This window comes from Thermobia domestica, unplaced genomic scaffold (genome assembly GCF_964235325.1).
Source record: "Thermobia domestica unplaced genomic scaffold, izTheDome1.hap1.1 HAP1_SCAFFOLD_165, whole genome shotgun sequence".
Lineage (NCBI taxonomy): Eukaryota > Metazoa > Arthropoda > Insecta > Zygentoma > Lepismatidae > Thermobia > Thermobia domestica.
Genome location: NW_027655905.1, coordinates 310263 through 382351, shown reverse-complemented (window position 1 = coordinate 382351; position 72089 = coordinate 310263). Strand labels below are relative to the sequence as shown.

Sequence of the window (72089 nt, the reverse complement as noted above, 5' to 3'; positions counted from 1 at the left end):
TTCAGTAACATTTTTACCACTTTTATTTTTAACAGGAACAGCAAACGCATATTTCGAGAACACATCTATAATCGTCAGCAAATACTTATAGCCTTTATTGATTTTGAAAACGCCTTTTAATACTCCACTATCCATTTCTACAAGATCAGCTTGCCAAAGATCATCGATACCTTTTATAACTACACTTAATCTGTCAAAGTTTTTTCTAGATGATTTGTGAATTTCTTCTATAATGTCTTCTCTAACACCTTTACCATCATATAGTCAATCATTCTTTTTAACGAATTGAGTTTTAGTAACACCACATATAGAACAAATACCTTTCTTTAAATACCTTCCATTCTTTGTTCTATCCTAATGGTATCTTTCTCCGTATCTGTCAATTTCTTACATTTAACACAATACATTGTCATTATTTATTGTATAGAAAATCAACAAAAAAAATTAAAATTTATCATTACCTAATACTACAGACCAGACTCGTTGATGAAGATTGTATGTGGTTGTGGATTAACATGGGGCGGTGAATTGTCGCTCCGAACTTCTGAAAATTTTTTCTTATCTTCTTCGTCTACGAGACCGGGTTCGTTAATGAAAACAGTTTGAGGATGAACTGTAAGGTGAGCGTTTTGCTCACCTTTAAAATCTCTATATGCCCGTTGATATTTTGTTCTTACATGATCTCTGATTGCTTCTTGTGGGTTTTGATATCCAAGAATGTCCCAACGTCCTTACCCTTGAACCATATTGCTCCGCCATCATCGATCACAGTTAGAAGCTCTTAGTCTTGAAATTTAATCACACTCATGGTAATTGGCTGTCTTAGGTTGTCTTAGGCTTAATGATTATTTTTAGTGTAGTTTGATTAAGCGCTTGAGACTAGGTCTATATAAAGCACGTTAAGGACAATGAAAGGACAAAGTTAATCGATTGGTAGCTTGTCTTGGTGTAAACTTATAATGCGGCTGTTTTAGGCTTTTTGGAGCTTGTTAAGAATGAGTAGAGACCAGGCTCGTTAATGAAAATTGTATGAGGTTGTATGTTTGAAAGGGGTCCAGTGCTGGTGGACCCCAGATTCTTGAATTCTTTTTGATATACTTTTAACATCATCATCATCATCACTTCATTCGTTTTCATCCTCTGTTTCTATATACATAATAATCAATAATAACTTACCTTCTTTTAAGAATCTTTAGATGGCCTAAACGTTAACTGATCATGTACATTAAAGTGTAATGGAAAACTTTCAACAAGTGTCTCATTTAAAAATAGATTTATAAGATGTTTATTAAGACTTGATTCTATATGCATTAACCTACCTCTATAAAGAAATTTGTAGGCAGCAGCTAAATTATATACAAAAAAGGCTGGTTTCCCAAGATTATCTTTTGCCAATCGACATGGTAATTCAACAATTTTTTCTCGTGTAAGTAAATTAAACTCTTCTTTTACTGATTCAAGCTGTTCTAATGTTACAGCAGCTTGTTTATCGATAGCATTAGATACATTAACCAATCTTTTGTTCTTAAAATCAACCCAGGATGTGTAATTTGACATAAAAACTTCTCTAGATTCTTCTATTATACTTTTAACATTACCAAAAATATCCATATTTATTGTATAGCAAATGTCCTTAGGAAAGCTCTCTTCCTATGTACATTACAACAAACAATAATTGACCTTCTTCCATAGCTGAATTTTTAGTTGGTTTAATTGTAATTATATCATTCTTGTTAAAGCTAAAAGGTAAATTTTCAATGAAAGTATCACCCAAATATACCTCTAGAAAGTATTTATACAAACTTAATTCTATGTGCATTATTTTCCCATTATAGAGAAATTTGTAACCATTAGAGAGATTAAATATTCTAAAGATTGGCTCCTTAATGTTTTTAGCTCTTAATCGACATAAAAAGGGTATAGTTTCTTTTTGCATGATCAATTTAGTAGTATCCATCCTAATCTTTTGAAAATCTCCTTTCTTTATGTATGTATCTTGTAACATTTCTAATGCATCTTCAAATCGTTTACTATCGTTCTCTAATTGGGCTTCTATTGACCTAAGTTGACTTACGCTAACACCATTTAAATTCTCCAACAATTTTAATTTTTCTTCACTAATATCAACATCACCTTTTCTATCTTTAACATTACCAAATATATCCATACTCATTTATTATACAGAAAATGCCCATCCTAATTTTTCAAAACATTTCTTTAACATCTCTATTTGTTTAGGTGAGTGTTTAAAATCAATATCAACATGAACATCGTGCTTTTTCAAAAGATAATACAATACACATTTTAAGTTAATAAACAATACTCTTTTCGGATACAGTTCTATAAAGGTCTCGTGTAAGTTTTCGAACTCGTTTATAAGTGTTTCTTCCATATGTCGTAAGTTTAATGGTTTTTGGTCGGTAACGTGATAGTGTATTAAATAGACATCGTCATAATATTTTGTGTATTTGTTTTTCTTTAGTACTTCTAGAACATCTTTTGTTGATATTAAATTTTTTGCTGTATCTCTAAATTCATCATTTAACACTTTGAGCACATTTTCGGAAATAATGCTATCCTGTAAAGCTTGCAAACGAGATAACTGTAACTTAAATCTTTTTGTAGTATCATATCATGGTTTTCTTACACAATCAGCTCTCATTTCTTCTTTAGTACTGTAAACCCAACCACTCTCTACAGAACAATCATCACAAATGTATCTACTCATACCTTTTGTTAATGACTTACTACCACAATTACTGCATTGTAATGGTCTAGAGCTATAATTTGACAACTCCTTTAAGGTAATTATTGGACGTAAATTTTCCAACCCTTCTTCCGTGTACAAAAATTTAGGTATTAACATTCTCCATAAATCAATAACATTATATACGTTGTTTCTATCTTTTAAGTCTATCTTGCTAACATACTCAAAATACTGATAAAAATTATACCTATCTAGTGGATCTAGTTAATCCTGATGCTTCTCAAAATAATCAAAAAATCTATTGTGTATAGCTTCCATATTTATATTAAAACAAAACTTTTATGGACATAAGCCATAAAAGCACTTAATCATTTTTTAATCATATACATAACATCACTAAAAGAATACCCTTGATTTAGAAGATTTAAAACCTTAACACAAAGATGACCACATATAACTGAATTAAAGTCTTCTATTCGTCCGTCATTGTAAAATAAGTTTTTGGTACAAAGATATTGTACCAGCTGTTTAGGAGGAACACCACCATAAGAATCAAACACGTACTTTATGTTGTTATCTTTCCAATAGCATATCCAATGAGTACCAATGTTTTCTGATTTATCTACACCACACTCATTTATATAGGGTTTTTGTGGAAGTTCGTCACTCATAAATACACCTCTAAATCGTTTTATCTTTAATTCTTTAACCAACCTCTCATTATCGAAGTTGGTCAATGGTTTTTGTTTTTTGACTTCTTTAGTTTACCTGCTTCCTGCTTTTCTTCCATAGCCATATTGTGTCTTTTTTGTTCTTCAAGTTCTTGTTTATTCTTCTTAGCATCAAGTACAGTTTTAGTAATCGCTGCTGTACCACCTGCTAATGAGCCAACTGCTCCTAAAGCTGCTAAAATGGCCGGAATTGTAAAGATAAAGCCACCCATATGCTCTTTCTTAATCTTTTTCATTTTTGCAGTAGTTAAAATTAAATCCATTCCTTTACCTTCTTTAATTTTCTTAGATTTATCACTAAGTTGTTTCTTTGTTAATACATGATCAATATTTAAATCCTTTAGTTCGTTATGAGGAACACTAAACATACAACCTTTAATAGAACACATCTTCCTATTTATTTAAGAGAAAATCTTAGTTTGTAAAAATACAGTTGTTGTAGCTCCACCAAAATCAATTAAGGAATCATTCTCATCTGTTATCCTTATCTCAAAATTGTCAACCTTGTCTTTGGATATAGGATAAAATAATGGATAAGTAGGCTCATAAATAATACTATGTTTAAACTCGGCATCTGTTTTAAATGATGCTATAATCCCTGTTTCTCTATGTGTGTGTTCTGTATCTTTAACAAACATACCATCTGCTATATTGCAATGAACATTAATTGTATCAAAAGGATGAAACTTTGGCAACTTACTTCCAATATGTGTTTTGTTTTTTTCTAAAACTTCAAGAACATTAAACCCGAGGACAGTACCTATACCTAGTGATGGGATTTTTACCGGTAAATATTTTTTGGGTATTTACCCTGGGTAAATACCCAGGTATTTACCCAAATTGGGTAAATATAAGGTTTTTTTCTTTCCAACCCTATATGTGATACAGACGTTCTTTAGCAGTGCATAAAATAATGAAAAAGTAACAGTAGATCCAGTAGAAGCTACACCAAATATCAAAAGGCAATAAATTTATTATTTTCATAAATATATATAAGCAATGTGGTCGTTCCTGTTTTGATAATAGTAACATAAAAGAAGCTTGCTACAAATAAAGAAACTAAAAAAGGACATGGAAAGCGGATAAGTGCTTTTCTTTTTATTTACATTCTGTAAGTGACTATGGGCGACAAGTTATTACAACTAACATGACTTAAAATATATTTTCTTTACATCATACATGCTTTAATAACTACAAATAAAACAGAGTAGGGGTAGGAGTATATACGCGGATTTTCACACGTATACTACACTTGCTAGCTAGGCAGGCAAAAGATGAGCTGTAATAAAAAATATGAGCTGTTTGAACCCAGAATGAAGTAACTGCATTTTCATGTTTTTGAAAATGGGTTTCACATGACGGTTACATCAGTTTCTTTAATTCGTTTCTGATTGTGTGTCATCAGATTCATACGCCTAATTCAAATGATTTCATGCTTTAATTTAGAAGTGCGCAAAATCAGTTAGTTTCCTCTGTTTTCAAACACCTCAATTGGCAACATCAAGCTAATAAAAGTACAGAAGAATTACAGAACATTTAGGACTTAGCAAGGTTCTCGAAATAGCCTACAGACATAAGGGCAAAACGTTATCTCGTTATGAGATGGCATTTATACTAAGACCAGTACTGAACTAAATTCGAAAAGGAATTGATTGAAGCAATGTTACCAGATACAAGTTATGAGTTTCCAGTGTGGCAAGTTTGCATCTTTATTTGATCACATTTGTATTTAGAAGATCTTATTCTGCTGTTTTAGAACACACTACGCCTTCTTATTATGTAATTTTGCAGTTTGTAATAAATACCCATTTTTGGGTGGGTAAATAAAATTTAGGTATTTACCGGGTATTTACCCAATTTTTATTTACCTACCCAGTGGGTAAATACCCAAGTCCCATCCCTACCTATACCCCCAATTGTAACATAATTACTATCAGTTTCTATTTTAACTCTATGTCTTAAATGATCTTCTGATAATGTTATGTTGATGGATTGAGATTTTAGATACTCGTTAAGTGATTTTAAATTATATTGCCCTTCTGGTATAAAAACGTGTCTATTACCATACGAGAAACTGTTTTTTTCTGTTGTTATGTTTGAGTTAGATATGTACTATAAAACCCAACTAGTCCTATACTGAAATAGTAACTACTGTTGTCTAATTCGTAATGGAGTTTCTTCTCTAAAACAGAAGTATCACTCGTTTACTTAAATACCTTAGCCATTTATTATATAATAAATGAATGAGTTTGATTTACCTCGAGATATTCCAAGAGAGAAAGTAATCAAGTTAAGAGAAGATATCATTCAAATATTAGAATACAGTTTAAAGAAAAAGAGAAAACTACGAATTGTTAAATATGCATATTAATTGTTAAATATGCATATTACACTTTGATCACGTTATCGGTTATACTTTCTGCAACAACTGGGCTTATTAACATTTTTATACCTGTAACAATTTACACAATATCAACAACGTCTCTTGCAGCTGGTACTGCTATAATAACAGGTATGTCTTCTAAGTTAAACATAAGCAAAAGAAAAGATGAATATAAATCCATTGTCGCTTGTAATAATTCATTTAAAGAACAGTTAGAGATGATAATAACATTAAATGGTAAAATGGATAACGAATATATAAAAGATACGTTGCTTAAGATCAGAGAACAACTTAAAGATATTAGATCATAAAAGAGATTATATCCTCTATAATAAATGAGTAAGAAAACTATTAATTGGGATGTAAAAGAGATGATAAAAGAAACAGCAGTTAAGAAAAGAAATGGAGAACTTATAGCTGATGATATTCGATGTCTTATAGTGGGTCCATCTGGGTGTGGTGAAACATTTCTATTATTTAACTTCTTGTTACAACCAGGTTGGTTAAACAATAATTACCTCTACATATATTCTAAAAGCATGAATCAGACAAAATATGAGCAATTAAAAGATCGATTTGAGAAAGCAGAACTAAAGTTTAAGAAGCAAATAGCAACGTTCTTAAGCAGTAATGACTCTATTGTACCTATTGATGAATGTGAAGAATACTCTGTCGTTGTGTTTGATGATTACATTTTAGAGAATCAAGATACTGTTAGAAATTTCTTTACGAGAAGTAGGCATAGACATTTAGACTGTTTCTATCTTGCACAAATATATTCAAAAGTACCTAAACAGCTTATAAGAGATAACGTTAACTTCCTATGTGTATTTAAACAAGATGATACTAATCTTAAACATGTGTATAATGAGTTTGTTGGAGGAGATATGTTTTATGATCAATTTAAAGAAATATGTTCAAAATGTTGGCAAGAAGATTACGGTTTTATAGTAATTGATATGACAAGGAAGGTAAACAATGGTAAGTATAGGAACAAAATAAAACACTTTATAAACGTTTGACGTTTTTTCACGTTTTACGTTTTAACGTTTGACGTTTTTCACGTTTATTGACGTTTATTGACGTTCTTTGACGTTTTTTGACGTTCTTTGACGTTTTTCATGTTTGTTCGTTTTCTATATAATAAATGGATGAGAAAGAAATTCATAAGAATATTAAGTTAAAGGAGTTCTTGATAAAGGGCTTCAAATCTTGGAAGAAAGAAAGAGCAGGTATATACGATAAATTTAAAACACAAGAACAATCTGTAATTGATGCTATTCAAAATTTAGGAAGTGAGATCAAAGAAGTAGCAGAACAAAATAAAAATCTAATAACTGAAGTTGTTCCAGTTGTACATAAGACGGCTTCAATAGATCCTAGTCTACTAGAAACACCTAAAAGATAACTTATGATAGTTCCCCAAGTAGTAGTGATACGCCTATAACAGGAGAAATAAAACAAATGAGAAAACAAATTAAAGACAGAGTGGAAGGAGTAGAGCCTTTAACAACAGCACAATCATTTGGTAAGATTGCAACGAAATATTATAGTAAAAGAAATGATAGTGTATTTGGAATACGAGCTGTAGAAGATGGAAAAATAATAAATAAGATAGGAAATTCTGCAGTTAAAGTGGATGGTGATGATTTGATAATTAATGGTAAAACTTATAAAGGAACAGAAGGTCTATGGGAATTGTTAACGATAAATACTAATAAAACCATTGAAGATTATGATGATGATGATTTTGAACAGTATAAGGAAATAATAATAGAATCAGATGCTGCCTTCCAAAAATATAATCGAGATAAAAAAGTAGCATCTATTAGAGGTTCTAAGTACATTATCAAGCCTATCTGGGATAATTATATTAAACCATCTTTACCTCCAATACCAACAAAAAAGAACACGACACCTAAAAGGACTGGTGAAGGAATTAAACAATATACAGAGATACCTAAAGAATATATATGGATGGATGATGTGAAAATGTTAATTGATCGGCTAATAGTTATAGATGGAGAAAAAAAGGCTGGTAATAATAACTTTTATAATGAGAAGGTGGGTATAGTGAGTATGATTAATAATAAGCTTTCGCAATTTATTCCTAATGATCCAAAAGGTATAGGGTATTTGATTAAGATCTTAAATACATTACCACCACGATTCTGGAATGATGAGAAGCTTGGAAAAGGATTAGTAAATGATTTGATTAATAAACTCCCATTTGAATTACATCTTCCAGGATTTTCGTACTGTGGTCCGGGAACTAAGCTTCAAGAAAGATTAGAAAGAGGTGATAAAGGTATTAATCCATTAGATGAGGCTTGTAAAGAACACGATATATACTACAGAGACAATAAAGATACAGAATCAAGACATATTGCAGATAAGGAACTAGAAACTAAAGCATGGAAAAGAGCATTTAGTAGTGACGCATCAATTGGTGAACGATTAGCTGCTTTTGGGGTTGGTACTGCTATGAATGCTAAGGTTAAGTTAGGATGGGGATTATAAGTTTTAATTGTTATTATGTATGATTCTTTTATGGGCATATCCCATAAAAGCGTTGTTTCAAGATTTTCTTTATAATAAATGGATAGTGTTGAGAGTTACGAGTTAAAGAGTTTTAAAGCTAACACAAGAACATTTAATAATTTGAATGAAGCTAACTAAGATATTGAGTTCGATTTCGATGTGGGGGATGGCTTCATACATCCACACAAAGCAGATTGTCATATGACTTTTGAAGTTGTTGGTGCATCAATTGGAGGAACATTTGGTGCAAACGATACTATAAAACTTGTAGATAACTTCTTACCATTCTTCTTTTCTCAAATTGAGGTTAGAAAGCATGGAGTTGTTATAGATAAGATTGAACTACCAGGAATAACATCTACAGCTATTGGGACATTAAAGATTTCCAAACCAGAAGTTGAATATCTAAAACAAGCAGGATTTGAAACAGATGATAAACTTGGTCTAAGAAAGGACTTTAGCGTTTTATACCCATTAAGATTAATTCCAGGCTTTTTAAGTGATTATAAAGAGGTTATGTGAAAAGGTGGATTGAGAATAACATTTACAAAAGCAAACAACAATAACGGCGTCTTGTACAAATGGGTTGGAACAGGAGCAGGTGCAACAGCTCCTCATGATGGAAAAATAACAATAAAAAGTATGGAGATAAGAACGTTTATTGTTGAATACGAATCTAATTATGAAAGCCAGTTAAAGTTGAATATTCTTGAAGAACCTAAAATCATGTTTTCATTCCATACTTATCAATGTGTTCAGAAGACTGTTCTGGCTCTTTCTTGGAGTTCGATGTTACTACTCAATTTAATTCTAGACAATTTGATATGCCCGATTTCGTAGTTGTAATGTTCCAAACTGATAGAAGTAGCAAACAAACAGCAGATGCAAGTAAGTTTGATCATTGTAAGGTAAAGAATATCTATCTTAAGAATGGGAGGAATGAGGTATTTCCAAAAGAATCAAGAAACTTAGATATTGCTAACAGGGATTATTTTAAGATGTACGAAAATTATACTGCATTTAAGAGAATAACATGTGGTAATACGGAAATGTACTATGATCTTAAATAGTTTGTAGATAATAGACCAATGTATGTGATTAATTGTAGTAAGAGGAAGAATGTATCGGTAAATGAGAGAACAAACATAAAGATTGTAGTAGACTTTGCAGAAGCTGTGGCTGCTAATACTATATGCTATGCGATTTTAATTTGACAAAAGAACTTTACATATTATCCTAAGAATGAGAAAGTAGTAGAAGAGTTTTAGATAGTTACATGTATTTTTTGTAATGTTTATGGGAGTTTTCCATAAACGAAATTAACAAAAATGATTAAAATATTTTGGTGAAGATAAAAATTGAAGAGTGATCGCTGATTTTCTATATAATAAATACGATGGCAAGCCATATTGAACTTTTAAATAAACTTGGAAGTGTTGGGCAAAAACAAGTTATTGGATTAAGAGAATTAGAATTAAATACAGAATATAAGATTGTGAAAATGGAAAAGATTAAAACTAAGTTTGGAAAGAGCATTTTAGTTGAGTCTGAGGAGTTTAAGGTCTTTCTTCCACCTAGATTTACAAAACACTTAACAGATAAAATTGATTGATAAGATCGTTAAAGATGGAATAAAATTCAAATACACTGGTTTAAAAGATAATTATCCAACTGTTGAGTTCTGTATGTAAATTTCAAATAAGGATCGGTTTTGTGAATCCAAAAAATAACAAAAATGATCAAAAATATGTCGTCGGAAGTAAAAAATGGAGTGGATAGAATGGATCCTCAAAAGAAATTTATACTTACTAATAATTTCAATGTAATTGTGAAAAATGTGCAAACCGAAGTTCAAGTTGTTTTTTATATTAACGGCTGTGTACTCAGCTTGAATTATGATCAGTGGACAGAGTTTAAGAAGTCATTGTTTCCTATTGAGAACGAGGTTAGCAGAAGATTCCATTATCAGTATCCGAACTTGTAATTTTAAGTATGTTTTAAGTGTATAAGTGTTTTTATAGTATCAAGACTATAAAAACTAAGACCTTTGGGTATATAGAACACAATGTCATTTGAATTTTAAAGATACATGTATAAATAAGGGATTTATTTGAGTTTTTGTAATCATATCCTTAGAGTTATGCAATTTATAAGACATTCGGTAGATAGGAAATTTATTTGTCTATTGATTACCGTTTGAATTTTGAAAATCGGTTAACATTTGATGAAGTTATAGCCAATTCGAAATTTCGGGAATTTTTTACGGGTTTATTTTTGAGTTTCCGGGAAAATGTTATTCTTTAAAAAAGTCTTAGATTTTGTGGCAATTATGCTAGTATTTTTTATTTTTCAAAAGTAACAATAATTAGTGAAATTATTAAAAATTAGAATCGTATCCTTAAAGGTAGGCAACCGTTAATAATGAAAAAATAGTACTCTTAAGTCTCTATCGATTGTCGTTTGAATTTTGAAAATAGGTTAATATTCGGTGAAGTTACAGCAAATTTTAACAAAAATTCAAAATTTTCGGGAATTTTTTGACGCTTTATTTTTGAGTTTTCGGAAAAATGTTATTCTTTAAAAAAGTCTTAGAATTTTGTGAAGATTATGCTACTATTTTTTTTCAAATATCTGCTTTTATTTTTTCAGTATATACCAACTCAATTTTTTTCTGAAATTTGCCAACTTTTTTATTTGATGAGTTAGCACATTATAACTATGGAGGGGTAAAACTATCCTATTAAAAATATTTTGGGTAAACACAATATTTGGTAAATGGGTTGGCAACACTAACATTTTTTCTTTTTTTGAACATTGATGTTTTAGTTATATTTGCTAGCTAGGTGGGCAATTTAAGAAGTTACTCACTTACTCAGTAGATAGTGCTGCATATCCTGTAGTTTATCACTTTGTTAATAGATGGCGTTACTTGTAGAAGTATTGGTTCATATATAAGAACCGATTTTTTCTTTATTCCACAGCACTAGCCAGTAGCTCAATTGGTTAGTGCGCGGTTCTATAAAGCTTGTGGTTCGTAAACTGATAACGTAGGTTCGAATCCTCGCCATGGAATTGCAAATTTATATCTACGGCCGGGGTATAAATTTGTAATTTCTCAAGGAACTGTAAAGTGAATTGAGCTATACAGCTGTCTTTCATCACAGATGGCTACAGTGTTCTCACCTCTGACTCATGTGTGGTATAAGGCTGGGCGTCTCTGTTACTTGGGACAGCAAAAAGGGAAGGGAGGGGAACCTGGCGCCAGGGATGGGAGGGGATGGATACAATAAGATTGTGAGCTGTGTGGGTGAATGTTGTGACTCGTATTCAGATAGGTAGCTATACTGAAGCTGGGTGGAAAGCCACAAGTTCGCTAACAGACCTCAAAAGAAGGAAGGAAAGAAAGAAAGAAGAAAGGCACATAGAAATTGAACAAAAAATCCTAGGATCTATCTGGGGGGAAAACAACAACATCAGCGCTGACCTCTCAGATGGATCCTAGGATTTCTGCGACGGCAGTTTTGCGGAAATAAACTCTGATTTTTTAAACATATTTATTTAACCTATTTCTTATGATCTCGTGTTGTGGTGTTCCAATGTTAATACTGGAATCGTTCAAAATGAATCAGTGACAGATCACCTGTTCCGGAGTTGTATGTATTCCTTCTCATTGAGTTTATAAAGCTAATTATTAACGGATTATCATGATTCAAGTGTCAAATGAAAGGTTGTAAACTGGAGATTAAGATGCAATAAATATATGTTGTGTAGGATTCCATTATAATATTTTAGATGTAAGTTTTTATGATTTTAAATGTCATAAAAGCCTATGCGATCTAACGTTGAGCTATGCAACTTAGTATAGTTTATTGGGACCTTCTGTGTTGACTAAAAATATATATGAAATGTGTTAGCATGGAGTTTTGACCCAGAAGTGAGATTCGCTATCTACTATATCACTCTGTACGAGAAAATTATCAAAGACATTACTTCCGGTTCAGTACAATCTTAAAGTTGGTATTGGAGGGTGGATGGCCCATCTGCCGTCAGAGAGAGCCAAAACGGGATTTTTTTTTTGTTTCCCATTTGCATAAAGTGTAAGTAAAACTTTCATTATTTCTCAGTCGCTTTTTCATTTTTAACATCCCTAACATCAAAAATAATAAAAGAAGACCATATCTATGAGTTAGCATTAGAACTAATAAATGAAAACCTGTAAGCTCGTTTTGAAATCTCAACTTTAAAAAAAAGCTCCTCTTCTTGGCACTACACAGAAATCAAACTACAGATGATGAACCGGACTAACCAATCCAAAAAGATATTTGCTACATCTCCGGATGAAGAGAAAACAGAACTTGCCTTGAATGTAATGATTGTGGGAAAAACGTGTTTAGAAGGCAGTCAACAATTACTACTACTTGCAATACATGCCAGCAATCTCAGAAAGAGGGCAGTGACGTGGATGTTGATTAACTTTGAACCCGCCTTTAATCTACATATTGTGGAAACACATGTGAAAGAAGCACTCAACGATTTTTGATCCCTGCAAAAAATATCAACATTATCACAGTTAGCTCAGTGACATGGATGTTGATTAGGTTGTATTCTGTTCTTTTGTGTTTTGTTCAGTGTGTTCACTCATATTTAGCAGTGTTGTAATTTAATTTAAATGAAAAGTATACTTCTGGTCAACAATGATTTGTCTTAATTTAAGAAACCTAAATGCGCCAAAACATACACTTTGCATCATGCACAGTGCTGAAAAATGTGATTTATCGATGACGGCCGAATTGACGTCGTCGCGAGCGGAAACGTGAATTGGCAGTACGTGAGCGGATCAAGGTAAGGAACGAGATATTTAACGAATTTTATCGCGAACTTCTGACAACTAAGATGTTTCGCATTTGTATATTTTATCACGTGTGTAACTTGACAACACAATTTTATGTACAAACATTATTTTTCAGTAAATCCTTTCACATATCTTACAATATCTTTCCACTAACAAAATGTGGACTTCATGTAAACTGTTTTCACAATTATGCATAGCCATGTTTTACCTGTATGAGAAAGCATGTTTCTCCAAAAATTGGACTTCGATTATACCATTCTTCATAGTCTTCACACTAGCAGATTCTCCCCATTTGTATTAATATATCTGTTGCGAAATTTAAACTTTAATTAAGTCATTTCTACACACTTAGAACACTTTTGTTTTTAAAATGTTTTCTCCTGTGTGTTTTAACATATGTATTGCAAAATGTGAGCTCCATATATTTTTTTTTTCAACTTTGTGTTGTCATGCGTGTGAGATTTTCATCTGTGTATTAAAATGTCCTGCCAAACTTGAACATACACCAAATACTTTTCTAAACTCGTCGTATGTGTGAAGTTTTCCACTTGTGTATATTAAAATTTGTCTTGCCAAGCTTGAACGCGCATCAAATGACGAACTACAATCAGAAGTTTTAAACTCATTATTGCTAGATTTTACAGGATCGCGCTTTAAATTTTATAGAAATATGTTGTAATACCGATATATCAATACAATGATCTAAAATCTTTTGTGCTGGTTCGTTTTGAGAGGTATGCGATGTCTTACAGTACCAGATACTTATAAGGTAAAAAGAACGTTTTTGAATAAAGTTTAAAACCTGATTTAACAATTTTTCTTATAAAACGAGTGAAAAGTTGGTAAGTCAGTATACTCAACCACTTCTGAGTACACAATAAAGAATAGGTAAGGAATACGAAACAGCTACGAATTTTATCTTTAACAACCTACATGCACATTCACTTTACATCATCATCCCCCGCTTCAGAAACGACAGTGAGCGAAAAAGAGTGGAAGATACTGTGTACCGAAGTTTTGGTACACAAACTCTTTCCGAACATACACCACGAATTCCGTTAACGTTATTAACACTTTAGATACGAATGCCGTTAAAGTCGCTTTAAAATCAAAGACGTTAACAACTGTAGTGAAATCATGTTCACTATTATTAGTGAGTTTTTTTTTTGACACACACAACCTTAATATGATTTTTGCGTGAAGTTTGTCTGATCAATTTAACCCATGTGGAAGGTAGGAGGACTTGATTTTTGATCGCTACTTTTCTTCAATTTGCCCAAAGTTTCCGTCAATGAGCATGAAAAAATGTCTTGTGAAATATAAATATATGCGGTGAAAACGGACCTGCGCAACTATGTATCGGCCAGCAAGATGCGTCCAAATCGCAGATGGTCCAGAAGACCCTAGTGTTGGAATAGACATGGAACATTTTCTTCCACTGGATCTACACTTGTAGCTGATGAGGAAGGTACCCCTTATTATCGATGTCGCTTAAACTTGTTACCCTTAACTCCATTACATATATGAAGACTCAAGGTGGGATATATTTGGAGTCATTATTTTCAGATAAGCATTCACTTGAGGAATCGTTACTCGAATCTTCGTCGGCGTGAGCCACTTTTTCACTATGCTGCAATCCCTGTGAGGGGAAGGCAGAAGCGCAGCTCGTAGAGTAGATGCGGAACCAATTTTCCGTAATATCTGCCTCCAAATTACGAACTTAAAACTTGTCTTCCAAAACACATTCCTTTACAAAGAGGAGGTATATCATTTGAAAGACTTATTGTTTCCTTTAATATTTAATATTATTACAGACCTGTTTTGTAGGATATTTAACTTGAATTTAAGATTTTTTTTTATCAAAACTTGACTTAACGTCTTGTGAGTGCTTAAAATCCTTTTCTATAGCATATGTCTAGTTACATGTCTTGCCAAAGGTGATTCCAAACTAAATCCTATTCACCACCATTTGCATGTGTTTAGTTATTGAAATGTGTGTTTTAATATTGCCATTTGCCAAATGTGAACTGAGAGTAAATGCTTTCCTACACTCTCCGCACTTGTGATTATTGTCCTGTGTGGATTAACATGTGTCTAACCAAACTTGAACGTTGATTAAATGCCTTACCACACTCTTGGCAAGTGTGATGTTTTTCTCCTGTGTGGATTAACATGTGTCTAGCCAAATATGAACGTTGATTAAATGCCTTACCACACTCTTGGCATGTATAACGTTTTTCTCCTGTGTGGATTAACATATGGGTAGCCAAATCAAAACGTCGCATAAATGCCTTACCACACTCTTGACAAGTGTGATGTTTTTCTCCGGTGTGGATTAACATGTGTTTAGCCAAACTTGAACGTTGATTAAAGGCCTTACCACACTGTTGGCATATGTAATGATTTTTTTCTCCTCTATGGATTAGCATGTGTCTAGCCAAATTTGAACGTTGATTAAATGTCTTAAAACACTCTTGGCAGCTGTACGGTTTTTCTCCTGTGTGGATTAACATGTGTTCAGCCAAATTTGAACGTTGATTAAATGCCTTACCACACTCTTGGCATATGTAAGGTTTTCCCCCTGTGTGGATTAAAATGTGTCTAGCCAATAAAGAACGTTGATTAAATGCCTTACCACACTCCTGGCATGTATAACGTTTTTCTCCTGTGTGGATTAACAAGTGTGTAGCTAAAGTTGAACGTCGATTAAATGACTTACCACAATCTTGGCATGTGTGATGCTTTTCCCCTGTGTGGAGTAACATGTGTGTAGCCAAACTTGAACGTCGATTAAATGCCCTACCACACTCTTGGCAAATATGAGCTTTTTCTCCTGTGTGGATTAACATGTGTTTAGCCAAATATGAACGTTGATTAAATGCCTTACCACACTCTTGGCATATGTAATAATTTTTTTCTCCTGTGTGGATTAAAATGTGCCTAGCCAAATGTGAACGTCGATTAAATGCCAAACCACACGCTTGGCAAGTGTGATGTTTTTCTCCTGTGTGGATTAACATGTGTTTAGCCAAATTTGAACGTTGATTAAATGCCTCACCACACTCCTGGCATGTGTATTGTTTTTCTCCTCTGTGAATTAGCATGTGTCTAGCCAAAATTGAACGTTGATTAAATGCCTTAAAACACTCTTGGCAGCTGTACGGTTTTTCTCCTGTGTGGAGTAACATGTGTGTAGCCAAACTTGAACGTCGATTAAATGCCCTACCACACTCTTGGCAAATATGAGCTTTTTCTCCTGTGTGGATTAACATGTGTGTAACCAAACTTGAACGATGTTTAAATCCAAAACCACACACTTCACATGTGTGATGTATTTCTCCTGTGTGGATTAAGATGTGCTTAGCCAAACTTGAACATACACGAAATTCTTTTTCACATACTCCGCAGATGTGGGTTTTCTCACCTGTATGAACTATCTTACCGCTTGAAAAATTTGAACTTTGACTAAAGCGTTTATCACTGTTTTGGTACGTATGACGCTTTTCACTTTCCTGTGTCAGCATATGTCTTGACAAACGTGATCGATGAAATTTTTTTCCAAACTGCGTCGAAGTATGAGATTCTTCATCTGAATGAGAAATGGCTTTCTTTAATATAGTAAACGTATTCTCTTCTCCGTGGGAAGCAAATACGTTATCGGGCCTGCAACATATTCAACAAACAACGAAATGTGATATAAGATAATGATTAAGCAGCAAAAAAAGTAATTATTCGCTATATTTCATGATAAAATTACGCTCAATTTGTTTTCTTACATGAAATATTGTAGAAATATGAAATGGATTACGACTGAGAAGTCTCCATATCTCTCTACTTTCAAAATAAGAGGCTGTAGTTTTTTTTTCATTATATCAAATTGAACAATCTTTTATATCGTGGCGGTCATGAGTCTTTGATCATGTAATGGCGACTCCTTTGAAACAAAGGGTGTGTATCAGAATTAAATCTGTCATATCTGCAGTTTCGTGTGAAGAAAAAACAAAGTTGGGAACCAAAGGTTTAAGAACAACTCAACTTATTAAAAACTGTACCGAAGTTTATTCACTTATATCATCATTAGTAGAAAACGAAAGACGTTTTGAACGAAGAAAAAAGTAACTTAAAACTTTACAAGCTGAGGCAGAGAGACTTAACGTAACAAGACTAAAGACGAATCGTTCACAGCGTAGTGTTCGTGGTTCAGTGGTCTAGACGCTTGACCAGTAATCTGGAGGTTCTTCTACCAAATACACGTCCAGCAACTTTTTTTTGTCTACTTTAGGAATTTTGATTGCGATTGATCGGCAATGACACACGTTTTATTACATTCAAATATTTAAATACTCGTTTGTTTCAATGCTTGAACTATCAAATTTTCAGGAATAATACTAGTAACAATAATAATCTCGTGAAATATTTAAACAATAAAAACTTATTATCGCACAGGTCATACCATTACAAGCAGAACGAGATATTAGCCAAAAAAAAGATATTTCGGTTTTGTGTAATGTTGCCTATTAGAAGGGGAATTTCTCATCTCGATTCTAAAACATACCGAACAAAATCGGGATGAGGCTTAACATTTTAATTCGAGACGGGACAAGCCTAACTCACAATATCGTCACGTTTTGCAGATGAGAATCGAGACGAGACGAAAAGTATCGTAAACATTGCTCGTCTCATCTCGACTCTCGAAAGAGTATATGCTACTCTTTAGGTAACAATTGCTCTGTAGACTGAATCTTATATATTATTTTGTTACCCTGTATTTCAATGCTCACTGAATTATGGTCTGTGTATATATTTTTGTAGTAAAGCTTATAGAATAACATCTGCAAACTGCACATGTTAGTTTATTATAACCCTTAGTGTTCAATGATATTCAGTTCTTTTTATTACAGTTATTTTCCTCAAAACGTACAATAGAATATTTTCTACAGGAAACTTTAGAGGAAAATTTTCGATTAAATTTGAGTAGCTGAGAAATGTCTCACGAAGGTACGGAACTCCTTCCCCGAAACCTCTACGTTTAAGTAAGTTTTGCAAAATTTTAGAGTAACTTTAAAACATTTAATACCATTATTATTATTATTGCTGAAGTGTTGTAATTTAATGGTTCAACCTGTTTCACCCAACTCCCCCCTAGTGAGCATTGTGCTGAACAAACAGTGTGTTTCGGTTTTTTCCGTGTTCCGCTTCCTCCCACTTTCTTTATTCCAATATTTATTTCGTTCTCATCATCGACGTCTTGTGTAGCTTAGCCGGCCTAACCATTACTTAAAAACAAATTTTCTTACGGGTCTTGTGAATTCAGAATCCCTACTTTCTACACGAAATTTGTCTAGAAACTTTCCGTTACAACATTTAGCTAGTTGTAGGGACGTATGGAGAGGGTGTCCTGATAGTCCTGACACTTCTCTTTAATCCCGACTACATTGTAACTTCTGGCTAACGCTACGGGTGATTTTACAGGCTTAATACAATGTGTCCTCGTACGGAATTTCTTATCTATATTATTATTATTATTATTATTACTGAATATCTGATACCTCAATATTGCGTCCTACTGCGATGCAAATAAGCATACTGAAATTACGAAAATGAAAATAAATTCTTTGGACACACTATAAGGAGGAATTGAGTTATAAGAGATACTTTGCAAAGAGAGGAAAACGGTGTCAGCTACTGGACAATATGAAATTCGAAACTTCGGATGCCTTAACAGAAGCTAAGTAGGATTTGTCTTCATCACGATACCCTTTCGAAGTAACACCCTTTATTTGGGTAAAAGACGTTGGATTATGGTTGCGTTATATTGAAATATCATCAAAACATACCAAAAACAATAGTTACTATTTATCAAATTTTCTTGAACGAATATATGGAACGAGTTGAAAATGGAGAAGAAAAACATTATTATTGTTTCTAGTGAGAGTAGAAGAACAGTTAGTAACAATTCAGGCAATCTTGTCTCATAGACCTGAAGGATGACGCATTTGTATTCATGAATTGTTTTCGAAACAAGCGAAGTTTTCAGACAGTAGGAATCGAGATTGTGACGTCATGTAATTAGTTTTCCCTGTGAAAGAAGTCGTTTCAACTCTAACTTGTACGAACAAAAGAAATTGACAATTCTTCATTTTATTATATATCAGAAATACTAACATTCTAAATTATATTTTTTTCTGAATATTATCGAAGAGAATCGAACCGCGGACCTCTAACAAACAAAGCGAATGATCAAGCCACTACCCTAAGACCGCTCTTTTAAGTAAGAGTTGCGAATGGCTCTTTTATGTAAGAGTTGCTATGTAGCGAATTGCAAACGTTTACGATTCCAATTTTTTATTAACCATTAATCACTGATTTTGCTCAAGATAACATAGTGTAGTACAGTGAATTCAAGATTAAATTTTAAAAAGTCCCAAAGTATCTCCGTAACTTATGTCTATTATATTTGGTTATTCTTGTTTTCCAGGTGTTTCCAATAACCTTGAACGACCTGGACACGAACACAGAGGACATTTAATATTTAAAAGGCTTTCCCATCGGGAATCGAAAGTGAGACCCAGTCTAATAAACAATCTGATGTGTGGGGTGCGTGGTTCGTTCCCAAGGCAAGCAAGGTTGAGACTGACATCGTGCTCGTGGGTTTTCTCGGGATACTCCCACTTTCTCATTTCACCAGTTTGTCTATCATAATTCACTTGCTTTAATCATAGTCTTCCTTAACCTAACAGGCATAATCGTTGGACATTAAAGGATTTTATTTTCAAGCTGTTAACCCAAACCGATCCGAATCGAAAAAGTTGTATTTTCTATTGCTCATTAACGTTTTCTCACGAAAAAATATGTAGAAAAAAGCCACGGCGAATCGCAATGCTATTCAAAGATGAAACACTAGACTAGCAATATCTTAACCTAAAATGTAACCATTACATATTGTTTGGAACTTTTCCAGAATCTGTACGGATATTCCGGGAAGTGCCACATTTGGAGTTGTTTATTGAATCGGTTGGTCAGTCGGTCGGGGGTCAACAGCATATCACCCACTGCGACCCACCACCATCATGACACACTACGACCCACCACTCACCATGAACCGCTGCGATCATGACTCAGAAGTATGTTTCTTGTGCACATGAAAATACAGACATGAAACACCTAATTCTCATAAGCTGCTTTTGTTTCAAAGCAGTTGCCATTACCTGGTCAAAGACTTATGTCCGTCACGATATATACGATATCAGAGTTAACCTGGTACATACCAAAATACTTATTTTGTGCTATGTGGAATAAACATTTCATTATTATAAGTGAAAATGGAGACCCGTTGTCACTAACATTAATTATATATCATTACTTTTTGTGTCAGAAAATTTAAAAATCGGAAGAACTTGTTGCAATTGCAGCTACAAAAAACTGTCGCTATGATTACAAAGAAAGAAAGGGACGATATAACAACTTTTAAAATTTTGCACAAGATACGTGATTTCCTTAACTATACAAATTTCTATTTGCGATTTTATATAGTCTGATACCTTGAGATAGTAAAATTTTGCGTATATTGATATGTAGCTACGTAGTTACATCTGATACTTTCTTATTAAATAAAAAGTTTTGAGAAGCATAGAGTTTTCAATTTCTTGTAATTTTTATCTACTTATTTGAAATACATGATATAACGATTCCAGAATTCCACGTTAAGATAATGTGGACAACCATTAAAACCTTCGTTACTCCTAGATTATTAATAGTGCTTTTATCTTTCTGGTGTAAAGATAGAATTTAAATTTATCATAACATGGTGTAATGTCATTCACACAAATCGAAATATATATTGGGTTTGGAATCTTCCTATTACAGGGTTTTTGCAAACAATGCCTCTCGAGTGTTATTAGCATCGTGAAACATTCAAGTCGTTATTGTTTTTCACTTTAAAAGTAAATAGGGCGTACGAAGATAAATGCTACACTCTGAATACCGAAAAATTGAAGAAATTTTTGTTATGCATCACATTATAAAATACAGGCTGCTGAACGGTCTGAAATAAATAATTTAATATGTTGAGCGTCTACATTTAAGTGGCATTTTATTACGTTACGTTCATTCAAATGGGAATCATAAAGACGGGAAGAGGATTAAATTCGTACGTCAACTCTTATAATCTAACTGGTCTCTCCTGTTAGAGAAAGGACAGTTGGCACAATAGCTTTATTACTTTTAAAAAAATTGTAGCGAGCAGCAGTGTTCTCGGAATTACAACATTCAAAAGTGAGAAGACGAACAATCTGCATATTATACCTCAGTACAAAAAAATTGACATCGACCTAATCTTGTATTAACAACAGAAATGGCTTAATCAATTGAAATTAAATTTTACATGTCTGGAATTAGCCAGACATGTATGATGTATCTCATTTAGAAAACTTTTTATCTTTTCTTACGTTACTGACTCCAGAATGAATACCCTACGAATAAAAGAAAACCTATAAATCTTACGCTAAAAGCAGAGTATCTGATGAGTGGATTAAGCTTGGGAGGTGAAATTTATCATGAAAAATCTTTACTCTATACCAGTGAGCATGTTATCTACGACTTACGAGATGAAAACGGACAATTTTGCGCAGATTTCATAATATATAAATTTACCATATGATATAAAATGAATATGCAATTTACAGAACTTCATCACGCTTTGTCTGATGCACTCAAGTGATCACAATTTTGCTAGCATAAAAAAATGTAGAAAAACTACAATTTCAAGGGGATGTTGTGAAATTAAGCTGTGAACTTCAAATCAACTTATAGACTTCTTTAGATGTTTTAACAAGAGCAACGCCAAAAACAGCAAAAATGCTTGTTGTATACGACTTTAAAAAATTACTTCGAAACAAAGTATTTTCATCATTTCTCATTCAAACAACGCCTTTATCATTTCCGAACGTTTTTCTTTACTTATATGGAGCAATTTACTTATATGGAGAAGTATATCTACCTACTTGGGAAAAAATATCGAAGAATCACAATTTTTTCCTCGATAATTCACTGTGATATTTCCTGTTTCATTCCCGCGCTACTACAATACAATAGCCAGGGAAGAACACTTACGGACACTCTTCACTAAGTATATCTACGTACCTTTAACGGCATCTTACATAATATAACTTCTTTACACATACACTTGATGGAATAGAATTACGTAATACTGTATGACTAATATTGTAACGAACACTGGACATTTATAAACACAACGTAAAAGCAACAAAATAATAATAATAATTAACATATGAAATAAATTTTCAAGAAAATCTTTTCCCGACTTTACCATCGCATTTCGAAGAAAGTATACATTTTGTTTATACTATTTCAGTCAAAATATGTTTTCTTCGCATAAATGCGTGTTGAAACTAGTCCGCATCTCAATAAAGTACGAATTAAAATCAAGTTCCTGCACAAATCCTGAACCAGGGACAATAAGCATAAGCTTGGTTCTGGTTGTATTTACTGTACTATCTGTGAAATTTCAAAGTTGAAGTTAAGCATGGTTTTCTGCACACTTTGTTGCAGAGGTAGCACCCTCGTGATCAGGTGTTTGTTTCGCTGGTTACAAAAAAGTACAACGTACTAAACATACGTTCCCGAAATTGTGAATGAAGGCCGAAAGAGCAACTCAATTGCAAGAAACGTGACCTTCATTTGAAGTTTTCATAGTAATTTTCAATGTGTACTTTTAGCGGTAATAGCTTAAAAAGTAAAATATATATTTCACTTTAAATTTTAGTATAAATTCAAGAATATGCGAAACTCATTCACGCAGTGATTAACCAAACCCGAAGTCCCACACCTCATAAATTTAACTTCTCGACTGGGTATCATCCTACACTAAACCATGCCAACTTCCATCATTATAGCCCATTCTTAGAGTATCGTATCCTATAGTATTATCTTTTCCTTTTTGACACACCAAAATTTCACAAAAGTTTTACAGTTCACAAGCATATTAGTGACGCAAGCGACGTGACCCGCCTATCGTAGACATATCGATTTCATTATTTGTGTAAAAATGTGATGTTTTTTATTGTAATTGTTAACTAAATATATAGCACGTAAAGTTTCTTTTCGTTCATCTCACGCTACGTAAGTTATTCAAAATTTAACGTCTTTTTCCTGATTGTTAATAACCATCTTTAACTCTTTCAGCACTGACCTACACAATTGTGCAGGTAGGTAGAATCACCAACATATACAATACCGGCTGAACATTATGTTTACACTAAGGTAACTATAATGAAGAAGTTCAAAAAGTTACAAAATTCGTAAAATATCTCTGTTTATGAACAACTGATATGGTGTTAGCGGAATGTGTGAATCTACCAACGTAAATGTCGGAATGGTAAAATCTTGTACTGGTTAAAACATACAATATTGGCTCGAAAACGAACAAATAACAGCAGTGCCTAGTACTAAAATAATATTTCAAATCAGGATAAAGGTTAAAATTCATGCCAGTAAAAAAGAAAGTGTGAAGGTGTCACATTTTTTTTATTAATTATTCACGTAACTTCTGCCAAATATCTGTTACGTAGCTACAACTTTTTTATCCATGGTTAAAAGTATCAACCTGGTGGGGTTTATTAAACATTTTATACAATACCCAAATTAAACATGTGAATATCGTTTCACAATCGACTTCCAAATTATGCGAATTCAATATTCAAACATGAGGTAGTACATCTGTAACAATATGTTCCCATGTATTAACAAGATCGAAGAAGGAATCTATCTCAAATATCTATTACTAGTTGTCCGTTATTCTTTCATTTCTATAGAGATAAATGTTGAAAAAACTTGTTAATTTGAAGCACTTCTAATCTGAATAGATAGCTAAGGAAGAAGACAGAACGTAAAGTTGGGACGCTGACCCGATCGCAGAAGAGCTGCTCGACAGCTTATACAGTTTTTCTCTATGAAAATCCGATAACAGGATTACAAATCACTTACAAAACAACAGCTGCTACATACCTGTTATTATTTTCGTTTTATAGCGATAAATGTTGAAACCGGAGACGGATAATTTTAACCATGTCCAGTTGGAATTGAATTTCAACGGAAAAAAATGAACATACTATTTGAATGCAGAATCGATTACAAGCAACTGCAACGTGATAGATTTTAGCACTCTTCCTCTAATAAAATAAGTAATGAAATTGGATGTAATAGTAAATTTGAACTACTTCCGTATTTGAGATGTATACAGTTAAAAAAAATAGTCGTGATATTACGCCAGATTCGACACCAGTTTTGGAATATGTTAATTTTAAACTTTATTAACGAAGCTTCGTATATGGAGGAGGACACTGGTCACGTGAATGCTGCATTTCTGGTGACTGTTTCTTTATATCTGACTTTCGGGACAATCACCCTCCATCTATGCACTGCTATAACTAAAAGCTAATAGGACGATAATTCCGGTCCCGATGCTAGGAGTGAAAATCGGGATTTTCCCGGCTGACCATATACAAGTTTTGGTTTGCTAAAAGAACCTTGAGTGCTTTGCACGAACGCCTGGTCGTCGCTCGGAAGGGCACACACGAAGGCGAGTGGGGTGCATTGTTCTAAAGTAAACACACGTTATACTCTTATGAGTTCTCCCCTTGTACGGATTGAGCTTCGCAAGCTAAATTGCCGTTTGCATACGTGAGAGTCGATTTTTTTTTTAGTTTATCATCAGTGATTGTACGATATTTGCATACTCCTTCGTGTAAAATATTTTTTCTAATATCGTGCAGAAATCAGTAGTGAAGTGATAGTACATATGTGTTAGCACCTTAACATTCGTTTCTAATTTCAGTTTTGTGAGACAAACTCTGGCTCCAAAACATTGAAAAGGAAGGAAAAATTGTGCCGGCTTGGACGATCGCTTATTACTATCAGCAGAGGACTCCAGCGGATCCTTGGGATTATCCGACGTGGAACGTCTGAGATTGTTATACCTGCAACGCCCCTGAAGGAGTTGACCGGTCGAAGATTATTGTGAGTACGCGAAATCTTAATTTATCAATTGTGCCATAAGGCCATCTGTATTAAAAGAAAAAATAAGATAAAGGTGGAAATAAAGAAGTCGAAGCGGTCGTAAACATATACAGTAAAAGTTACTTGTGCATTTTTAACCTTTTGATGTTCTTTTAATTTTTATGAATTACATTCAGCATTATTAGATTTTCTATACACTTTAACCAGGTTTTGTGATTTGCGCCGCAAGATAATTTTAGTTTTTTAATATCTGAGCTTAATTTGATCATTTGCTCACTTTTCCATTTTTACGATATTTACGCTTTGTTTACCGTTCTCCCCAGCTTCGGTTTATGACAAAACGTAGGTACGTAAGAAATCGTGATTTGCCGTAGCAAAGCTGGGATAAACGGAATAAACAAGTGACAGAGAGAGAGAGAGAGAGAGAGGGATGTAAAAACGTTTGGGAAAAAGGTGAAAATCAATATGAACGTTACGATTATATTTACAAGATTCTAACAACGACAAAAAACACGATTTCACGGCCACAGGAATAACCCATGGAGTCAAAAGAAAGAAATAGAAGTGAAAAGATATTTGACCAAAACTAGCCTCCACTAACCACTGGTAAAAAAAATTAAGATATCTACAAGAAATGCAGAAAAAAAATTATTAATAACAAAACAATATGTTTTGAGAGTAAAATATAGCTTGTACCACGCGATATTTGAACGCGTGTTATTTTAAAAAATAACACGACATAGTTCCGATGTATTCCTGCGAGAGCTTGCGCATATTATTTTCGTAGTTTTATTTACACTGCACGAACATTACCTAACAAACCTACGAAATGTCGTACCCGCATGGATTATTGGTGAAAACATCTCCTTGTAGAGGTAGAACTCGCTTCGTAGATTTATGAAATGAACTTTCTAATCATCCTTAAGCAAGTAGTGTGAATATCGTAAATTTGGGAGATCACTCTTCAAATCATCGGTTCCTTCCTGTTCCCCCCTACCATAGGTAGGTGGGCAACATGGAAATTATGAACTTTTTTTTCTACCATGGAAGATCAGTTTTAAAATTTGATAACGCCTCTTCTTCGTAACTGTCTACATACTATATCCTTGGTCTTCGTTCTCCTGGAATTGCTATTGCATTTCCCGCTATCAGCATGGTGATAAAATCGGAGTGCCGAATAAGGTAGAAAAGCATGCTTTTTCTTTTTTTTTTTTTTTACTATTAATTTCATGATCTGTTGTCCTTCATTAGCGTCCCTTAGTCCTTGCTCATTTATTTTTTTCGGTCCATGTTATACGCAACATTGTGCGCCAATACCAAATTTGAAGTGCTTCTATCGGATAGATTAGCTTTTCTCAATGCAAGACCTCGATTAATCCTACATATATGTAGACGCAACAGTAAGTTCTGAAGATGGTGGATTAACATTTGCCTGATCTTGATCTACAGATCCAAGGTTTTCTTTCTGAAGCCACATGTTTAGCCATAGACATCTAAAAACCGTAAATAAAATTAAAAATTGAAATGGAACCGTGGGCAACTATATGGCAGTGTGCAGTTATATGGCTGTTTTGAACATACGCCTTAGATTGTTCCTCTATTTGGACAGCTTGTGAGACTCATTCTAAATATTCTCCGTTCCATTCGCCTACAGTTTGCTTTTCCATGAATTAAACATTGTAAATTATGTTCGCTATTGATTCTAAAAGCGATTTATTGCGTAAGGAAAGAGAAAAACCCAAACAGAAAAATGTGACAGGAGAGAAATCCAGACTGTGTATGCTTAAGAGTTAAAATGTTGTTGTTTTGTCCATCTTTCTCTGTCTCAACATGATGCACATTATTATATTCATTTTGTTTGCATTAATTTTCAACTCTTAGAACTCAACGTGAATGTAATTTATCCTATCTATCTAGTGCTTCTCTAAGTGATGCCGAAATATTAATTCTTTCTTGCTCCAATTGGAGAAATATCCTTGCGTGTCATGGTCGGTGTCCAGCTATAAGACATACACTGAACAATTCACCTGGATTAAGGAGTTACTATTTCTTAGAACGCCAGCCTCCTTAAATGTTAATGGTTAGCTGACTAGGACAAGTAATAAAAAATTGGATTAAAAAGAAATAGGTGAACATTTAAGAATTCATTCTAAAAATTCCGATTAGTAATGTAGCTAAAAACAATCATCAAAAGAAAATGCAGAACATGGTGAAAATTAACCACAAAAGGAAAAATTGAAATAATACATTCCGACTATTAAAATTAAGAAAGGTAAAAGAGAATTACACAAAGAAACGATGGAAATTTTTACAGATCATGGATCCTAATTTTTATACTAGAAGATTAAACATAAAATATGACTAACATGTTACTGCATGGTAGACCAAACGCCGAAGTAACCTATCGGCCATGGGTTTACGCTCCCTACAATCAACGGCTTCTGGGTCCCATATAATGAAATGCCACATGATCGTTTTTCTGAAGTTTGATTCCACAGATATAAAATAATCAATCTATGTGACTACTCTATCTTTGAATTATATTATATTCAACTTTTCAATTTGGAATTCATGCTAAAATTTGTACATGTTTAAATATTTGGTTCTGTAGCTATATTTTGCACATTTCAAGTTGGTAGCATTGTTATCCTGGATGTGTATATAAAATTGCCTTCTGCCAATTTTGATAACTCACTATGGTACCTGTGTTTCGAGCAGCTGTGTTTCCAAACCTAGTAACTTATTGTGAAATAGCCATCATTTCGCTGCGTTTTTTCTTTTTTTTTTTTGAATGAAGAAGGTAAGATGAATATGGTGTAGAAGCTGTACCGTATGGTGCCTTCCATTTCAACTCAGGCAAAAAAATATAAAATTGTACCATCACCATCTCAGATATTGTTGAAACTTTTTTCATAGCAACTAGACGTGTTTTTAAGAGACCCATATTTTTTTGTTTTGTCGAAAAAAATTTTCCCGCCAAGTAATGGGCCATCAAAGACGGGGAGTGCAATTTATGAATTGTAGAAGACATGGAAAATGGTCAACTTCGGAGCCTCACCATTCGGCTAAGGAGACAGGTAGAGTTATAATTCTTCTTGTGGTATGTACATAGGGATATAAATAAACTATATTTTATTATAGTTTGGTTTGCGCATGCGTATCTTTTTGTACATAAATTAGCAAATGAACGTCAATTTATCTGAAAAGTCGAAGTTTGCGAATTTTTTTCGAGCACTTCCGGTTCGAATTTTAAAATTCTGTTTTTACGGTTGGTAAGACCTAGCTACCCACTTTCCGAAAAAAAATTTGTGTCGCTTCTGTGTGCATCCGTTTTGTCGCAAAAACTTCGAGAAATTGTAAAATTTTCAAAAATCGCCATTTTTGGGCGCCATTTTCTCGAAAACACCATCTTTTAAAATTCTGAAATTTTGTCAGATGGTTCAACATTACATGAATAATAAACACACCAAATACCGTTCTCGACCAATGCTTCATGAATTAACTGCAGCCTTTTAAAGTTCGCGAAGTTTCATTAACTTTGATGTCACAGTTAGCAACACTGGGAACAATAAAAGTGCAATGATTTGATGATGTTTGTGGTTCACATTCATTAAATGAAGAACAAAAGGTTTTCTTGACTGTTTTTTTTTATTATTTTGATCAAGAAGGCTCTCTGAAATAGTAAACTGAGTCTCCCCCTAATCCTCCGTTTTCTTAAACCGAAATAATCTGAGGTGGAAATTACGATTACGAAACGCACAAATTTTAAGTTCATTTACTTAAAATGGTCTTCGGAAACAAAATTTCACTGATTTTTTTTATTTTTTTTATTTTTTACATGGACCAATCATTTGCTTGGTTGGTGTCTTCTTCGCTAATAGCATGTAACCGTGCACGTGCTCCAATAGGTGTTCGCTCACTCACAACTCGTCCAGGAGTGGATCTAGGGGGAAGAAACTTTTTTATTTTATATATAAATATAACCGATTTCAGAGTTTGGAGATTTTAAAAGTAGCTCTAAGTAGCAGTATTACCCCCTTTCCTTACAGAAGTCCGTCCTGGATCCGCCCCTGCGTAGCACATTGTCGATGCACGTAATTCATGATTTATTCATAATATTTCTGCTACGCACCACTGGCTATCATACATATATGTATATAACAAAAGTTCCTTTTTGCAGATTTCTTAAATCTACACTTTGAATTGCAGAAGTTCGATTTTGGGGGAAGCATGAATTTAATTCATGGTGACCCGTTACTGCCATAAAAACTTCGCCATTTTCCGAAAGCCAAAGATGACTTCGTTGAATACCAGTTACCGGTCGCATACTTTCCCTTTTTTTTTTCTTCCGGTAGTCGTTGAATTCAGTTCCAGGCAACAAAACGAGAGTAATACCCGGAGTTTGTACTTGCACTATACTCACGAATTCTTCTGCGGTTTTAGTGGGGGCGCGGTAGCTCAGTGGTAGAGCGTTCACCTCCGGTGCTTGGGGTTCCTGGTTCGATCCCAAATCGCGCCGTGTGGGCTTTCTCAGGGTTATCCCGTTTCCTCCCACTTTCTTCATTCCACCATTTTATTCATTTCTCATAATCACCGTCTCCTTTAGCCTAACCGGCATAAGCGTGGGACGTAAAACTTAAAGATTTCATTTATTTTTTTTTAATTCTGCGGTTTTAATACTGTGTATCTGTATTTGAATAAGGTTATGCCGCGTTGCCACATTCTTTACGCCTCCCCCCCCCCTCAATACCGTCGCATGGCCGGTTTCACTGCAAAACCACTGCTTCATCGGACCTGTCTGCATCTCGAACATCTGAAAGCGATTTTTAAAGTGGGATGCAACACCATCAGAAATCACTGACACGATTTGGGAAATTGTAGACACTTATTTTCTCGTATTCAAACCTTTTTCTATAAAATATATTTTCGCTTTTCTTCGAGTAATTTTAGAATCTTGTCTATGGCTATGAGTACATGAGCCGAATCGTGTGTTTTATCGTCGTTTATTACAACAAAACTGTCAGTTGTTTCATATTCCGGTGATAACTGAATTTCACTTTGCAGAATAACAGTCCAGTTTTCAGCGAAGTCCATATGAAGTAAAATAGAATTTGTATCTTGAAATTTTATACGGTGATTTTCGGTGGCAATTAATTCTCTTTGGATTTTCTTGATGTAGTCATGAATTACAATTCTTACAGTTAAACCAGCAATGTACGATACAAAAACAGAAAGTGGCACAATTTTTTAACGAGATTATTGTTTTCCCATATGGCATACGTAACACTTTCATTTTCATCAGGATCAATAATTAAAGACTCCACACTTATTCCTTCCACTCCAGGACATTCACTACATTCTTGAAGAAGACAGTTGTCATTTTCTACGGATCATACTACTAAAGGAAATAGGTCACTCATGACAGCTTCAATACAGGCTGCACCTTTGATTTGTAGCAACGCAGTAGCAGCTAACTTAAAATTTGCACAATACACACACACACACACACATACACACTTCCCTCGCAGGTTGCGGACTGACCCACTTTAGTCGAATACTGTAAAATTCCGAGTATTCTTATGTTGGGATTGTTCTGTTTAAAAAGTCAGTAAATTTCTTTGGAACGCGTAAGAAAACGTTTCGATTTTTTAAAACTTTTTGTCCTTTTTCAATCACTGTAATGACATCGCACTTAATTGTGACTTTGTCTGGAACATTCCAAATCATCACTGAGGTAATAGTTCAGGCTTTTTGTAAATCATCAGAATTTCTTGGATGGCCGTTTCAAGTAAAGTTAAAAGTTGTGTGTTTCGTAATCGTAATTTCCACCTCAGATTATTTCGGTTTAAGAAAACGGAGGATTAGGGGGAGGTTCATTCTACTATTTCAGAGAGCCTTCTTGATCAAAATAATAAAAACAACAGTCAAGAAAACCTTTTATTCTTCATTTAATGAATGTGAACCACAAACATCATCAAATCATTGCACTTTTATTGTTCCCAGTGTTGCTAACTGTGACATCAAAGTTAATGAAACTTCGCTAACTTTAAAAGGCTGCAGTTAATTCATGAAGCATTGGTCGAGAATGATATTTAGTGTGTTTATTATTCATGTAAAGTTGAACCATCTGACAAAATTTCAGAATTTTAAAAGATGGTGTTTTCGAGAAAATGGCGCCCAAAAATGGCGATTTTTGAAAATTTTACAATTTCTCGAAGTTTTTGCGACAAAACGGATGCACACAGAAGCGATACAAATTTTTTTTCGGAAAGTGGGTAGCTAGGTCTTACCAACCGTAAAAACAGAATTTTAAAATTCGAACCGGAAGTGCTCGAAAAAAATTCGCAAACTTCGACTTTTCAGATAAATTGACGTTCATTTGCTAATTTATGTACAAAAAGATACGCATGCGCAAACCAAACTATAATAAAATATAGTTTATTTATATCCCTATGTACATACCACAAGAAGAATTATAACTCTACCTGTCTCCTTAGCCGAATGGTGAGGCTCCGAAGTTGACCATTTTCCATGTCTTCTACAATTCATAAATTGCACTCCCCGTCTTTGATGGCCCATTACTTGGCGGGAAAATTTTTTTCGACAAAACAAAAAAATATGGGTCTCTTAAAAACATGTCTAGTTGCTATAAAAAAAGTTTCAACAATATCTGAGATGGTGATGGTACATGCTCTGCCTGAATTGAAATGGAAGGCACCGTATACTGTATGAATAGTGTATAGAAGCTGTACCGTATAAGAAATGTAAGGAGTAGCTACCAACCTTATCTCTCAAGATTTGTGTTTTTCTAAAACTCTTGGAGGCAACGGTTTCATGGTAAATTCAAGGTCCAAACATAATAGTGTCTGGAGGAAGGTAAGATCATTTTGTCGTTTCATTAAGTTTCTGGTTTCAAGTTTGTTAAAGTTTAGTTCTGCGCTTAAATACAATTACTATTGATGCGAATACAGCATATACTGGACATTTCTGACTGAGTATATACAATTCATTTCACTCCGTTTGCTTGTTTAGAAGTAGTTCCGCAGCTGAGCTAATGATGACACTACGAAAGTAGTACCCAAATCATGTGCTGTCCTATCATGATATTATTGCCACCTTGCATACAGTTTTGATATTTCGTGACTTTTCACGTCACACTCAGTTAAAATATAAATTAGTTGATTAACAAATTGTTGATTACCATAAACAAGTTATAAAAATATCATTTAAATTACTTTGACGATTCTCATACTACTTGCATACAAAATAGAAAATATCTATGTTGCAAGTGCTATGTTGCTACTTGCTAGTATCCTATGAGCTTTGAGCTCTCTGCAAGTGCTAATCAAACAAATGTCAAGCACGGAATATTTTGCTGGTAAATTATCAGTATCTTTAATTTCAAAACTTACTTCGAAAAAATCTCAGCCTTCCACTTTTTTTCGCCAACTGGTAATACTACTTGAAACGTAAAATTTAACTCTAAATTTTGAAGCTTCACTCGTAAACTGCCTGATTTTATATGGAATAGCTCAGCGTTTACATCTTTATGTGAAAAAATATGGAACTGTTTAAAAAAGGCAGTATGAAGTATGATAAAAGCTATTAATACACGCAAGTACTGACAAAATGGTAGAAAACTCATATCTTGGTGGAATTCAATCGAAAATAGTGTGAAAAAAAACTTTTAAAAATTGAGAAAAGGTTCAAACTAAAAAAAAGGGAAATATACGTGGAAACACAAAATACATAAAAAAAAGATATATATAAATCATAACCTTCTCGGCAGTCTTGGTTCCTTGTACTCTCACGTTCCTGCACTTTCGATTGGATCATGGAATATATTCCCCCGTGTAAGAAATATAATAAAAGTGGACAATAGTTTTTCTTAAAGCAGTTTATATATTTCTCTCATAAAACCTTGGATTCATAGCCATGATCGTGCTTTCCTAATGTAAACCTGCAATCCAGAATGAAATTCAGCTTAGACAGTATAGTATAATGCTGCTATTCCTAATCTGGACTGTACAGGGCTAATTTATAAATAAATAAATAAATAACGCTTCGCTGGCATTTTATGAGTATATCTCATTAACCCAAAACGAAATTTGACTTAACATCGTTCTGAAATGAATTTAAATAATAATGATGATGTTAGGCTACAGGAGTTCTATATATAAGAACGAAAATCCATTATAAAATACAGTTCTCAAAAGTACTCCGAGAACATTATCTGATAAAATGCTGCTGCCCCTTAACAAAAACTGAAACTAACGTTACTCAGAAATCGATTAGCAGTCATAATGACCACTTCCCTTTAGAGGAAAACTAAAAAGAAGAAGCCGACGTTGGGCACATTTTTAAAGGTACTAAGATTCTATTTTGCCAAAAAACATACTTTGCATAGTTATTTTGTAATGATAAATCTATTCTTAATCTTCTATTCCAAAGCTTTTCTTAAATAAAAAATACAAAATCCTGCAGGACTTGTATCTTGGGCCATTCTCACTTGCCTAAAATCTAAAAGCAGAGTAACAAAATTTATTTCAATCAAATATTAAGAAATATCTTGATCTTAAATTACATTCTCTGCAATTAGAAGCAAAATAACTGGCAATAGCTGATAAATTTCGCAATATGTTTCAACTAGAATGGTTGGGAAATTTTTCAAAGTTCGTTCCTGGGTTATTCTTACATTCGTCTATATTCTCGAATAAGATCTCAATTCATTTCACTCGCCTAAAAGAAATGAAACGGTCTCAAATTATACCATCTGCAGAGTAGGAGCCGTTCTGATCAAGTTTGAAACAAGTTTAATGCTACGATCAAAATTTATTTCATTGTTTGTCAGTACGGACATTAATACTTCCTTCTTCGTTTGAAAAAAATACTGACGAGTTACTTGCCTCTTATACTAGGAGTAGCAGTATGTCAAATATATACCTCTACGATAGGCTCAGAGCACCACAAAAAAAAATCGAATTGGAAAGCGCTTGAAATAGAACGAGTTGAAAATTTCTTTGTAGTTTCCAGCTAAAGATATTCTAACGAATTTCTAAATTGTAGAAATCACACTCCTAATTTGTTACAGTTAACTACTAAAAATGAAAATGAAAATAAATAAATTATTTATTCCGTAAAGTTGGTTATAGAATAGCTGAAAAGTAAAAGGTACAAATCTGAAACAAGGAAATCCGAAGTCAGGAAAATATTTCCAATCCTTTTTCTTGAAATATTATCAAACTTGTGGTTGGTAATAATACTTTTTCCGCTTCTCAACACAAAGGATATAATTTGAGATTGTCTTATGCGTAATAACTGAGGGAAACACATTTGTTGCTATATGATACAATATAAAACATACAATTATGTCTGTAGATAAGAGAAAATAAAATCACCCATTTCTTCTATTTTTATACCTACTCTAAATTTTGACCTCTCATTTACGCGCTCTGAGGGACTAAGTTGGAGTTCTTTCACTTCAAATCACATTATCGCTACTCGATGAGTGAAATAATTAGTTATCATTTTCTACAATCTAGGACGGGATAATAATATTCTAGGTAAGAGCTATACAATTATACCCAATCGTTTTATTTGTAACATGTTTAGAATTTGGATCTATTAATGGCGTGCGTTTTGCTTTTCACCATAGGGGTTATAATTTGAAATCACACCATTTAAAAGACAAGTGAAATGACTAAAATTTTCGACGGCCTTACAGAAAGCATGGGCCTAGATATGAATCAAACAATTTCTTACTTTCTCATTTGAGACCCTGAATATCCCAGGGTTATCTTCCTGGCCTATAAAATCCCGGGAAGGTATTTATTTCCATTTCTTTACTTTATCTTCCAAATTATAAGAACAATATTACTAATTACTTTATTTTAATATGACTTACTTCTAGTTTTTAAAGAATTGGCTAGTTAAAAAATCTACAATTATTTGACTGTACTTTATATAACTAATAATATGATTTTCTTAAGATCCATTTCCATTTGAACTAAAAAGTAGGGTAATTGTTTAGTATAGGGGCCAAAAACTAGCAAAACGTAGGACAATTTACGGAACAAAAAAGTTGATAGTGATGTTGAAGTACTCAAGTAAATATCGAACACAATTTTTTAGGGCGGTAGGGAATTTGCACAAACCGTAAGTGTAAGAGGAAATGATTTATGTGAGAAAACGAAATGAATTGCTGGTAACGAAGATAGAAAACAAAGAGCCCTGCGGGGCTCTACCCCGACTTCACTCGCTAAAGCTCGCTCGGCAATGCCGTCTGAATTTAATGTTGGTAACGTAATTTAACATATGAAGCCATAAAACAACCGTATCAGAATAGAATATCGCGAAAAGTAGGCGCATATGATGCTCCACCAAACAAAAACAATAGCCAAAATAGCAAAGTACTAATTTACAAATGATGAAAAGGAAACATTTTGTAAAATAATGTAGAATTACATAGAAATAGAGATATAGCACTATTAATAAACCCTGAAACAATGTTAGTAAAAGACGTCGGTCTGTCTCCTGTCTCTGGCTTGAATTTTTGAAGAGGTATTCGGAGTTCACTTACATGTGAATTAAAGCATGACATTTCGAGAAATGGGCAGAGAGAAATGTCGTGTGGCAATATTACATGCAAAATTATAAAGATAAGAATTTTTCTTGCAAATATTGTGAACATACATATTTATGCCTAAATGTTGAGAAAATTGTGGGACATGAGTCTTCTGGCAGTTACCCAACCTAATTTGTTTATAACATGTAAAATTTAATATGTTTATATCAGTAGTAGAGTCAAGTATAGAAAATCCATTTACATGTAAATTTAAACTTTTTAGTGGTTTAAAAGTACGTGGACATTCTATACCATTTTTGAAACACATTTTCTTTCGTAGAACATATTGTAAATAAATATGAATTTTTGCGTACTCTCTAAATTTAATAAAATAACGTAACATCCTTCAGAATATACATTTTAAAGACTCCTCTTGGGACAACTGTAATAATATACTGTGATATAAAAACGATTTTAGCTTTGAACTGGTATATAGAAATAGAATGCATTTTATTTGTGATTGTTCATTAATTCCCCAAAAATTCTCATTTTTGGGAATCTTCCCGAAAAATATCTTCCCGGGTATTTGTCCATCACTAGTCTTGACATAGGACAGTTTGTGCATTTGAATAAAGCCTTCGCCGTTGTTCGAATTGCTAGCGCGTGCCATCGGTGCACGTGGTCCCGAGTTCGATTCCCGACGTAAAAGTGCTAAAAATTAATTTTACAATCAGTTACATTAATTAATTACCCGTCTTAAGCGCAGAAGTTAGAGGGAAAAAAGAGACAAAATCTATTGTGCCTATAGTTTCGAGTAGCATGTTCTTATATATATCATATTTTAGTTAAATTCTGAATTGCAAAATAAATTAATATCAGTATAACATACGTATTGTAGGAGAGCTGTAAAGTGGTACTATTTTACTTTTACTGGAGACACGTTGGCTGAGTGATAAAGCTCTGCTAGTTTGTTTAGCTTCCGTCAAGCGGGTTTTGTAGTTGAAGAACAAAAACGTGTACCTGGGTTTTCGCGGTATTCTGACGTTCCCTCCCACTTCCCTCCCACTGACGTTCACTCTACCGTTCATTCATTGCTCTCATTACCGTCTGCCTTGGTGCATAATTAAGTAACATTAAAGTAAAAGTAATAAAAACTAGAACACCTTCTTCTTAATATATAAAATGATTAGCCCGCTGGCCGGATTCGGGCTTACAAAGCATAAATCACATCTGGTCTGAGTAGTAAATTTTCAAAAATACAACCACATTTCTCGGGATTAGCTTTGTAAATATGCTTTACAACGATATTTATTGGACAGTTCTTTCTGGAGAACTTTCAAAGCACAACTGCATAATTAAACCTCCAATTGCTGTAAATAAAAATACAACTTTCAACAATACAATACAATACAGTACAAAGAATACAACTTTCTTTGTAGTTTCCAGCTAAAGATATTCTTAGAAATTTCTAAATTGTATTAAGCACAAACTCCTAATTTGTTACAGTTAACTACTAAAAATGAAAATAAATAAATTATTTATTCCGTAAAGTTGGTTGTAGAATAGCTGCAAATAAAAAGGTACAAGTCGGGAAAATATTTCAAATCCATATTCTTTAAATATTATCAAACTTGTGGTTCATAATAATAGTTTTTTCCGTTTCTCAACACAAAGGATATAATTTGAAATTGTCTTATCCGTAATAACTGAGGGAAACACATTTCTTGCTACATGATACAATATAAAACATACAATTATGTCCGTAGATAAGAGAAACTAAAGTCATCAATTTCTTCTATTTTTTACCTACTCTAAATTTTGACTTCTCATTTACGCGCTCTGAGGAACTAAGGTGGAGGTGTTTCAATTCAATTCACGTTATCGCTACCCGATGAGTGAAACAATTAGTTATCATTTTCTACAATCTAGGAACGGACAATAATGTCCTAGGTAAGAGGTATACAATTATACCCAATCATTTCATTTGTAACATGTTTAGAATTTGGAACTATTAATGGCGTCCGGTCTGCTTTCCACTATAGGGGTTATAATTTGAAATCACAACATGTAAAAGACAAGTGAAATGACTAAAATTTTCGAGGGCCTTACAGAAAGAATGGGCCTAGATATGAATCAAACAATTTCTTACTTTTTTATTTATTTGAGACGTGTTTCCAAAATGTAATGATTATTGATGTTATTTTCGATTTCGAGTGTTGAATGTTTTAAAGATTGTTATAAATATTTTTATACATAACGAAATCACTATGTATTGCCCACGATTACTCAATAGGTAATGATTATTAATATATATTTTTTGCTATATCTTTTTTATGTTATGTTAAACAAATGATACACATTACGAATTTTTTCCGTAGTATTAGGTAAAAATTCATACTATAGTACTGTACGAACTTGTATTTTACCATGCGCCAGGCGAAATAGCACTAGCTTCAGGCAAAAAATGTGCATACAAAAAATTTTGAAATAAGAAACTGATAAGAATAAATAAGAAGAGCAACAATCTTGCGATTTTAATGTCTTTTCCGGTACATTTCTAATTCTTTATCAAAATTATAATAACTATTATTATAAAAATTAAACAAAATAAATACCAATGAGAAACATCTACTGCGCTAGAAGACTATGGATTCGATAGTGGTAGCGGCCCTATTTGATCATTTTCTCATCTCTACACTTCCTAATATTTTGGGGTCTTTTATGTCTATAGTACCCTACTCCATAATGTTAGTTATAAGTGTATATTAACTAGCTTTTATAAATTAGTATACGAATCGAGCTTCATCCTCTTAACGTGATGACAGCGAAAGAGAAAGAGTTAGTTAATTACATCTTTAACACTTCCTTTTCCCAAGTTAAAGTAAACCAAATAATGATATATAACCTACCGTTTAATCAAAACTATGATATCTTGCATAAAACTACTTTGAAGTAACATAAGACGGGGTTACTTTGCACAAAATTTGAAAAGAGATTCACAGTACTCTGTCGGTAAAACCATGAAGAGTAGAGAGGAAGTTTCAATTGCCGCCGTAAGATAGAACATGTTACTGTATTTCGGCTATAATGTTTGCGGTTAATTCAGTTCAAATTACCGGGAAAGTTTGTTCTAGTAGAGCTAAAGGCTACAAAGTCACTGTAAAGGATGATAAAATTTAACAGATATCACCTATAGAATTTCCGTCGAAGTTTAATTAGTTCCGTAGAATACTACCATGTATAATGGGACTTATATGCAGTAGTTAAAATTGAAATGTGAAACGTTCTAAAGTCATAAAAAAGTAAAACTGAGAGAAGGCGTTTAAGCCTTTACTAGGGGTTAATTTGCACCAGTGCAAAATACCGCTTAGATAGGAAATTATTACCACTGGAGCCTCCTGTGTTTTAAATTTAGGTAAATTTCCTATTTAGGTAGATGCTGGAACGGATTGCTTGTTAGAAAACAAATAATGAACAGAAGCAGATCCAGAAAAGTAGTATGAGGTGCTTCATTTAAAAATTATTTTAAAAAAAATCACTAGATATTTGGGGACTGGGCTTGCAGCTTATACACGTAGGAATCACTAGCAATAGATTTTTAGGCAAACCTTTACTTTGACTCAAACAGTGACTACAACGATTTATCTGATCCGGTGTCGGAAGCAATTTAGGAATGATTCCCAAAATGCTCCAGTTTGCTCCCGGAACCGGATCAGTTGAATCGGTTATAGTTACTGTCCGAGTCAAAATAATGTACAGTGTTAAGAATTATACTCTAAAGACAAGGGCCAAAATGTTACTAAACACCATTCTTAATCAATCCAGGTGAAGTGGTGACTATCAATATTGTTATCTATATGGGGACTACCACCCCACCCATATCCTACACAAGTACCATAAAAATATCCAAAAAAATATTTAGTCAAACCACTACTATAAAGCTAACGTAAGAAGGACAAAAATTAAAAAAACACTTATCACTAATTATAAATCAATGAAGCATGACAAGGAAAAATAAATTTCATTTCCCCAAGATAATGGAACAACCAGCAGCAAAATAAATACTTTGCCAAATTCTCAAATGCAAAGCAAATCAAGAATAAAAATAATATCAATTAAAAAACGAAAGGACTCGCCGTTTCGCTATACCAGAACACTCATGAGTAATGAACTCATAGCTTCTGATTCCGGTAAAAGTAAAATGGCAAGAACGCATGCGCAATACTCAAATACACATTACTGAAAAATGTTCGTTTCTGCACAGACGTCGATTTATTAAAGCGAGCAAACTTGTTATTATACCAAACAAGACTAACCAATAAACGCTCACTTTTACCATACGTCGGGAATATCTTCAGAGTTCGACCACAACCATCACAGGCTTTCTCTAACTCAACTAAACCACAGTGCTGAAAAGCGATATGAGTTAGTATCCGAATCAAATACAAACTTATTTAAAAACGAAAAGTTCAAATTCTCTGAAACAAAAATTCAATAACACGCTCACCGCATTCCACCAGCAACAGCACACACATACAAGCAGACAGAACATGTGAAGTCACAGTAACAAACTGCCATATGAGTGTACAGAGACACAGTGGAAAAAATATGAACTACCACCAATCTCTGTACTAAGCCGTCACACCAAAGGCACGAACAATTCCAACAAGTGACTCACGCAGAAACAGTTCCAGGAAGTGACTAAACCTGTAAGAACCGATTAAAGTCACTGTTTGAGTCTAATTGCAGACTTGCCGTTTAAAAAAAATCATGCAATTTTGGCTGGGTTTCAGCCTGAAAGTTACAAACCCCGTAAATCTTAAACTGATTAGTGTTCGGATCATATTCTTGGACAAAAGGAATAACCAAATCAAATCAGTTTACAAAAATGATTTTTTCTGTTCGTCAGCTGGCACTTTTGTGGGACATATTTTAAACTATTAGAATGAGGTTTCAGAGTTGGTACCAGAAAATACATAATTTCCTTGACAAATATCGGTAATTCAAAGTAAGTACTGATACCGATACCATCATTATAATATCAATGTTAATAAAATGAATGCAGTTTTGTGTAAAGTGTAAAATGTTTAAATACTAAATGAAAACATTGCACAGAAACGTATGTTCAACATACTTTTTTGGATGTTGTTGAAAGGAACCCCACGTATGAAACGTTTCACATTTCAATTTCAACAATTGCATCAAAGTCGAATTATACGCACTAGTATTCTACGAAACTAACTTAACTTTAACAGAAATTCTTTTAAATTTAGGCTGTTTTTACAGTAACTGATTTCCATACTACTGCAAAAAACCCTCCTGGTAATTAGAACTGATGCTAACCCCGAACATTATAGCCAAAATACAGTTACATGTTCTATCTTACAGCGTAGTTGAAATTCCCTGTTTACAGTTCATGGTTGTACCGACAGAGGACCATGAAACACTTTTCATATTTCGTGCAAACTAACGACCGATGTGCAGATTAACCGCGTGTTACAGTATCTAGTAACCTCTGTAAACGAAATGGACTATCAAAATTCAATGTGTCAAATCATGACACAGGACTAGAAAAATGTTTGGGAATGAAGGAATCCATATAATTAAGAAATTACGTCCCTAATGTATTGTGGTACTTCGGAACACAAATACGCAAGCAAAGAAAGCATTTCAGAATGTTACCTATAAAAAACTTAGGAACGTTCAAGTACACACTCAACACGCAAGACATGTAAACTTATCCTAAATACAGTATTTTCCGCTATCCTCGTTTACCAACATTTTGCGTAATGCCCTAATCTGCATAGCAATCTTCTATTTACTGTCCATCTAGCGCATGCTCGTTATATTTGTTTGTACAATAATTCATATATCATGTACGTTTACTAAGCCCCTAAAGTGATCCTATATTTTGCTAATGTCGTTCTAAACCCTCCGGAGAAATGAGGCTAGACCCAAATGAACTAAATCCTGAGTAAAATTACAAACGTTCATAGTTTTTGTTCCAACATAATACATTCCACGTTTAATTTGGAAAATTTTAGGATGAATATCATTCTCGCGATTTCATATTTTACAAAAGTCTCTATATAAATAAAACAATATCGTCGAGCACCTATATTTTAAATATGTGCAACAATTAGTGAGTAATGTGTAATCAATAATAAAAGAATCATTTTTTTTAAGAAGTATGTATAAACTACATAAGATGTGTATGAGTAGTAGTTTATATCTTAAAAAAATAGACTTCCTTATATCTTGCTTTATATCTTGACAAAGAAAAATCGATTTCTTGTTATTATTTGGTATACAGCTACTGTATGTGTGCCACGCCATTTTCAAATTGTAGATTTAGACTCTATACTGTATACTGTAGGATATAGGGGCTATATACTAGAGGATAGATCCTAAGAAATCTCTTACGATTTGTCCTAGAGTCAAAATCTCAACGTGTATGGCATCAGATCGCATGTCATTTCCTGTGTTCTGAACGATCCTATGAGATTTCTCTTGTTTAGAGCACACTCTGTTTTGGAAAGAAAATTCGTAAGACTTCGATTTAAGCGACATTAGGTGAGAGAAAGTTAAAACACAACTGATGAGGTATCTTCTGATCGTGCAGGTGTACTTTAGGTGTACCACTCGAAATAATTGTTGAAAAATTATAGTTTATAAGGCGTGCTATACAGTACGAGATCAATCCTAGGAAATATCTTAGGATTTATCTTATGAAAAATGTTATGACATATCTTGTAGAAAACCCTACACTTTTTGTGCCCTACACGTGAAAAGTTTTCCTGTCTGACCGAATGACGTTTATCAACATTGTGAAATAGTTCTATTTAATAAAAGTACAAAGTTGAAGAATTACTATTCTAACCATACTGCACATCCCACTTATATTAATAAATGGCGCAATATTGTTATATGGGATACCTCTTAAAAAATGTCAGAAGGGTGCTGGTATACTTTTGGCGCACCACATTTACAAATAAAATTTAGAAGATTTACAAATACAATTTAATACTTTGCATGAAAAGACATTTATAAGGTTCGAATTTCTGCAAACAACATAATTAAATACAAAGTTATACAGCTGCATTTTATGTTTACAATTGTAGGGTTACTAGTGTAAAATGATTATAAATGTTTAACGACGACGGATAAAATAGGTTAGAGACAATGTTTAGCAGAAAGGGTCCAGCTAATTCTTCTAAGAAATGTTACAATTTCGGTAGTTTCTATTTACATCAGTTTAGTTTAGGCTGGTTCGGCTTAGTTGCGGTTGTTACGTTAGAGTTTATTAGTAAATGGCTCCAGCTAATTTTCAAAAAGTAATAGAATTTTGCTTACTTCTATTGATATTAGGTTAGTTTAAGTTTGTTAATTTCATTAGGTTAGATTTGGTTAGGTTGTTTTAGGTCTAAATACTTCCACCTTCCATTTCTCCTATAAATTTTGTATCTTTTGCCTACTTCTGGACACCTTCGGCGAAACATTTACCTATCTGAGTACATATGAAAGATCACCGGTGATACTATTTTCCACCATCGGTTTATTTCTGTATAGTTTACAGAATCTATAGTTTATGTTTACAAGTGGAGCGCTACTACTACGATACCGTGACAATTGCTATTCAAACCCGTATCATTGCCGAAACCCACTCGTTTTCACTACATTCACTGAGGCGCCTGCTTCCTTCGCTCGCATCCCTTGACTGACGCTCGGGCCCCGGCTTCGCCCTGTTCTGACTAGGGTTAGATAGCATTCGTACTTTCCAGAGGCCACCTAGTACAACTTGGTTTGCGTTTTTAGCACTACAGTTTTTATACTATATATCCGGCCCCCGTATTTGTACGCAAATCGCAGAAAAATTGTAGTTTAACAACAATTGCTTTTCATGGTCCACTTGAGGAATTTTATCTATGCTATGTGAATAAGGTTCATGTCTGCCAACGCAAATCATTTAGTAAACAGTGATAAAATATAATTTTTCAACAATTATTTCGAGTGGTACACCTAAAGTAAACCTGCACGATCAGAAGATACTTCATCAGTTATGTTTTCACTTTCTCTCACCTGATGTCGCTTAAATCGAAATCTTACGAATTTTCTTTCCGAAATAGAGTGTGCTCTAAACAAGAGATATCTCATAGGATCGTTCAGAACACAGGAAATGACATGCTATCTGATGCCATACACGTTGAGATTTTCTCTAGGACAAATCGTAAGAGATTTCCTAGGACCCATCCTATAGTATATAGCGCGCCTTACTTTTTCCTAAATAATTTGCGTTGACCGACATTAAAATTATTCACATAGCATAGATAAAGTCCCTCAAGGGAGCCACCAAAAGCAATAGATGATAAACTACAATTCCCTTACGATTTGCGTACAAATACGGGGGCCGGATATATAATAGAAAAACTATAGTGCAAGAAACGGAAACCAAGTTGTGCTAGGTGGCCTCCGGAAAGTAAGAATGCGGGATATCATATCTAACCGAGTCAGTGCAGGGCGAAGCCGGGCCCGAGCATCGGTCAGGGGGTGCAATCGAAGGAAGAAGGCGCGTCAGTGAATATATTGAAAACGAGTGGGTTTCGGCAATGATACGAGTTTGAATAGTAATTGTCATGGTATCGTGGTAGTACCCCTCCACTTGTAAACATAAACTATAGCTTCTGTAAACTATACAGAAATAAAGTGGAAAATAGTATCACCGCTCATCTATCATATGCACTCACTTAGGTAAATGTTTCGCAGAAGGGATTCAGAAGTAGGCAAAACATACAAAATTTACAGGAGAAATGGAAGATTCAAGTACTTAGACCTAACAAAATCTAACCTAATGAAGTTAAATAACTTAAACTAACGTAATATTAATAGAAGTAAGCGAAATTCTATTACTTTTTGAAAATTAACTGGAGCCATATACTAATACAATCTAACATAACATAACCGTAATTAACCTGAACCAGCCTAAACTAAATTAATGTAAATAGAAACTACCGAAATTGTAACATTTCTTAGAAAAATTAGCTGGACCCTTTCTGCTAAACATTGTCTCTAACCTATTTTATACGTCGTTAAAACATTTATAATGATTTTACACTAGCAACCCTATAATTGTAAACATAAAATACAGCTGTATTACTTTGTATTTAATTCTGTTGTTTGCAGAAATTTAATCCTTATAAATATGTCTTTTCATGCAAAGTATTAAATTTTATTTGTAAATCTTTTACAATGTGGTGCGCCAAAAGTGTAGCAGCACCCTTCTGACATTTTTTTAGAGGTATCCAATTTAATAATATAGCGCCTGGTATTAATACAGTGGGATGTGCAGTATGGTTAGCATAGTACTTCTTCAACTTTGTACTTCTATTAAATAGAACTATTTCCCAATGTTGATAAAAGTCATTCGGTCAGACAGGAAAACTCTTTACGTGTATGGCACAAAAAGGGTAGGATTTCCTACCAGATACGTCATAACATTTTTCCGAAGATAAATCCTAAGATATTTCCTAGGATTGATCTCGTAGTGTATGGCTCGCTTTACTTACTTCGAGATATCACCCACATTAAATACTTCTTGTGAAGCATTTCTTTTAACCAATTTTCCAAACCCATGTAACCGTAATGTCAATCTGAACCAATTAGTATATGAAAAATTGAACATTACCTTTCTGGCCGAACTGAATTTAAATTTTTTGTGGATAATTGTTGGGAGTCATTAGAGTACGACGCGCAAGTCTCCTGAACCACTATTTTTCTTAGCGTTTCTATATTACTTTTTAATGCAGGATCTGATTCTGCAAATTCTGATTTAAGCATATCAACGGTCACTTTCACATCCAAAGCTGTACCCTTGTCCATTGTTTGGTCTCCTTCCGTTCTAGATAATATTAACTCTTTGTTGTCAGTCATCAGTTCGTATGTCCAACCTTTCCCTTCCAGTGGATCTTCCTGAGGTAAGTCATAAACAATTTCTTCTTTACACATCAATTCCAACTTAACAGACGCCTCACCAGCCATTGTGAATTCTAATTATATAGGAATTTAACACTGTTCTTATACTTCCCTTATATTGTTTGCCAGTGTTTTAATGAAATTATTTACGAGAACTTTCAGAAAAGTAACTTTATTTTTCCAATCTTCTTCTTCTGCGGTTGCGTATTTCTTTCGTAAAGTGATTCAAGGTTAATAGAATGTATAAAGTTCGGTTATATCGGTAAAGGGACGCTGATTCGCTGGAGAAATGACGTCACTGCAGGAGCAGCTATGAAGGCGAGAAAGTGTAGAGAAGACAAGCAAAGCGTACAGCCACAAGCAACACAAGACAAGGTTTGCACAGGAAATAAACAATAATAAATAATTTTAAATAATAAACCTACGTGCCTTTTTCTGCTTAGTTGTAGGCCTCACTGTGGCTGAGGCACGCCTAGTCGAGATTTTCTTTTATGGGCATTTGTTGATTTTAGAATTTTAATTCTATTATTCATGTATTTTATGCGAATGAACATCGTAGTTCTTACATATATTTTAATTAAATGTTCATTCACATCAGGATACTTTTCACTTATTTTCGCGGTTAGTCTTTTTACAATGGTTTTTTTTTTCACCGGACATTTTGCTGGTACCATTAATGTCATTGAAAATAAGTTCAAAACCCTTCATTTTTTATATACATTCCTGGAACGAGGGGACCACCACGCGACAGAAACTCGATCCAAACTTCAGATGCTGTACCGGGTATGGAAGGAAGTACATCTCTACATAGTGTACCCATTGATGTGTCGTATTTTCTTCCTACACGAGAGCTCCTCCGTGGCTAAGCGGTTAGCGTACGCGCCTTTGGCGTGGGAGACCCGGGTTCGATTCCCGGCGGGAGCTCATGTGGTTCGGATTCCACGTTAATCAGTAGGTCCACGTCTCATATAGTCTCGCTGCTGAAAGGGACGCTAAACTAAAAATCACTCAATCAATCAATCTTCCTAGATGAGCGATGTATCCAGCAAGAAATCGAAACCCTTCCACTGAGCAATCTGTCTGTTGTTCAATAGCCGGCAATTCGGTAGATGTTCTGTCATCTGATACAAAGATATTTACGATTTCGGTTTCGCCTTCAATCATTGCCAAGGGTTGCGTCATATCTGGTAGAATTCCTTCTAATAATTTCGATGTCAAGAAATCTCCATCATGTTCTTGCGCGATAGGAACTTCATTTGAAAGAGGGATTTCATTTATATTTTCCCCCATAAGCAAATGCCGCAAACGGTGTTTAAATTCGATTGGTGTCGGATGGTTATAGCCCATGTAACCAAAATGGCTGGGCCAACGTTAAAATATGGTTGAATTGATTTTTGGTGACAACAGGAACGTTGGTCCAGTGTTCTTTACGCCGTTACGAGCAACCAACCAAGCCCCAGTGTTGGCCCAACATCATTTTACGTTGGAATAATAGTTGAATTCAACCAACCTTTTTCCAACAGTAGGCCATTGTTGAAAGTAAAACAAATATTAAAACAGAAGAAAACAGAACTACGTAATTTAGATATGATATTTTTCATGTTGAAATTACCAGAATTTTACGTCTAGTTCATACTGTGGAAGGTAGGAGGCAGGAGTCATTCCTACCCAGAGTGCATCAGGTGAACCGCAAGACGTCCGCCCAGCAGTGGATTCCGTTTGCTGGATTATGGTAAGTTTTCATGCAATTTTATAATTATTTCATGTCATTGTTGATATGTTCAGTTGCATGCCTAACCTATATATAATAAGTGGTTGTAGTTCATTACGCAATCAAAACTATCGGCGTACATAAATTCCAGTGCTGTGCTCGCTAGGATTATAAACAAAGCAGCAGCCCACACAGCAATGAAATATTTTCAAAACGTTTCTAAAACGTGCCATCATTTTCCTTCAGAAAATGTATCCTACTTCCCTTAAGGAAATATATTCCATATGTTGTTGAAAACATTTTCCACATAATACTAAAAACATTCTCTGAATATACCCAAGAAAGTTGTAGAAATATTTTATACGCCGTTAGAGAAGTTTTCCAGAAAATGATTCCTGTACGATTTCCAAACATTACTGAAAATGTATTTGAAACGTTTTATACAATGTTAACGGAATGGTTTTTAAAATGTGTTGTAAATTGTCTCGTTTCAGAAGATAATATATTCAAGGGGTGGGGTTCTGGAGCATCCCACCTGTGTAATTACGTAGGTGAAATTCATTTTTGACGAAATTTGTTTTACATACTTTGCGCGCAAATTTGTTAAATTGCATGATGGCGAAAGTGAGTGCAGGTTCAAGCAAGTTTACAGACTTTGTACTAAACACATTAGAAGAAAAAGATTCTGATTCTGAAGGTAATTTCAGTGAGTCCGATCACAATATTGAAGTACAATCGGAAGTCGATAATGAAATTAGTGCAAGTGACACAAATGACACGGGGGGGGGGTAACATCATAAATGATTCAGCCATAAGGAGAGACTCTATATTAGTGAAAAACAGTCATAGATGGAGTTCTCAACCACCTGTTCGGAGTTTCCAAAAGAACTGGGGATGCAGTTTGCTAGACCCTGCATGCTGTAGCGCCTTAAGAAGAATCTTCTCACTGATTTGTCTACTGGTATCAGAAATAGCCTTGGTATTGAAGAATAACCATCACATGTAATTGGCTCAACACCTAGTCTTACGAAGCAAGCATGATGTCGAATGTACCCTAGAAATAAGGACAGAAAGACTCAATATTTTTGTATCAGATGAAAATGGCTGTTTGTGCTGAGCACAGAAAAGAAGTCTGCGTTTCGTGCAGTAGGGAATAGCTGTATCTGTTCGAAAATGCATACAAACTACTATTGTGTATTCTTGTAAGTGATAAAGTGAAATAAATATGTTTAAGTTCGTGTATTATAATTTTATTAGCGTTTAATTATATGGGGTGCGCTGGCACCACACCAGTGTATTCACGTAAACTTTTTTTGCCTGTGTATTCCAGGGTTAAATAAAAGGTCTATGTCTTCTCAAATATTTTAGACGTTCCCAGCGTCCAAAAATTCGCCTGAGGGGCAAGTGACAACATCTTTGTAGAATAAATAAAAAGAATGTTTTTCGTTTGTAATACTAAAGAAAAAAAGGAAAGTTCCATATTTGTACGCATAATCCCACCTATTTTGTACACGTATGTAGTTAAATAAAAAAGAAAAAATACCATCTGTAAAGTACCTTATCAGATTGATTGCGAGATGGTATTTTTTTAAATTCTTAGGGCCATATGCAGAGTCCTTTTGACATGTGATTAGTACCATACTAAAGCGTTCGACTTACATATGCTTCCTGCAGAAGTCGGGCGTTTAGCATGACGCTAATCATTTGTCAAAACGACTCTGCGGTTATAGTTTAAATTCACTCGACAGATGGTAGCACATTGTAGTAATAAGTGTGTTTGCGATGCCGGATAAATAAGTATGCAGATATTGAACAATATTTCCACAAATTATTGTCAGCAAAATTTGTATTTAAAAATTTACTCTAACTACACATATTTTATAGTATTTGTATTTCCTAACAATGATATTCCAAATAAATGCCGTTAAACCATTGTAATAGGTGAATTGGAGTCGAAGTGTGGGAGTTGTTTCCTGATACTACGAACCTAACTCCTCTTGAGTTAGTTACTGTGCTAAGCAGTGATCAAGTATTGCAAACGTACTTGTGAGATCAGCGCAGATACCGTACATAGGAGATTGACAGAGGATCTTCATCTTCTGGAGGGTTTATCTTAAATTTTGAAGGTCATTGCTTGTAATCACAGTTTGGCCAACTCTTTTGTCCCTTTATTAGGGCTACCTGTAGCACTATCTGAGCGGGGTGTTGTTTACATCACTTTATGCGGTGCATATTTTTATCGCACCATGCATAAGCTACCGGGATTAGTTCAACGTCCAACACCTAAAGCCGTGGCTGATGCCAAACGCGATCCTCGAACGAATCGACGTACTCGTCAGCTCTCGGAGGGTAGTTTAGACTCGGCTGATAAGCGTTCCAGATCTCGCTGTCCTACTTATATTCGCAAGTCGGAAGAATCGGAACCAATGCAGACGGCCGCTGGGGATCCTAGCACATTTACTGTTGGATTACAACCGTCATATGCAGCCACCCTTGCTCGTCTTAAATTGCATTCTTTTCTTCTAACTAACTTCGACCCAAAGTACAGTAACACCCGCCATATCATAATCAGATTATCAAGTATCTTCCAAGGGCCAGTATCCAACAGGTAGTTTTTACCAAGGGTGGTGTTATTATTAAATCTCAGGACGAAAATTTTGGCATTACTCTCCGTAATAAGGCAAGTTACGAGATTTTTGGCAAAGCTGCACAACTGTCTAAGCTTCCTGACAAAATCTAGTAAACTCCTCCACCTTCGAGAACACCAATGATGTCCGTAGTTATTCGCGGAGTTTTACCTGAAATCACAGATGATGAGGTGCTTGAGGAGCTAAAAGCAGAGGGAATTGAAGTGACCAAATGTATACGTATCAGTAATATTAACGGTCCAACATATATGGTGAGAGTTCTGACTACTTCTCAATCCTCCATAGATGCCTTGTTACAAGATGGCGCATACATATTTAAGAAACGTCATAGGGTGGAACCTTCCCGAACAAGCCTCCCTCTTCCAATTAGATGTGAAAGGTGCCAGGTGTACAACCAACATATAACGGCTAAGTGTCCAAATGTCGTAAAATGCGGCTACTGTGCTGGCAACCATGATACTAAAGAGTGTCCTAAATCGGGAAAACCACCTCTATGCTCGACCTGTTCCAGTGACAAGCACCCAACTTATAGTTATAAATGTAAAGGGAAACCGAATCCAACTTCTGACCACCCGGAGATGACGGTACCGCTACGTACCATAGATTCTAACGTGCCTTTGTCACAGTCTATCACCTCTCCTCTTATTGTGGAAAACTTCCTCCGCTACATAACACTCATATTACAAAATATTTTCCCATTCCAACGTCAACTTATATTAGATCATGTTATTGCAGCAGCCTCCGCTATATTTCAAGTTAACTTGTATGCTACATATTTTGGACCGTACGTTCACTTCCATATTGCTCCCCGAGACACTGCAGTTTAACTCCGTAATTTTGTGTATGAATATGGCTCTGACACTTCTTTTTCTGAACATTCGTTCTTTAGCGCAACACCGAATACTATTTCAGCAGTTACTGCTTGAGGAAAATATCGATTTATTTGTACTAAATGAGACCTGCTACTTATGTCAGATTTCCTCGCTATCAATTTCTTCGCTGCGATTATGCAGACAATAACGCACGAGCCCAAGATGGCGCTGCAATTGGAGTTCGTAATAAACTTACTTATAGATGCACCTCGGTTCCGCAGCATATGCAGTTACCGGAACACCTAGTGACAACAGTTTATCTTCCTCACCTTATTTTAACAGTAGCTACAATATACGTTCGACCAGGTCATATCATTCCTCTTGCCTTCTTCACCTATTTGTTTCATCACTTTAAACATCTTGTCATACTAGCCGACGTTAATATTCACAGTCGCTCTGCCCGTGATAAAGCTGAGATTTTCGATCATATAACTCTTAATTTAAATGGACATGTCCATCAATTGCCCAAACATACGCGACCAAGCAGTCAGACTACACCCGATGTTGTTATTAGCACTGCCTCTATGGTCGATAAATGTAATATACATGTACTAGATTGTATCGGCAGCGACCATCTTCCGGTGAAAGTCGTTATCAATCATCAGAGACGACAACTATCTGAATCAACTATGAGAACAATCATGTTATACGACAAGGCGAAATGGGATAAGTTTCGTACTGATATAGATGTTGCTCTTGCCTCCTTTGTACCACCGACATCAGAGACCGATCTTAATAATACCGTCCATAGCATTAACACAGCTATCACCAGTAGCACCAACAAAAACATACCTACACATCGAGGCAAAACATACCAACCTATGCTACCTCTGCAGTACTTGGGTCTTGTCAAAAAGTCTCGCACTTACTTTCGAAAATACGAACAAACACGGAATCCAGAGTATTTGACTCAAGCAAGACGAGGGCAAAGGACAGTTCATAACTATATTGTTGCTCATAAACGGCTTACCTGGAGCAAAGCATGCAATCAATTGAATACAGAGTCACATCCCACGAAATACTGGAAAAAATTTAATCTTCTAACTGGACAGACAGTTAGTTCATCTTATCCTCTCATACAGGATAATCAATCTCTAGATACAGATCAAGATAAAGCAGACGCTTTAGCCACACATCTTCAGTCAGTATTTACACCCCCACCTTGCACACACCAATTCAGCCCTAGAGTTTCTGAAGAGGCAATTGCACAATTACTTCAACCTTCCATCCAGCACACTTTAGAAGCGGATAATCCTTTGACTCGTGAAATCACCTCCGCGGAGATACAGTTCATCATCAAGCGTAAACATAGTACTGCCCCAGGCTTTGACCAAATAACTTACAGATTACTTAAGGAATGTTCGGTCAATTTTTTTCATATTTCTAGAATCGATATATACATTTTTGCTTAGAACTGGTTTCTATCCTCTTGATTGGAAGGTATCTAAAGTCTGTATGTTTCTGAAACCCAACAAACCACCGCATTCCGTACAGTCCTATCGTCCAATCCAGTTAACTTCCACGTTAGGTAAAGTCTTTCAAAAAATACTCGTATCTCGTTTACACCCATACATTATGGATCTACAACTTCTACCTCTGCACCAAACTGGATTTCGACCTCATTATAGCATAAATGATCAACTACTTCCTCTAACTACCATTATTACCAATCATTATAATAAGTCTCTTCCGTCCTGTCTCGTTTTAATGGATCTGGAAAAAGCTTTTGATCGGATTTGGCATTATGGATTATTTTATAAACTTCTTAAACTGGGTCTTCCTGTTACATACCTCCGAGTCATATTTTCTTTTCTACTCAATCGAATAGCCTATGTCAGCATAAACAACTCATTATCACATCCAATCTTCCCATACACAGGAGTACCGCAAGGATCTAGTCTATCTCCTCTTTTGTACATACTCTATGCTTCCGATTTACCATCTCCATCACCGAACACTTATCTCTTTCAATATGCTGATGATACAGCTTTTCTTACACTAGGAAACACGATACAGCAGATTAATACAAACTTACAGACAACAATTACTAGCTTTCTGAATTGGTGTAGTAAATAGAGATTTTCAGTTAATGACGACACAACACAATCACTTGTTATTTTACCTCCTAAATGCCGCAGCAAAGTTAGACGAAATCCAAATTTACTACAGATACGTGTGGGAGACCACTTTCTTCAGCCAGCTAAAACTGTAACATACTTAGGAATCATTTTTGACGATAAGTTGCGATGGACACCCCACCTTCAGAAACTTGTCCTCAAAGCAAAGAACCGCTACCGCTTAGGATCAAACTTCCGTATCATAATATTGACTTGTATGAAAAAATTACCTTTCCTCCGCTTGTTCAACACATAGCACAATTGCGTCATAAGTTCATAACTACCAGTCTCCATGATCGTAAAGATATCTTTCTTGACACCATATTTACTGATTTACAACAAGAATCTCAATCTAAATACTGCTATACACCACTCAAAGTTTTGCTTTCCATATACATCCGCACCCTTCCAGCAGATCACCACCATGCCATCTTTTTCCGTCACCAACTTATCCGTCAACATCTGCCACATCTTTTTCCATCATAGCACTTGTCTCTCTACAACACTAATTTGGGCTTACCCCATGTTTCTCATCAGTCCTGAGACGCCCCAGGACAGAAGATTAATCTGCATTTGCTTGAACTAACATCAATATGTTGTGTTGTGGCGTTACGAGCACCTCACTCATCATCATTTATCCATTTATGCATTTTCTACGTTATTCATTAGTTTCAGTTTTTTTTTCCGCACCTTTTGTTATCTTTTCTATGTGCACCTTTCATTACTAGTTTGTTATTATTGATATATTATTAATGTTATTGTTGTTTAATATCTTTATTTTTTTGATTTTTTTGTTAGTATATAATAACAATGATTATTTCACAGCTCCTTAACTAACTATGAGTTTAATAAAGAATAATTCATGCTCACCCCTGGCCAAGAACCCCTGGCCAAGAAAGAGGGCGAATCCCTTTAGTGGCCGTTTCTTTACACCCATTGATTCCAAGTTCTTCAGCAATCAACAAATATTTTGCTTAAATTAATGCCCACCACCTTCCAACTCAATAAATAAAGTTCTGTTACTACGCACCACTCAAAAAAAATGGCCACTACACCTTCTATTTCATGGGTACTTAACAATTTTATTTATTTTGGGAGAAGCAAGTTTTGGGTGATTTACACCCTTGCTACTTGCTTCATGTTTAGAACTGGAATCTGGTACTTCGGTATAAATATAATAATATTATTAACAATAATTATGAAATTTTGCAACATCTAATACAAAGTTTACACAAAAGCTAAGACATTATGTTTCTTCATTTATTCTCTAAGTTTCATCTCTAAAATATCGAAAAATTGACCCAAATTACCCATGTTCTCGTGGAGCAATCTCGATAATTTTGGTACCATCGTATTTGTCTCGCCATATACTAGAAGAATCAAACGAAAAAAATGGGTCCCAGTTTGCTTCCCTCTAACCAAGAATTATATATGGTGGAGTACACTCATAATTACAGATAATGTATTGAGTGTTGATGGTGGTAGGCTCATACTAATGCTAACTCCAGGGTTCTATGATCGGTAAGATACACCGATTAGATTTGTTTCTGAGTTTAGTGTCTCTTTCAGCAGCTAGGCTATATGAAAGGTGGACCTACAGTTTAATGTACACTGAGAAAAATCCATTATCCGGACAGCGGTATATTGTACAAATACAAGGATTCGTTATATTTACTAAGGAAATTTGTACGGAGCGTACTTTATCCATATACTACAGAGGTACCCTTTTACCCGCTTAGATGTTACGTCATTTGGCTGCAGGATGTCTGACATCTAACAATCTTCCGTATTTTACATATGTATACGTATGTTAAATACTTCAGCTATATGTTATATACGGCCATCTGTATGTAAGATCCTGGCCGCCTATAGACACTCTTTCTTTCGCCATGGCTGACGTCATTCAACTACGTCTTTTGCTGGCGACTTGGTTTATAAACGAGGTTGTTTACAAACGGAAAAGAGGAGATTAAGGAAACAAAAGACTGGGTAAGTACAATAGTTAACTATTACTTAGTTAAATATTCCATTAATTATATATTCTTTTAGTGTAACTTGCTTTAATATAGTACTAAGTAATGTAGTTTATGACTACAGTTCTTACTATTGTAACTCGTTAATGGTAGAGGAGAATGAAATGGGTGAATCTGAATTTTGAGAAATCTTTTAATTTTGAAACATTTTACGTTTCAAGATAGCAAAATCAATGTTATGTGTGTATTCATTCCGTTTTATGTGTGACGATTTATTACTTGGTGCAGATTTACTACAGGACTGCTTAACACAATTGCTAAGAAACCGTTTTCAGCGCGAAAATTTCCTTGTGTAGTGAAGATTGAGGATTTATATTTCTGGGCTTTCGGCATCAATGGCCTTGTTAGCCTGTCGCATATGAGGGATGACGTCCCTCGATGAGCACACTATCCGAGGAAAGGAAGGGAAGAAAGGATTGGGGAAGGAAGAAAACGGCCTGCGACCTATATGTTAGATACCACTCCGGCATTTGCCTAGTGTGAATGAGGAAAACCCAGGAAACCTCAATCAGGATGGCTGGACTTAAAATCTTTTGATACTTTTTCGACCGATTTCGCCCACCGGAATCAAGCCCGGGACCGTTCGCACCGAATGCGAGAGCGTTAGCGACTACGCTACGCGGGGCCACTTGTGTAGTCTAGAAAACCCACTTTTACTAGGATATTTGCAAGATTTTTTTTTAGTTTAACGCCCCATGATTATACATCAATGTAAGTGAGAAGATGACGATGAGATACATGATACTGGTGGAATCAAGAAAATGTAAGGAAACTGGAGAGTCTTAAGAATAACCACACCTACAGTGTTCACCAAAAGCCTATTTGTCGGGAGCAGGAATTATTCTACCGAACGTCGAAACTTGTGTGTTGAAACAAATAACCTGCCAATAATGGAAGAATAGCTATTATGAGAGGATTATATATTTAGCAATATTGACCAAAAAAAGAGGGAGAGAAAATTAAAATAATAACTATTATAATCAAACCTCTTAATATTTTAGAATAATTTGAGTGAAAACTGAAAACGACTCAACTGTCTATGCCTTTTGTGTAAACACAATTTATATAAATACTGTTGACCTGTATTAGAAATACAAAATAACGGCATCAAACTCCAAGTTATTTGAAGTCTCACTTGTGAATATGGATTACTAGCATCAAGTACCCACTTTGTTGGGTTAAACTAAATAAATAATAATAATAGTAATAATATATTTCGTTAGTCAATCACTTTTTTAATATTAGTAAAGCGCTTTCTAATATCGGTCATTTTCGATTATTTTTATGTTTCTCTCCCATCCTCCACCTCCCCAAGTTGCGGGGCTGAATTTGGATTTAAACGGCATCACAAGTGTCACTCTTCGTGTCACAGACCCTGAAACTATGGATTCGGCACTAATATTTGTTCATTTTTGATCATTATTACGTATCTCACTCTCCCCCAAGTTACGAAGCTGAATTTGGTCGTAAACGGTATAGGAAGTCTCAGTATTCAACTCACCGACCTCGAAGACTATGGTTTCGACACTAAAATTCGTCATTTTCGATCATTTTTATATATCTCCTCTCCCCTCCGCCAAGCTACGGGGCTGAATTTTGATTTAAACAGCACCGAAAGTATCATTGTTTATCTCAGTGATCTCCAAAACTATAGATTCCATTTTAATGTCGGTCATTTTCGATCATTTTTAAATATCTTTCCTGTCCCACTCCCCTAAACTGCACCATCAAAGTGATATGACAGAAACCATCTCAGGTCCATATTCACCTATGTTGAAAATAAGATCGAGTTCGGTCAGGTGGTTCAAGAGTTAAGTTTTATTTATTTAATATATATATATATATATACCCTCTTCCCCTCCCCCAACCCTAGGTTCTACCATAAAAAAAGTATCCAGAAAAGAACCTCATACATGATAAAAATTCTATTGAGATCGATTCAAGAGTTATTCAGTCACAAACTTAGTCACTTTTATTTTTATTCATATTAATTTTTGTATCTCCCCCCTCCCCTACGTTGCTCCGTCAAAATGAACTAACATATAACATTCCAGGCTAGAACCTCATCTATGTTAAAACTTTGATCGAGATGGCTCGTTTGGTTCAAGTTATTAAGTTTTATTTGTTAATTTATAACTCCTCCTTTCCGTCAAAGTGAAACGATAAAGACAGTCCTAGGCCCAAATTCCATCTATGTTGAAAATTTGATCGAAATCGGTCTTGTGGTTCCAGAGATTAGGAGTCACAAAAACAGTCACTTGCAATTTTATAGTATAAATTTATTGTTGTAGTATAATATTATATCGCTTAATCCTCGATGTGCCGTATACATAAGGAGACTAAAAGTTATATTGATAAACAATTGTTCAACGTATAAGCATCCGCCCGTGAAATCAAACTTGCGGTCACATGTAATAAGGTTTTGTCAATATCATGAAAATGTTATTTTGATATTAATTTTATGATCACACATTAAAAATTTCCGACGGATGCTTGCGTCTCGGAGCCAAGGCCATGCGCATATAGTCGACACCTATGGTGTACGGTATTACCAATGTTCAATATTACATTTCTCTTTAGTTTTGGAAGGAAAACACCGCTAATAGGTTTTGAAACGAAACGAAATATCTAGTTTAACGTCCCGCGATTATGCATTGAGGCTAAGGGAGATGATAATGATGAGAAATGAATGAAATGGTGGAATGAAGGAAGTAAGAGGATCGATCAAAAACCCGAGAAAACCCACGCACACGGTGCTTGCGCACCAGAAAGTTCCCATGCCGCAAGCAAGAATTAAACCAGGGACCCGTATAACCACACGTGACTGCTCTACCAGCGAACCGGTACTTGTGCAAGACTCTTGCGCAAGAGTCTTGGTCTTGGTCTCGGTCTTGCAGGTATGGTCTTGGTCTTGGTCTTGGTCTTGCATCGGGATTCCTGGTCTTGGTCTTGGTCTTGGTCTTGCATGCAAGACTCTTGCAGAAACTGCAAGACCAAGACTCTTGCGCTCATGACTAAAGATAAGGTAAGAAAGGCAACACATTTGTATGCAAATGAAGTGAAACACATTCCAGTCTATGCTTTCACCCAGCAGACATATTATTTGGAACCAAAAAATGTGACTTCTGGAATCTTGTACTTAAGTTCACAGCAGAAGCGACGAAATAACTTGACTCATCCATTGTAGCTCTCCCCGCAACCAGTGTTGTCAAAATGTTGACAATAAGTTTGCGAAACAAGAGGTGACGACTCCAATTTTGGGTGAAAAGTCGTTATAAAGCATTGTTTTAAAGTTATATGATGTAAACTAAACAATTTGTTCTACTCACTGGCGAAAATCCCGCGGGGGATGATGGGTCCCCTCCAATCTTGGAACTGAGGGGGAATTTTCCCCAATAATCCGATTTGAAATGTGTTTTCTGGGAGAAATTTGATGATTATTGTCCGATTGCTACAAAGGAATGTCAGATAAAATAGACGTCCCCCAGAATAAGCCCTAATCTTCCAGCCTCCCAACGCTGAAGACAACTCTGATTCTCCATAATATTGTTTTTCAACTTCATAAGAGTTTTGGACATCGCAAAAAAATATTTATGGTAACGGTCTTACCCGTCCCCCACAATGTTGAAGACAGATTTGCACCGCTGAATCTACTCACATCTTTGTAAACAGGGCGCAACCAATCATTGAATTCAGGAATGATTACAGATTGTTTCGGGTACTTTTGTTCATATTGTTGAGTCAAACTAGTTCCGAAATAATTAACACTACAGTACTTACGTTAAGCAATTTTTTGTAAAAGAAAAAGTGCAGACTAATTAAAAGACCCCAAAGGACAAATATAACAAACACCCACTTCACCTTTATTCACGCATCTATAGCTAATCTTGTTGCTGACGGTAATGATGTATTACGTGTGTCTCTCAACGGAAACTGTGCGAACTAAAGGACATCAAGTTTGTAGTTGTTCTTCGTTAGAGGGCAAGGGTAACAGATAACAATGCATGATTGTGGGACAGTGGGTACGCTGTATTTCCAAATTCTTTATCACTTGCGCTGATTAAAACAAACAAACAGAAAAAAAGAACGTAAAAGCTGTTTTGAACTATTAATGTTTCTCTACAGATGAACATTTTGTTTACAGCAAAAAGTCGATAAATGTGTAAGTAGCTAAATCGTCATTTAAAAATCACCCAAAAAGTCTCCAATCGGAAAAATTATTTTTTGTCACTATCGTAGGGCGAATATACGTCCCGTTTTGACCGGGACAGTCCCGTTTAAGGGGCGTGTCCCGGCCGTCCCGTCAGTAGATGGAAAAAAGTAGTATTCGTCCCGTTTTATGCAAATGAAAGAAGTAAACAACAAACCCAGTACCTTTACTCCTTTTAAAAGTATTAATAATTAATAATAACAAAGAGGCAAAAATTGAACTGAAATTCCCTATATTAAACATACTCTATAGTTCGCAGTACTGCCTGAAAGGCAGCAGAGGTCTAAGCAGTTGATTGTGTGTTGAACAAACTTCAACGTGTCTTTCCTTTTTCATACGTATCGAATTGCTTGACCCCGCTCTATAACAAAGAGAGAGAGGGGAAGCATGATATCAAGGCACTGATAAGAACAAAGGTAGATCTAAAAGTAAAGGGTTGCCAGAAATTGTCCCGTTTTCAACTGAAAATTTTATGGTCACCCTACGCTATCGTGGAGGTCGAATTCCCCTGATTTAGCGACTTTTCCCAAAATTGGCAACACTGACTTACATCGAAAAACAGCCCGTCAACTTTAGCCTAGCCAGCATAATAGTGGGACGTAAAACATGGGACGAAAGATTTGATTTCATTTCGAACAACACCCCCAGAAACCTACTGTTATACCATTCCCAAAACACCCTTTCGTACAGTTCTCCCTATTCAAAAAACACAGTAAATAGCATGGTTCATAAAAAAATATTGAACTCAATTTCCCTGAATTTTCCAGGTTTTCCAGGTATTAATTTTGCAATAGTGGAAGAAACTAACAATACGAGAATACATATATTTTAAGAATAATATATTTATATATTTGAGAATGGCCAAATTTCTCCCCAATGAACGATTGCAATTAAATATTGAGTCACAGGAAAATAAATAATTAAAATAAAATTTAAGTTGAAAAATATTAAGCTGATTAGGGAAGAAAAAAGGGCCCGCGAGATCTTGACTGATTCTTGTAGTGCTCGACGAGAGAAATCGATTAATAATGGAATTTTCAAAATCGGCGCAGGCAAACATGGAGAAAATCGAATTTTCATGTACCGGTTGAAAATGGGGAAGGAAAAAGGGCCCTCGAGTTCGAACTGCTACGACCAATGTGCCCGTCTTCTCAAATTTAGTAATTACTATGACACTGAAACATGTGACCCAGAGTCACATTGTGGATGACTGCAATCGGCAACCACTGCACATTTACTCCTCCCGCCCCACAGTTTAATTATTGCGATCCATTCCTCACGTGGTAACGGCATGGTTCAACATCTGCAAGAAAGAGGTAAATGTAACGTTCAATTGGCAATAGCTTTTCACCAAATTAAGCTGCATGAAATCTGATTGCACATTTGACATACTGAGAAATTTCTAGCCCGTGGCCATATATATATCACATATCCCACCAGTTCATAATAAAAATTTTGAACACAAAATTACGGTCGTCCGTGGGACGTACTCCCAAAAGGCCTAATGTGTATCACCCATCTCACATTCAATTAAACCACGTCCGTGTAGCGTTTAGAAAGGAACTTCTGATGATGTATACAGGATGTATCAAAAGCTCCTTGACATAGGGTAACTCTGTTATTATCAGAGTTGCAACAAAATGTAAGAGGAAAAAACGTCTTGAAATATGATGTTTTCAATCTAAAGTGAACACTTTTAAAAAAAAATCGGACGAGATGTTTGTGTTGTATACTCTTCATGCACCAATTTTAAATGAAAATGCAACGTTGTCATTTATTTGGACCCACAACATAAGTGAATAAAGTTTCTATTTGAAATGGGGGCTGGCCATCGACATGTATACGTAAAAAACAGTAACATAACTCACTTATGTTGTGGGTCCAGGTAAATGGCAACGTTGCATTTTCATTTCACATTGGGCGCATAAAGTGTGTACAGCGCAAACGGGTCATCCGATTTTAAAAATTCCTTCACTTTACACTGAGAATATTATATTTGGATATGTTTCCCCTCCTACATTTTGCTGTGACTCTGATAATAACACAGTTACCCTATGTCAAGGGACTTTTGAGACACCCTGTATATCTTATTTAATGTACGTTTGATGTCACTATAACTCTAGTATAATTTAGTTTGTTTAAATTTACAATTTAATAGAAGTAGATTCGTAATTGCATGCGTAAGATTTTGTATGCATCTTACTAATGAATTCTTTTATATTCATGCTTAACTTGGCTTTGGACTGCAACTGATTATTGTAATCCATTATTGCTTGAGAAGAAAAAAAGATATCCGAATCTTCATTTGGAGAAATCAAAGGTCTATTGGAAAGCTGGGGATTACAATCATTAATTTCTACATTTCAAGGTGCGTAAATTATATATTCTGTGTTTATTGTTAAATTACTGTTACTATTATTGGGTTTAGAATCATTCAAGCACTTCATGATATTTTAGGGGAATCAAGATGGCTGTCGGATAGATAAGTATTTGAGCGTCAGGCTCTTATTTTTTTCAATTTCATATTTAATCAACGATTATTTTTCTCCCTCATTATTCCACATAATAGTATTCCAAGATCATCAATTTTCATTACTTATTTGTGACCGTCAGCTTACATAGCATACTCGTAGGACATAAACAAAGATTTCCTGTTATTTTTGGTTCTATCTCTTTTCTCCATACTTGTGAGAAATAAGGCCTTCAACATCATAAATTTGTATGCTACTTGCCTGCTTTCGCCTTCAGTCGTCTACTCTTCGGATATCACGAAGCAAAGCAGGTCTCCTTTGCAGTTGGCATAGTTTTCAAAGGATGTGACATAACATAATGATATTAGTGTTGCGATTTTCAGTACCGTAGATAATTAAACAATGCTAGTAATAAATCGAGTAGCAATTGTATTATTTAGCTTACAAGCCTTTCAGACCGGCCATTTTTTTTACAACATATTGTTATTTCTACTCTACATGAAGTATATTCTGAGGTTGTGTTTTGGGGGACGTGGTAGCTCAGTTGTAGAACGTTCACCTCTCCTGCGTGAAGTTCCTGGATCGATCCCAGCCAAATAGGCTTTGTGTTAGAGAAACACTGTGTGTGTTTTTTCTCGAGGTTTTCCCGTTTTCTCACACATTTTTCATTCTACTATTCCATTCATTCTCATCATCATCGTCTCCTTTAGCATATCCGACAATCGTGGGACGTGAACCTCAAAGATTTCATTTCATTTGATATAAACTTTGTTGCAAAGTAACCTGATAGCTGAAGATACTTTGCAACACATACAGGAAATTATTTTCAACATACGAACATAAAGTTTCTGTGCAATGTTTTCTCTCCTCTATTTATACATTTCACGTCCTGCACAAAACTGCATGCAGTCTACAAATATTGAGGTTGGATTTACGGTACCGGTGTCAGTACTTAGTACGAATTATCGATATTTGTAAAGAAAATTATGTATTTTCTGGTACCGACACACAGTGGGGCGAAAACGCAAAAAGCTGGCCAAAATACGATAACTATATTCAGAATGAATGAAATTTAGTATTAAGGGGTTATTGAGGTTGCTGATTACGATTCTGCAACTAACGTTGAAAAAAACAAAATGGCGGATCCAAAATGGCGGAATAATATTTACAAAAGTCGAAAAAGTAGTAGAAATTTTCTCAAAAGTGGCGATAAAGGGGTTATTGGGGTTGCTGATTACGATTCTGCAACTAAAGTTGAAAAAAACAAAATGGCGGATCCAAAATGGCGGAATAACAAGAATGTGAACATACTTCGTAATTTTCACAATGTATCTTTAACAACATTCACTTTTTTCACATATTTTAATGAACAATTACTTGTTACTTACGTTCTTATTTATTAGAAATGTATTATTACTTAAATGACACACATTATTGGTATTTGATTCGGTTATGATAACTGCAACGGCTTGTCACTGTAACATTAATGAGCAATAATTAAGATCAACACGCTTCGTAATTGGCAGGTTTTGGCAGCTACTTTTTTGTCGACAGCATTAATTAATTTTCAGACTACCATTCTACAAAATATGAACGTGGTGCACGAGGGTGCACATAATGTTTTCAACGCTTTAAGTTAATAAAATATAGAAACAATGTGAAAATTTTGCCTGACTTGCGATTCAAATTATAAATTATTACATCATTATTATTAATTTTTCACTTCATACACTTATTCTACTTACCAGTACGATATAGGAAAACTTTACAGATTTAAAAACTATGAACGCGTTCGAAAGTTACAGCCGTTTAAACGGACGCGTCACAATTCTTCTATTGTTCTCTACGCATTTGATCTGCTGAAGGGTCTACTTAAGAGTGGCTCAGGTAGTCGAATAAAGTAAAAACCCTATTCTATTTATGGATTTGGGCCCTTCTAACATCACTCTAGCCAACTACATAAAAAAATCCTATATTACTAACTTTCGTTTTTTTACTTTTGGCCAGCTTTTTGCGTTTTCGCCCCACTGTGCGACATAGGAAGTACATTCTGATAGTTTAGTATGTCCCACAAAAATGGCAAATCAAGAACAGCAAAAATCTCCGAATCTGATTGCTTGGTTGCTCTTTATATCCAAGAATATCATCCCAACCATAATCAGTGGAAGATTTACGGGATTTGGGGCTTTCAGCCCTACCTTCCAAATTGCAGGATTTATTTTTTAAAAATCTAATGTTAGTCATTCCTATGCGTCTACGCTTGAAGCCCTTCAAAAAGCCTAGTCATTTCTAAATAAAGGAAGTCTTTCTGTGTGAAGTCCCTCTCAAGCTATTTTTCTGAATCCGCCGCTGTTCGTAATTTATTTTCCAACAAGAAATCCATTCCGACATCAAACTAAGTAGGAAATGTTCCTAAAGTTAGACGACAGGAGGTATCAGTAGTAATAATTTCCTATCTGAGGGGTTACGTTGGATCGGTGCAAAGTAGCCTCGATTAGAGGCTGAAACAGCCTTCCCCCAATTCTATTTTCTATGAGTTTAAAACGTTTCACACTTCAATTTCAACTATTGTCTCAAAGTCCCATTATACACAGAGTATTCTACGAAACTGACTTGACTTCGACGAAAATTCTTGTAGGTGATATCTTTCAAATTTTGTCGGCCTGCAGTTTGCAGTTACTGCTTTCCATACCTCTACAACAATAAACCCTTCAGGTAATTAGAACTGATGTTAACCGCCAACATTATAGTCAAAATCCAGTTAGATGTTCTATCTTACGGTTGCAATTGAAACTTTCTCTTTACAGTCCATCATTTTACCGACAGAGGACTGTAAAACTTTTCCCGTATTTTGTGCAAAGTTAATCCTGAAGTGCAAAATAATCTCGTCTTACGGTACTTACAGAAGATTAGTCAGCAATTTTCACATTAATTTTAAAGGTGACAACAGTTGGAGCCTAGGGCTGTGTGATATTTAGATCGAACGATTGATAGTTTCAAATATCAAAACCTCGATATCGAAATTTTTGATCAATATATCCATATTTTTTATCTCTTTCATATTTCTATATTATCGATTTCTGATATATTTTATATTTGGATATTTCTGTATTTGTCGATATTTCGAACAAGTTTCGATAGTTTCTAGATATCGATTATCTATGTCTAAATTCAGATATCGCAAAGCCCTATTGAACTCCCTCCGAAATTAAGTTTTTGGCTATGGAACTGATTAGGGATGCGCACAAGACAAGACGAGACAGAATTTTTGTTACGAAATTAGAGACGAGACAGAGCTTTTCCAATTCGTATCCAGTTTTCGAGACGAGACATAACTTTCGCGGCACCATTTCGAGGAGAGACAATCTCAATTCTTTTCTCTTGCGCATCCCTAGACTTGATCATGAGTTATAAAAAAAAAATGTTAATGAGAAATAATATGTAAATACAATATAGGTAGCTAAAATATTTTTGTTTTCATTCTTCAGTAATGCATTGTTATTAATCTCAGTATTTTATAGTGTATTCTTAAGCTTTAGGTGATGCATAATTAAATTTTGAATTCAGTTAAGTTATTTTGTTTCTCAGATTGTTTTTAAAATGTATGTACAAACGTTTATTTTCATTCTTGAGTGTTTAAAGTGATGTATAGTTATAAAGTGATGTATAGTTATTTAATATGTCTACTGTACTCTTAACATGAAAGTGATATACAGTTAACTTTTGAATTCAGTTAACATTTTTCTTTTTGAAATTGATTTAAAAAGCATGTAAAAACGATCTTATTGTCTTTCTTAAGTGCTAAAAGTGATGCAAAGTTATTAAACTTACTACTTTATATTGTATTCTTGATACGCAGTGCGTTTTAGAAATATTGTTTTTCCTTCAACGCCTACTCCATTTTGAATTCTGATTACATGGTCATTATAGGAAGAATCAGTGAGTCTTTCCAACTGTGGTACAGCTCCGACAGATTGGCGATGCTCACAGAAGAGACAAAATAGTATGTTTTCAACCTTAAAGTGAGAACCACTGGCGTTTTTGCCCTGCTATGCAAAAGTAAGTGGGTACTCCAATGGGGTTCCAAAGCGGTAGGCCTACCTAATTTCTGCATTTTAGATATATGTAAATACATTCTTTAAAATGTAAAGAACTGATGTTTTTTACTGAAAACTGCAACTCGATAAGCCTTATGAATACCGAGATATGGCAAAATAAAGAGCGACACCATAGGTATGTGGGGCTTGTATATTTGACGATACAATTCGGAAAATGAATTAAAATATGACTAACGGCTATCAAGATGTTGTCAAATAAAGGGAGGACCGACACAGTTAAGGGGTTTCCGTCTTAGTTGCTAAAATTTCCGAATTCGGTCATGGAAAGTTAATAAACACCAGTAGCAATTTCATCTTAAAGTAATTAGATATCTTCATGGGATGTTAAAACATCATGGAGTCTACCAAAAGTAAATTTTAAAAGCGTTTGAAAATATAATCTGATATTTGTAAACAGTATTTGAAATATGTGTTTACCCAAAACTTCCAGCTAGTACATCTAACATCTGAAGAAACACAATGAAATAAAAGCGTAAGAGATCTTGAAATTTCGAAAACAATTATTGGTCGCAACAAAATTAAATAAGATGGTACATCTATGCATTAAATGAGTACCTCAGTAAAATTTCGATCGAAAGATTAGTTCAGTCCTAGGTTTTCTTCAGGCAATTCCAAGGGTTCATCGAGCTGTGCAAAAGAATGAAAATTCACTGTCAATATCTAAGATAGTAACCAAGACATAAGGAATTATATATTTTTTGACGTAAAAATAGATATCTTTATGGATTTGTACTTTTGGGTCTTTCGTATAAGAAAAAAATTTCAGAAAACTACTGTATATAAATTAATAGAATTCAATGGGCGGGAACACAGTAGCTTAGTGGTAGGGTTTTTACCTAGTCTTTTTTTTTTTTTTTTTTTTGCAGAAACTATTGGAGTATTCCTTAACCCATAGAGATACGATCATACTTAACTGCCTATTTAATTTTAAAATGAAATAAAAAGAAATATTTCAGCGTAGTGACCCACGATTATGTTTTTTATTCTAAGGGAGATTATGATTAAGACAAGTGAATGTTGTTGACAGAATTCATGAAGTGCAAAGATGGGTGGAAAGGGAATACCCCGAGAAAACTCACGAATACGATGTCCACTACAAACGGACTTGGCCGCGGATCGAACCAAGAACCCAATACACCAGAGGTAAGCACTCTACCACTAAGCCACCGTGTCCCCGCCCATTTAATTGTTTATTAAGGTATATACGGTTGTTTTCTGAAATTTCTTCTTCTTACAGCAAAGACTCAAAAGTACAAATCCATGTGGGTCTCTATTTTTACGACGTCATAAAATAAGTAATTTCTTATATCTCGCTTGCTATATTAGATATTGACAAAGAATTTTCACTTTTGTTAGAGCCCGGTGAATGCTTGGAACGCTTGGAAGAAAATTTAGAGCTGAATTAGTCTTTCGATCGAAATCGTACTGACGAGTCTGATGTACTCACTTAACCCATAGAAGTACCTTCTTATTTAACTTTTGTTAGGATCAATAAATGTTTTCTGAAATTTCAAGATCTAATAAGCTTTTATTGTATGGTGTCTCTCTAGCTGCGAGATGTACTTGCCAGAAGTTTTTTTTTTTTTAAATACATATTTCTAATACTCTTTACAAATGTCAAAATATATTTTCCAAAGCTTTTAAAGTTTAATCTTGGTAGACCCCATTATATTCTTAAACTCCATGGATATACCTAATTATTTAAGATGAATTTGCTACTGATGCTTATTAACTTTCCATGACCGGTTTCGGAAATTTTACCACCTAACACGAAAACCCCATAACTGGATGGATCCTCCCTTTATTTGGCAATATCTTGATAGTTATATTTTAATTAATTTTCTAAATTATACTGTCTAATATGCAAGCCCCACGTACCTGTGGTGTCGCTTTTTATTTCACCTTATTTCGGTAACTGTTAGGCGTACCGATTTGCGGTTTCAGTAAACACACACCTCTAATGTTCTTTAAAACGTTATTAATACATATTTTAGAATGTTTAGAAATGAGAGTTCTGTGAATGTCATGGTACCCGAAAACCCCCACCAGGGCGTGTGTGTAGAGTATTTAATTGAAACTATTTTTGAGGTTGTTGTTAGCCCTCGTAATTACGCTTCCGAAACTTCACCATCTAGTACACAAACCCCACACTTCTATGGTGTCCCTCTTTATTTTCCCATATCTCGATATCCATAAACCTTACCGAGTTGAGGCTTTCGGTAAACAGTTGTTAGTTCCTTACATTTTAGAGACATATATTTCCATATATCTAAAAATACAGTTATTCGGTACCCCATGGTGCCCCTAACACCATTGGGGTGCCCACTTACTTTTGGATAGTAATGCATTTTGAGCTGTTCAGCATCAATAAACACTTCGAAGTTTTTTCTACGTGCAACTCAAAGGTCCATACCTAACCAAACAGATTTTGTCCATTTAATCTCAAAAATGTTAAGATACTTTGTATTGTTAAGTACAACCAAGTTCAGCACACTTAATGTAACATTTTAAATATTTTCTGATTTTTGTTTCAGTTATTTCGTGCATCAAAACAAAACCAGGATTCTGCTTGGAAGACAGTCAAAAGAAACAGTGTAGGTTGTGGCTAAAAGTACGTCCTTTCTGAAGGCAGACCCAATTGTACGAATATATAACCCTAATAAAGATAGCTACTGTACTACAAATTATTTCTTTCTTCCATAAATTAGAATAAAATATTATTTCTGTTTAAAGAAAATGTTTGTTAGTGTTAAGTCATTTCAACTCTTTTTTTCTGTAATAAGAACATTATCCCTCCAATATTTTTTATCATTGTGCTATTACGATTGGATAAAGTAAAATTCTATACGAAGCACTATTATTTCGGACATGCATTAATAACTAATGTATTGTTATGTATGTAAGGCAATGTGTATACTAAAGATGTCTAGCGAAGGTGTTGTTTTAATACAGAATCTATAATTCAGCTTTTCAGTAGTCAATTTTATTGGAAATCCGAAGAAAGAAGTAAAGAAAGAAGAAAAAACGAATGTTTGACTTCCCAACGTATATATGTTCGAATTCTGGACTAATCCAAATTATCCAGAGAAATTTTTATATATTTCTATGTTGCTATTTTCAGATGTATCCTTTATCCAAATCGTATGAAAAGGAGACCTCATACATCGCTACACTTTGTATGAACTATGTTCCGTATTTACTTAATCACTTTGTAACTTTCTCTAGTGTTGACAAGGCCGCAGGTGTTAATCGAATAGTTTAGTGTTTCACACATGTCACCTTGTGACTAAGGTACGTTCTGTCGGTATATATATGGTACTGGGTTCAATTAGCGACAAAATACATTTTTAGCATTAAACAAATGCAAAAATCTACACGAAATGAGATACCATGATCTCTGATTTACGGATAACACCAGACAACTAATGGTACTGAGTGTGATTGAGTTTACTAGTTACTATCTGGCTAAAACTATCTAGTGTTCCTATGGGAAAAATGCACATTCGGGGAAAATGCGCAGTACTATGTTTAATCCTGAATTGGCAATATTGACTAACATGGTGAGTGTTGTGTTGAAGGGAGAGATATAAAGGAGTTGTTCCAGGCAAACAGGACAAATTTCGATGGTAAGTAGACTTTCAAATGTTATTGGTGTATTTCAGTAGTGTTCAATATAACATTAGGAAATGGTATAAACGATTACTAGAAGAAATCTGTGTGTAGTTGTGATAATCAAGAGGCATGTGCGTCAAGTACAATGACCGGCTTGTGCAACGCTGGCGTGCACATGGGTGTGACAAGACCAGTGTGTCAGTGTTGCTAACCACAAATTTTATTTATAGTTTGGGGGAAAATGCACAGATCCATGTACGGGTAAAATTCGCATATGCGCAAATTGCCCCAACAGTGTGATGTGAACAAAATTACGAGGTATTAAAATATACATCGAACGTAGCCTGGGTACGTGGTAGGTTAATATAGAAGTAGAATCACACATAAGAAAAAGGCTTGTGTGAAAAAAATCAAACAATAAATAACTTTGAATTTGTAAAGCAGAGAGAAACATCCGTTTACATAATATGAAAAGAAATAAGCCAATTAAATAATTTATATCGATAAAATGGAAATGAGAGAGTGCGGAACGGAAGTCAGTGTGGTAAGTGAATTGTGAGTTAGATGAAAAAAATCACCAGGCTTAGACGCCAGGGGGGGGGGAGATGAGGTACATCACAGTAAATATATGCATATCTTATTTCACGCAAAAGTGCAGAAGAAACCTCGAGCTATTTTTTTCACTACTGTAACAACAACGAAAAGACAGATTTGGAAAGGAAGTCGATCATAGCTGATTTACAAGATATCATCCCGGCATTTACCTAGTGTAAGAAGAACCCCGGAAAACCAGAAAGTATGGTATGCCGATGGGTTCAAATCCATGACCTTCTGAGTGCGAAACCAAGACACTATGAGTACTGAAATTACTGTGAATGTGTCGTGAATCATAGTTTTAGTTAATTGGCTTAACATGATTCTTCTTCTTTGTCTCGTTTCAGAAAAATGGTTAGAAATTACAAGAGACGTACGGAAAGAGGTGCGTATGGAGAGGAACAAATTCAAGAAGCGTTGACCGCCATACGGGAAGGTATGAAAATTTACACAGCTAGCTTCGCATACGGTATACCACGTAGAACTTTACAGCATAGATTAAAGAAGAATCAAGATTATGAACCAAAATTAGGGCGTCAAGTTGCCCTTGGTGCTGCGGAACAGGAGTTGGTGGACCATTTATTAACATTGGAGAGTAAGGGGTTTCCGCTTACTATCGCAAATGTGAAACGAATAGCATATCAATATTGCGAAATAAATGGACTGAAACATCCGTTTAATTCCTCAAAGAAGAGTGCTGGTTATGACTGGTTATATGCATTATTACAACGACACAGAAACGTCAGTGTTCGCAAAGCTCAACCACTATCATATGCTCGATCTGATGCTTTACGCAAGGAAGAATGTAATCTGTTCTACAGCCTTCTGGGTAAAGAAATGGAGAATGAGGACGGAAGTTGACTACTAGCATCGCATGTGTTCAACTGCGACGAAACAGGGATCCAGCTGATTCACAAACCGGGAAAAGTCTTGGCTGCGAAAGGGAAACAGGCTATACACGCAGTGACAACTGGAGAGAAGGGAGAGACGGTGACAGTGATGGCATGTATCAGTGCTAGTGGATCGTTTATACCGCCATTTGTTATTTTCAAAGGTGTCAGAATGCGCGAAGAATTCCAGGATGGGCTGCCCCCTGGGTCAGTTGTGGTGATGTCTGAGTCGGGCTATATGACACATGCAACCTTTCTACTTTGGCTGAAACATTTTCGTGAGCACAACCTTCTGGTCGGGTGCTGTTAGTGTTGGACGGACACACTACTCATTATAACAACATCGAAGATATTCAATTTTGCATGGACAATCAGATTTCGTTGTTATGTTTGCCGAGTCACACAACTCATTGGTTACAGCCACTGGATAGAGCAATATTTAAGCCTCTCAAAGTGTACTGGAACGACCAATGTGCTTCTTTCATTCGCCAGAACAGAGGACGAAAAATCACTAAACATGTGTTTGGTAATCTGTTTGCTGAAGCGTGGGGAAAGGCTGCTAATGTTGGTGCTGCAGTAAATGGATTCCGAGCCTGTGGAATATTTCCAGTGAACCCAGACCCTCTGCCAGCTAGGGCATTTGATACTGCAACTGAAGCTGGAGATGTATCTACTGGTGGTGAGTACTCTATGATAATAAGTAATGGTAGCATAAAACGTTATTCTCTAGGCTCTATTTGTATTTTTGACTTGTATCTAAATCACCACTAGAGTGATCGCCTTTGGTGTTCGTGATTGCTGGTTCAAATCCCGCTGGGAGCTTAAAGCCTCGGATGCTATCTTGAGAAGTTTCTGAGATGCCACTTTAAGCAGTAGTCCCCGTCTCATTTAGCCACGGTGCTGACAAGGGACGTCAAATTGTAATCAACCAACGAACATCCAATACGTTACGGTATGGCACTCTTGATTGCCTATCCAATATGCGTGAAACAATATTTTACACTTACACCTTTTCGATATCTAGTTTCAT

At 34.9% G+C, this 72089-nt stretch overlaps 1 protein-coding gene across 1 annotated transcript; it reads right to left on the bottom strand.

Moving 5' to 3' along the window:
• Positions 1–12005: 12005 nt before the first annotated feature.
• On the bottom strand, positions 12006–46106 carry LOC145676486 (uncharacterized). Its single transcript, XM_081747291.1, has 2 exons — positions 45497–46106; positions 12006–16877 (listed from the first exon to the last, which is right to left on the bottom strand). Exons 1-2 carry the CDS (start codon positions 45847–45849, stop codon positions 15281–15283), a joined length of 1950 nt encoding a protein of 649 aa, XP_081603417.1. The 5' UTR covers positions 45850–46106; the 3' UTR covers positions 12006–15280.
• Positions 46107–72089: the final 25983 nt, after the last annotated feature.

Excerpts from the sequence above, each read along its gene's own strand:
- LOC145676486 (XM_081747291.1), bottom strand. The coding sequence starts at position 45,849 with ATGGCTGGTGAGGCGTCTGTTAAGTTGGAATTGATGTGTAAAGAAGAA. Across the intron at positions 16,878-45,496 it reads AATTCAGTTCGGCCAGAAAG|GCCCGATAACGTATTTGCTT; the intron begins GTAATGTTCAAT and ends AATATGTTGCAG.